This window comes from Miscanthus floridulus, chromosome 6 (assembly GCF_019320115.1).
Source record: "Miscanthus floridulus cultivar M001 chromosome 6, ASM1932011v1, whole genome shotgun sequence".
In the NCBI taxonomy this organism is placed as follows: Eukaryota; Viridiplantae; Streptophyta; class Magnoliopsida; order Poales; family Poaceae; genus Miscanthus; species Miscanthus floridulus.
This window is the reverse complement of record NC_089585.1, coordinates 47,723,198-47,795,107: the sequence shown is the minus strand read 5'-3', so window position 1 is coordinate 47,795,107 and position 71,910 is coordinate 47,723,198. Positions and strand designations below refer to the sequence as shown.

General features: G+C 46.3%; 2 protein-coding genes, 3 non-coding genes and 3 pseudogenes across 5 annotated transcripts; 6 read left to right on the top strand and 2 right to left on the bottom strand.

The window, feature by feature from the left end:
- The first annotated feature begins 13,501 nt into the window (after positions 1-13,501).
- On the top strand, positions 13,502-16,394 carry LOC136458229 (disease resistance protein Pik-2-like). The gene is made up of 2 exons (XM_066458208.1): positions 13,502-14,446; positions 14,551-16,394. Exons 1-2 carry the CDS (start codon positions 13,635-13,637, stop codon positions 16,157-16,159), a joined length of 2,421 nt encoding a protein of 806 aa, XP_066314305.1. The 5' UTR covers positions 13,502-13,634; the 3' UTR covers positions 16,160-16,394.
- Positions 16,395-25,945: 9,551 nt separating this feature from the next.
- On the bottom strand, positions 25,946-31,050 carry LOC136460577 (uncharacterized; annotated as a pseudogene).
- Positions 31,051-32,614: 1,564 nt separating this feature from the next.
- On the top strand, positions 32,615-33,493 carry LOC136460575 (uncharacterized; annotated as a pseudogene).
- A 13,540-nt stretch (positions 33,494-47,033) lies between these two features.
- On the top strand, positions 47,034-47,845 carry LOC136458228 (transcription factor UPBEAT1-like). The gene has a single exon (XM_066458207.1). It carries the CDS (start codon positions 47,227-47,229, stop codon positions 47,584-47,586), a length of 360 nt encoding a protein of 119 aa, XP_066314304.1. The 5' UTR covers positions 47,034-47,226; the 3' UTR covers positions 47,587-47,845.
- Positions 47,846-56,041: 8,196 nt separating this feature from the next.
- Positions 56,042-57,731, bottom strand: LOC136460574 (cyanidin 3-O-rutinoside 5-O-glucosyltransferase-like; annotated as a pseudogene).
- Positions 57,732-67,164: 9,433 nt separating this feature from the next.
- On the top strand, positions 67,165-67,262 carry LOC136462124 (small nucleolar RNA Z119). Its single transcript, XR_010760643.1, has one exon. It is a non-coding gene; the product is annotated as a small nucleolar RNA Z119 (small nucleolar RNA).
- A 144-nt stretch (positions 67,263-67,406) lies between these two features.
- Positions 67,407-67,525, top strand: LOC136462119 (small nucleolar RNA Z122). Its single transcript, XR_010760638.1, has one exon. It is a non-coding gene; the product is annotated as a small nucleolar RNA Z122 (small nucleolar RNA).
- Positions 67,526-67,599: 74 nt separating this feature from the next.
- LOC136462118 (small nucleolar RNA Z122) lies at positions 67,600-67,693 on the top strand. Its single transcript, XR_010760637.1, has one exon. It is a non-coding gene; the product is annotated as a small nucleolar RNA Z122 (small nucleolar RNA).
- The last annotated feature ends 4,217 nt before the right edge of the window (positions 67,694-71,910 follow it).

The window sequence follows — 71,910 nt, the reverse complement described above, 5'->3', positions numbered from 1 at the left end:
GTTGAAGTTGCCACAATGCATAGCATCATGTCATCGTCTTTCTTTGGAGGTGTTAGGACTAGTGAGGATGTGAGATATGCCTTAAGTTTCTTGAAAGCTTCATTGGCTTCTTCTGTCCACTCAAACTTGTATGTCTTCTTTAGCAATTTAAAGAAAGGTAACCCTTTTTTGTCGAGTCTTGAAATGAAATGATTGAGTGCCACCATGCAACCTGTTAGTTTTTGTACATCTTTGATGCTTCGAGGAGGGCCCATCTCTGTTATGGCTCGAATTTGCTTGGCGCTTGCTTTGATTCCGCAATGACTGACCAAGAATCTGAGTAGTTGTCCTGAAGGAACTTCGAATACACACTTGTTTGGGTTCAATTTCCACCTCCATCTTTTTTGATTCTCGAAGGTTTGTTTTAAGTCTTCAATCAGTGCATCCGGGTTCTTTGTTTTTACAACCACGTCATCCACGTATGCTTCTATGTTTTCGTCGATCTGATCTCCAAGGCATGTTTGGATAGCTCTTTGGTAAGTGGCTCTAGCATTCCTGAGTCCAAACAACATGGTCTTGTAGCAGTAGGCGCTGAACGGAGTGATGAAAGATGTCTTGCTTTGGTCCTGTTCTTTTAATACGATCTGGTGATATCTAGAATAGCAGTCTAGAAAGGATAATAGGCAACTATCTGATCAATGCATGGTAGCCCAAACAGATCTTTCGGGCAGTGTTTGTTGAGATCTGTGTAGTCGACACACATGCGCCACTCATCTGTATTCTTTTTCTGTACTAGAACTAGGTTTGCTAGCCAATCTGGATGAAGGATTTCTCTGATGAATCTGGCTGCCATTAGTTTTGTAATTTCCTTTTTAATTGCTGCCTTCTTGTCAGGAGAGAATCGTCGTAGTCATTGTTTTACAGGCCTGGAGCCTTCATTGATATCAATTCTGTGCTCAGCCAACTCTCTTGGGATCCCTGGCATGTTGGCCGGCTTCCAAGCGAAGATATCTTTGTTGTCTCGAAGAAAGTTGGTGAGCGCGAGTTCCTATTTTGCTAATAGGTGTGCACTGATGATTGCCATTTTTGAGGGATCACCAGTGTCCAAGTCGATTTGCTTGATGTCAGCTTCTTTTGGTGGTGCTAGGATGCTTGGCTTTTTAGCCGGTATCTCTAGTACTTCTTGACTTATTTCTGTGGCAATAGTGGCTATTTCTTTTCTTCCATCGTTTGCTTGCGCTCTTGCTGCAATTTGAATAGCCTGAACATCATAGTCAAATGCGCGCTTTAAATCACTCCAAAGAGAAAGAACACTGTTAGGCCCTGGCATCTTAAGCAACAGGTACGGATAATGCGGTATTGCCATGAATTTTGCTAGTGATGGGCGCCCGAGGATTGCGTGATATGATGAATCAAAGTCTATGACTTCAAACTTGATGAACTCTGTATGGTAGTTTGGGGGAGTTCCAAAGGTAACCAGTAGAGTGATTTGTCCAAGTGGCATTGCTGCCTTGCTGGGTACTATGCCATAAAAAGGTGTGCTTGTTGGTGTGATCATCCCGGTGAGTTGTAGTCCCATCTTCCTTAGAGTTTCTAAAAAAATGATGTTGAGTCTGGCTCCTCCGTCGATTAGTACTTTTGTAACAGTCATACCAGCAATGGTTGGATCTAGAACCAGTGGGTAATGTCCTATGTTTTCTACGCTAGTCCATTGGTCTTCTCTTGAAAATTGGATTGGATACTCTGACCAATCGAGATATCTTGGTGTAGCAGGTTCTACTGCCATGATGGTTCGTAACGCTAGTTTTTCTTGATGTTTGCTTCTGGAATCTAGAACCCCAGCAAAGATTACTACCACTGTTCCCCTATATTTTTGGAATCCCTTGTCTTCAAGGTTGTCTCCTTTTTTTCTGATTGTCTACTTTATTGTTTCCCTTGCTATCTTTTCTAGTGTATCTTTCGTTGAAGGTGTAGCAATTTCCAATGGTGTGCTTTCCATTGGGGTGCAAGGGGCAACGTATGTTCTCAATGTCATCATATCTTCTGGGCTTGGTAAATTTCTTTGATTTGTCAGCCATTGCTACTGTGTTGTCTGGACCACGCTTTCTCTCCTGATGTCTGCTGTTTCGAGGAATTTGCCTATCCAGGTTGTCTCTGTTGTTTTTATCTGGGAATCTTTCTTGTGTCTTCCCCTCTGTAGTAATCATCTTTTCCACTGTTCTTCTGAATTCTTCATTGTTTCTTGGGTTTTTTTTGCAGAAGTCTTGAAATTGCCACCTAGCCATGATTCCATGAGAGAAGGCTTCGATTACTTCTTGTTGTGTGATGTCATGCACTTGAGCTCGTAGTTCGCCAAATCATTGATAGTAATTTCTGAGACTTTCACCTCCTTTCTGTTTGAGTCCTTTTAACTCTGCGTGGGTGATTGGATGTGTAATAATTCCCACGAAATTTTCACATAAAGCTCTTTGCAAGTCTTCCCAATTTTTTATTGATCCTGGATTCAATTTGTCAAACCATTGGAGTGACATGGTTTCTAGGGCCATGGGAAAGAACAAGGTCCTGATGTCATCGTCTCCTCCGGCTAATTCAATCGATTGTGAGTAAATCCTGAGCCATTGCTTTGGTTCGGTCTTGCCATCATACTTGGAGTGGTTGGATGGCTTGAACTTGTGAGGTAGTCGTATTGAAGCAAGTCTGTTCGCAAAACAGGGGAATCTATCGTGCATTCTGGCTTCCATATATTCTGATTCTGCGCCCCCTTCTTGCCAACTATCGTCTTGGTGAGAGTAGTTCTGCGTGGCTGTCTGAGTAGGTGCTTTGCTTCTGGCCTTTCTTGGTTGCTCGACTCGGTTGTTTGACTATGATTTCTTCGACTCTCTCCGTTGTGACTTCCACATGGTCCAAGTCTTTCGAAAGCATACTTCCTTTGATTTTGATCTTCCTGTTCATGAGATGTTGCCCTTCCGTCGTGCGTTTTAAAGACTGTTGATCGGAGAAAATCTCAGAGTTGTTCTTGTTTTTCATTGGGATATGAGGTCACCCTGAGTTCTTCTAGTGCTTCTTAGATTTTATCGTAGGGTGTGTTTGCTGCTCGTCCTTCTTCAACCTCTCATTCTGATTTTCTTCTATTATACTCGGCTAGGTCTGATTCATATTTGATCCAAGTGTCCTTTCACTGCTTAGCACAGTGTTGACGTCCTTGTTTCAATTTGTTCTTTATTTCTCTCGCTTGCCTTTGACTCTCAGTCTCACCATCGTGCCCCTGGATAAATGGTGATATGTTGGATTCGAATTCATCTGAAGACCTCACATCAGGTACTTCTAGGGGGATCAATGGTGATTGAGGACGATGAATCATGAATACTTCTCTAGCATGAGTTGTTCTATCATCGTCATTGATTTCCATACTACTAGAGCTATTGATAACTTCAGTAGATGTTTCAAGGTCATAGATCAAATCTCCCTCTTGGTAGGGTAGAGTTTTTGTTGTCGTATCATCGACTAGTTGGGTGTCGTCATTCTTAGGAATGGTACCTGGCCAGTGAACGATGTAGTCTTGAGAAGTTATAGTTAGAACGAGACCTTCCTGGGCTCCCTTTAGTGGCATTCTAAGCACCGAATCGAGGAATCCTTCGGGCCGTGTCTGATTAGACGTCACCATGTTGTGGAGTCCGAATGGAAGAGGACCCAACTTCTTTGAAGTACTCTAGGTGTACTCCGAGTAGTATTCTTGATAGGTTGACATCATGTTCCGAAGCTTTGTCAGAAAAGAACTCGGTTTTCCGAAAGAACTCAGATAAGACTTTGTCTTAGAAATGGAACTTGAGTCTGAATTGGATGCGTGAAGTCACAGAATCTGAGCTAGATTGGACATTACGAGCTACGTGAATCTTCTAGCAAGCTAATCTGTCATTGTCGTCGAGATGAAAAAGTCCTAATGATGATCTGAATCTTCGAGGAGACGGCCTTGGAGTTTGTCATCGTCGCCTACCTCACAGATCCATGAACCGAAGATGAAGATTGATCCCTTCGAGAAGATCATGTTGTTGAGGTCCATCGAGCTCTTGGATGCAAAGTCGCCGAAAGCCCCAACCTAGTGCGCCAGCTGTCGATGTTTGACCACCGATAGCCTACCATGGGGGTACCCGAGGCAGTATGTTCGGGCTTCAGCGTATACAAAACTCGATGGTAACACAAGAGACAGTCGATTTATCCTGGTTTGGGCCCTCGATCGTTGATCAAGTAATAGCCCTATGTCCAGTTCAGCGTTAGCATTTGCGTTGGATTGATTATCCAGTGTTGTGTTGTACAATTGTTGTTTTGATCTCCAGACTCAAGGAGCCCTGCCCTCCTTTTTATAGTCAGGAGGCCAGAGTTCTAGTCGGTTTACAATGAGAGTTCCTAGTAGGATTACAGGATAATACTACTACTAAGATTATAGGGGAAGAATCCTAGCCAGGCTAGTTCTTCTCCCTTCCTTGAGGGGTATCCCGTGGGTCCCGCACCGACAATCGGTAAGTCTAGCTGAGTACATTCAAGTACTCAGGGTTTATCCCACCATGTTGCAGGTGAAATTCTCAGCCTGAGAAAGACCATAGACACATCCCCCAAACCACCATGTACCCGACCTATATCGATATATAAGGGATAAGGTCGGACCTTAGGGAGGGGGGAGGATCCCAAACAGATCATTCCATTCCTCATTTGATCCGCTCCTGCCTAGCACCGAGAGTAGGGCAACCCAGACAAGGACACCGAGAGCTCCTCTGCCGCACTCATCATCTTCCTCCTCTCTGACAAGGGGAAGGCTCCACCGGCGGTGAGGCAACTTTAGGATTAGCACCGAGCTAAACCCTATCAAATCTCTCTCTACACTTTGTTGTAACCCCTCGATTTTGGGTGCTCTTGAGTATAAGGATCATCAGCTACTGGACATAGGGCACCGAACGGCCCGAACTAGGATAAACCGTTGCGTCTCCTCTGTGATTCTTGTGTTATTGAATCTACCTGAGCCATTGGAGACACATATTCTAACACCGACTCGAACAATAATGCTTGTCGCGGTTCTGACCCCGCGACAGTAGGAAAATCCTATACATGGGTCTTATGCGCCGAATTGGCAATGGAACAACAAGTGCGTGGCATGATCGTTGGTTGCCTAATCACTTTGGCGGGAAGCCAATCACCACTCCCATTTCGGCGCTGGTTGACATGGTGGCTGACCTCTTAACTCCAAGTGGAGCATGGAATTTGGCGCTGATCAAGCAACTCTTTTTTGATGTCGACGCCCACGCCATTCTGAGTCTACCAACCAGAGGTGCTGGGGATAATGTTTGGGCATGGGAACTGGAGAGACATGGACTATATGTTGGATTGATCTCCCACGCCATTAGGCCCAATGGCTTTTGGGCCTTGTTCTCGTGCCCTGATCAGGGGCGCCCAACCCTACATGGTTGGTGGGCCCCCGTCGCACAGCGCTATAAAGGAAAGGTGGGGGTCGGGGCTCGTAGGACGAGGTTCACCGTGCCACCAGACACCCCACCGACATCCTAACCCTAACCCGATCTTGAGAAGGGGCACTACCAGTGACGGGAAGCACCACCGACGCCGGCAACACCACCTCGACGCATACGCCGCCACCAAGGATGTCACTGCACCAACTCCTCTCTCCACCGAACGTCGCTGCCGGCGTGCAGATGGCATCAGCGAACGAGATCCCGACCGGCGCTTCCACCACTCCAACTGCTTTGACCACTATGGCCTTCGATGGTCTGCAACCTCTCACTCCCCTTCTCTCTGCCTCTTTATAGATTGTGTATTAGGATCTTTGATTACTAGGATTCAAGAACATGTACCCCTACCTCACCATGTACATGTATTCCTATTACTGTGTACCCGATCTGGTGAACTTGACTCGATTGAGTCCTACAAAATCTAACAATGGTACTAGAGCTAGGTTAGAGAAGAAACCGGATTGGGAAAAAGAAAATAGAAAGAAGAACAGAGACATTCGATTTTGAATCGGGCGAAAGAATGAAATCAAATCGAACCGATTTCAAATCGGTCAAAGTAACCCTAACCCCAACCCTAACAAGAATGAAGAATGGGGTCCTACCTAGGCCCTCATCCCACCGGTGGCATCGCCATCGCGCGGGACAAAGAACAAGCCGTCGGCCCTCACCGAGAGGAAGAGACCGCCGCCGTGTGGTACTTTCCCATACCCGCACTGGCGTGCGGGATGAAGCCGAGGCCACCCTCGTGGCGCACGGGTGTAGGGCACCACTACGAGGCCACTCGACGGCGACGTGCTTAGCCACGGACGAGCACGCCTGCCGGCGAAGGGGCCCGCGGCGGCGCCGATTTCCTTCAGCCACCATGGACTCCACTGCTGCTACTCCCTCACTCTGGAATCGGCTGGGAGAGGCGAGGGGGAGGAAACAAAATGAGTTAGGGTTCGGCTTTTCGGTGGTCGACGCGTTTTGATCCTGCGATGGAAATGGACAATCGTCTGATGGGGATGAACGGTCTAGATCTGCTCACGGCTGCTGGGCTCAATATGGCCCAGGTGGGCGCATGAAATACCGGCCCAGGCCCAGGTTAGGGCCTGGTGCGCGGGGAGCCTGTGCAGCGCACACGAGCGAGCGTGGGCCGCGGCGCGAGATGGGCCTTCGGGCCAAAATTGAAGAAGAAGATGAATTTTTTTTGTTTTTTCCAGAAGCAGTTTTGAGATAATTTTTATCCAATGATATTTTGCTCAGAAAACAGTGAATTTTTTAGTGCTTCTGGAAAATAATAATATGAAAGATTATTAAGTTTCTGCTGTGCATGATAATTATTGTTCTCTTTGATTAAATTTGAACCAACGGGATAATTTAATTTTAAGAGAAGTGATGAATTTCTGATAATTTTTTGATGAGATTATGATGTTGTTATTTTCTGACCAACGTTGTTAATAACAATATTATAATTTTGATCCATGAGAAATTATGCATTAATTTTACTTCTGCTCAACGGTGATGTAAAATATTTGCATGGATGAATTATAAGTTTTAATTTGACCAATGTTGAGTTAAAGCATGAAATTTTATGTACAAATGTTTCTTACTTACTCTGGTGTGATTTCAGGAGGCAAATGCATTGTGAACATTGCCAACATCCCGACACTCAATGGGACCAATCATCGTGTGTGGCGGGAGAAGTATGAATTGGAACTTGCGTTGGGAGAGGTCAATTTTACCATCACCTCACCATGTCCTACTGAGCCAGAGGACCTAGTGAGAGGTGAAAATGAATCTGACGCTGATTTCGCTGCTCAAAAGCGTGATCATGCTGAAATAAGAATGAAATATGACCATGAACATAGGCAATGGACTCTCTCCAACCGCAAGTGCCTGTTGGTGGCCAAGGCCACCATAGAAGAACAGATAAGGGGCTCAATCCCTAAATGTGCTACTGCCAAAGAATATCTTGAGAAAATCAAGAGTCAATTTACTGGGTCTACCAAGGCCACAGCAAGTTCACTGATTAAGAAGCTTGTGAATGAGAAATTCACTAGTGGTAGCATAAGAGAGCACATTTTGAAGATGAACACTATGGCATCTAAGCTAAAGCAAATGAATTTGAAGGAGGAGGATTTCCTAATTCATTTGATTTTTGCTTCTTTGCCAAAAGAATATGACACCTTCATTGTGAATTACAATATGCAGCCTGAAAGATGGGGCATAGAAAGACTCATCTCAATGTGTGCTCATGAAGAGGAGAGGATAAAGTCCTCACAGGGTGAATCCGCTCATTTTGTGAAGGATAACAAAAGAAAGAACTTTAATGACAAGAATTCTAAACCACAAGGAAAACCTAAGTGGGATAAAGCCTCTTCCTCCAATTCACAGGGAAAGAAAGCCCAGGATTCTGAGAATCAGCAGTATGGTGGAGCTAAAAAAGATCAGTGCAAGCACTGCTTCAAGAAGGGACACTACAAGAGGGATTGTCTAGACTTCCTGAAATCTCTGCTAAAGAAAGGTGATGAATTTATTACATTTATAGATGAATCCATGTATTTATGTTATGATAAATCCACTTAGTGGGTTGATTCAGGTGCAACTACTCATGTTGCAAATTCCTTACAGGGGGACGAGAACCTTGCAAAGAGGAGAAAGAATGATTAAAGTTGCAAATGGAGTGCAAGCCAATGTTGAAGCCATTGGAGTTTTTTCTTTAGAATTGAATAATGGTTTTGTACTTAGACTTAAAGAAGTACTTTATGTTCCCTCTTTACGTAGAAATTTGATAAGCATTTCGAAACTTGATGATGATAGAATTGATTGCCATTTTGGTGGTGACAAGTGTAAGATACTGGTTGGTAATAAATGTGTTGGTCTTGCCTTCCGACAAGACAAGCTTTATTTATTATCTCTTGCTGAGAATGCGAACAATATATGCGATAAGAATGTGGATGATTCCCCATCTGCGAATGTAACTAAGAAGCGGAAGAGAATTGATATTGTCTCTTTGAAATTATAGCTTTGTCACTTGGGCCATATTTTGAGGGGGAGAATAGAATGATTGGTTAAGGAATCAATTCTCCCGCACTTAGAATTTTCAGATTTAGAACAATGTGTTGATTGTATCAAAGGAAAGTATGTCAAAAAAATTAAGAAAGATGCCAAACGAAGCACAGGAATTTTAGAAATAATCCACACAGACATATGTGGTCCTTTTCCTGTGAAAAGTATGGATGGTTATGACTCGTTTATAACATTCACAGACGACTACTCTCGTTATGGCAATATTTATCCAATTAAAGAAAGATCGGAAGCATTGGATAAATTCAAAATATTTAAAGCTAAAGTTGAAAATCAGCACAATAAGAAAAACAAGATAGTACGATTAGACCGAGGTGGAGAGTACTATGGGCGACATACCCCATATGGCCAAATTCCTGGACCGTTTGCAAAGTTTCTATAGGAAAATGGCATAGTCGCTCAGTACTCCACACCGGGGGAGCCTCAGCAGAATGGAGTGGCTGAAAGACGTAGCCGTACCTTAATGGATATGGTAAGAAGCATGATAAGTTACTCCACATTACCGATTAGTTTATGGATGGAGGCACTGAAAACCACCATTCACATATTTAATCGAGTACCAAGTAAATCGGTGCCTAAAACACCGTATGAATTATGGACAGGAAGAGAACCCTCACTTAACCATTTGCGTGTGTGGGGCTGTCCAGCTGAGGCAAAAGTGTTTAACCCAAACATAGGAAAGTTAGACTCCAAGACAATCAGCTGCCATTTTATTGGCTATCCAGAAAGATCGAAAGGATATCGCTTCTATTGTCCTGACAAACATACGAAGATTGTAGAAATAAGACATGCTGTGTTCTTGGAGGATAACATGATCAGGAGGAGCATGGTAGCACGAGAAATAAGCCTACAGGAAAAGTGGGTACATGTACCCACTCCGATGGTTGAAGAACCATTCTTCACGCTACCTGCTGCTATTGCACCGACAGTGCAGGACACTGTAGTGCCAACACCTGTTGCAAGTTCTCCCGTGGCAACAATGAATGAACATGAGGAACCTGTCCTTGAGGAACCTATCCTTGAGGAACCTATAGAACCAAATGTTGCACATGAGGAAGAACAACAATAGCCCAATGTGGAACAAGTGCCGAAGGCACCTAGAAGGTCTCAAAGAATAAGAAGATCAGCTATTACTGATGACTATGAAGTTTATAAAACAGAAGAATGTCAGATGGGGGATGATCCCACCTCATTTGAAGAAGCCATGAGAAGCGACCACTCATCAAAGTGGCTTAAGGCCATGGAAGATGAATTAAAATCAATGAGTACCAATAAAGTTTGGAGCTTAGAAAATATTCCTAAAGGAGCCAAAACAGTAGGCTGTGAATGGGTCTACAAAACGAAATATGACTCCAAAGGGAATATAGAAAGATTTAAAGCGCGACTTGTGGCGAAAGGCTTCACGCAAAGAGAAGGAATTGATTACAATGAGACGTTTTCTCCAGTCTCATGTAAAAATTCCTTCAGAATTATAATGGCACTTGTAGCCCACTATGATTTGGAGTTACATCAAATGGATGTAAAGACGGCTTTCCTAAACGGGGATTTGGAAGAAATGTTTATATGGCACAACCGAAAGGTTTTGTCGTAAAAGGAAAGGAAAATATGGGATGCCGCCTGAAGAAATCAATCTACGGATTGAAGCAAGCTTCAAGACAGTGGTATTTGAAGTTTGATAGAACGATAAAAGGTTTTGGGTTTAAAGAAAATGTTAAGGACAATTGCGTTTATGCAAAGTTCAAGAATGAAAAGTACATATTCCTAATTTTGTATGTGGATAATATCTTGCTTGCTAGTAGTGATATCAATCTACTAATGGAAACGAAGAAATTCTTGTCCTCAAACTTTGATATGAAAGATCTCGGTGAGGCCTCGTTCGTTTTGGGAATAGAGATTCACTGAGACAGAAAAGGGGGTTCTAGGATTATCGCAAAAGGCATACATAGAAAAGGTCCTGAAGAAATTTAGTATGCATGCGTATAGTCCTTCACCTGCACCTATAGTCAAGGGTGATAGATTTGGGAAACATCAGTGTCCCAAGAACCAATATGAAATTGACCAAATGAAAGCAGTACCGTATGCTTCAGCTGTTGGAAGTTTACAATATGCTCAAGTGTGTACACGCCCCGACCTAGCTTTTGTTACCGGGTTACTTGGCAGATATCAAAAGAATCCAGGAATTAAACATTGGAATTTAGTGAAGAAAGTCCTGTGTTATTTGTAGGGTACGAAATGCCTCATGCTTACGTATAGAAGATCTGATTCCCTATAGATAGAGGGGTATTCTGATTCTGATTATGCGGGAGAAGAAAGAAAATCTACGTCAGGATATATATTTACTCTCGCAGGAGGGGCTATATCGTGAAAAAGCTCCAAACAAACCGTAACTGCAGCCTCGACAATGTATGCCGAGTTTGTAGCATGCTATGAGGCAACGGGGCAGGTGAATTGGCTGAAGAAATTCATACCCGGATTGAAAGTGATTGATAATATAAATGAACCACTGAGATTGTATTGTGATAACAATCCAGCGGTACAGTATGCTCACAACAATAGGTCAAGTGGTGCTGCCAAACACATTGACATAAAGTACTATGTTGTGAAAGATAAAGTTCGGGATCATATAATAAATCTTGAGCATATAAGTACAGAGAAAATGCTCGCAGATCCACTCACAAAGGGCTTACCACCCAACGTGTTCAGAGAACACGTAGCTGGCATGGGTTTAAGGGAAAGCCTATGATTCTCGAATATACGAAGGGCCCAAAGAAAGTTTACATTTCAAAACAGAGAAGTATATTGTGGCTGTTAGTCTAACGGCACTAATTGTTGTGACGATGGGACAGTTCTATGCACTAATCTGTGATGAAATAGGATGGAAGCAAGAAAAATATGAATCGAAAGTTTGAGTAAGAATTAAAGAACGAAGAAAGTGATGAGAGATCAAGGGGGAGAATGTTGGATTGATCTCCCACGCCATTAGGCTCAATGGCTTTTGGGCCTTGTTCTCGCGCCCTGATCGGGGGCGCCCAACCCTACATGGTTGGTGGGCCCCCCGTCGCACAGCGCTATAAAGGAAAGGTAGGGGCCGGGGCTCGTAGGACGAGGTTCATCGCGCCGCCAGACACCCCCACCGACATCCTAACCCTAACCCGATCTTGAGAAGGGGCGCTGCCAGCGACGAGAAGCACCACCGACGCCGGCAACGTCACCCCGACGATTACGCTGCCGCCACCCTCTCTCCACCGAACGTCGCTGCCGGCGTGCATATGGCATCAGCGAACGAGATCCCGACCGGCGCTTCCACCACTCCGACTGCTTCGACCACTACGGCCTTCGATGGTCTGCAACCTCTCACTCCCCTTCTCTCTACCTCTTTGTAGATCGTGTATTAGAATCTTTGATTACTGGGATTCAAGAATATGTACCCCTACCTCACCATGTACATGTATTCCTATTACTGTGTACCCGATCTGGTGAACTTACTCGATTGAGTCCTACGAAATCTAACACTATATTCTGTGAATTCGGCTTACCGTCGGTTGTTTGATAATCAGTGGCAGCAGCCAGAGCCGATTCATGCTTCCTCTTCTGGTGATGTTACTTGGGCTAGGATTTGGAAGCTTTGTGTGCCACCCAAAGCCCGGGTATTCTGGTGGAGGGTGGTGAACAATTTCCTTCCGGCCAAGGAGGTACTGAATCATAGACACATTGAGCCAATCGCTAATTGTGATGTATGTGGAGAAGAGAGGGAGTCTGTTAAGCATGTCTTGCTCGACTGCACAGTGGCAAAAAATCTTCTGGAATCATACTAAGATACTATCTGGAATTAAAATACCCCCACTGCACCCTCTTACTTGGGCTCGGGACCTGATTAATCCCAACCTATTCCCACCTAGAGATGCAGCGGTGATATTATGTGGTATGTGGTCTCTGTGGATGGTGAGAAATGGTAGGCGCCATGATCGGGAGCCGCTGCCGGAGACTTACAGTTCAGTGGGCTGTAGATACATCTTTTGATCTCTGGCAGATGGCACACCCAGAAAGGGAGAAGGCCCAAGCTACTCTGAAACGCTGGGAGAGACCGGATCCGGGCTGGGTCAAATGCAATGTAGATGCAGCATTTTGTGAGGGTGACCGCTCAACGTCATCAGGTGTGATCCTCCGGGATTCAGATGGGAGGACATGTAGAGGCACAGCTAAATGGTATGCGCATTGTATGAGTGCGCTTGCTGCTGAAGCTCGGGCATGTTGCGATGGACTGCAGTTCGCGCGAGAGCGGGCCATCCGGCGAGTTCAGTTGGAAACCGATTGTCAAGTACTTGTCAACTTGTGGATCAATCGATCGCATCAGAAGTCCCAGATTTCACCTCTCATTGGACAGATGGAAGATCTTAGCCGGAGCTTTGATGATTTTAAGCTTCATTAGTAGAACTTGTAATAATTTAGCTCATGCAGGTGCTCGGCTGGTGTCCGTAATTCTCAGGTGGTCGAGTGGCCTATAACCCCACCTGGACTTACGGACATCTTCAACCGTGGCTGTAACCCTGATCATGATTAATGAAGCTCCGATTTCTAAAAAAAAAGATTATGCTATTTGGATTGGAATTTGACATTCCATAACTTTTTCAAGCTCACAAGTAAGCCTATCTCAAATTTATAGGGTGAAAGATGAAAATGGATTCTCTAGATCATTATGCTATAATTCTACTCTCTAACTTTTACCACACTCAACATTTCTCTACAATAAAAATACAATATATAAGTATGTCCCTTACATGCTTAATAATAAATATACAAATATATTTTATATATAACTATATTAACTTAATTAATCTATGCTTAGATTATAATTATGAGAATGAATTCAATTTAAGGATGCAAACAGGCCTCAGAAAAACAGAGCAAGCTGTGGCTTCCAAGCAGCTACTGGAAAATATTACGCGCACCCCGACACTATCCCAGGACCAGGCGGCGAAGACTTGGGTGCTCTGCAAGTCGACGCCCATCCTCGCCGCGGCGGCGACACGCGCAGATCGAGATCCGGAACAGACCGATCCGGCCGGCGAGATGGACATCGTGGTGGGCGCGCTGTCGGGCATGGTGGACGCGCTGCCGGGGAAGCTCGGCGAGCTGCTGGAGCAGGAGTATGCGCTGCTCTCCGGCGTCCGCGGAGATGTCGTCTTCCTCAAGGAGGAGCTGTCAAGCATGCGCGCCGCCATCCACCACTGCGAGTCCCTCGACCACCACGACTCCCAGACCACTGGATGGATCGACCTCGTCCGCGAGGTCGCCTACGACATCGAGGACTGGGTTGACCTCTTTGGCATCCGGGTCAACGGCGGCGCCCAATCCACTTCCGGGTTTCGTTCCTGGATTCGCCGCTGTGTGGACAAGTTAACGGCGCTCCCCGCCCGCCACACCATCGCGAGCGAGCTCCAGGGCCTCAAGGAGCGCGTTCTTGAGATTAGCGAGCAGCGGAATCGCTACAGGCTCGGAGCGATGGTTGGCACCACCTCGCAACATCCCCATGATCCCAGGCTTTCTGCGCTCTTCGTCGACCCCGGCAGCCTCGTCGGCTTGGATGGGAAAGTGGAGGATGTGTCCAAGACTGTCATGGACGCCGGCGGCACTAATAAGCTGAAAATCGTCTCCATTGTCGGGATGGCCGGCTCAGGGAAGACGACGCTCGCCAATGCAGTGTACCAGCGTCTTCAAGCAGACACCACCTTCCAGTGCTCTGCTTTCGTCTCCATCGGACCGAAGGCGGACATGGTGAAGACAGTCAAGGACATGCTCTCAAAACTCGGCGAACGGCACCGAGGGGGCGAGGACATTAGCCAACTCATCTACAGGGTCAGAGAAGTACTGGAGAAGAAGAGGTATGCCTAGCATGACCTGCTGAATTTTGGCAACCAGACTACAGAATCACAAGCTGATTTGGTAATATTTTGCTTCATCTGTGCATCCTTTTGGACTATTACAGGTACCTCATTGCGATTGATGATCTATGGAGTAGTGAACAATGGGGAGCCATATGGTGTTGTTTTCCAGACCACAGTCTTGGTAGTAGGATAATCACCACAACAAGGAATGATGCGTTGCCCACCAATCATCATTCCGGTTCAAGCAAATTTGTCCACAAGATCGGCCTCCTTACTGACAATGAAGCCAAGGAATTGTTTCTGAAGAAAGCTTTCAGCAGCCGGAATGATTGTCCACAACATCTGGAGGATGCTTTTACAAAGGTTCTGAGAAGGTGTGCTGGCCTGCCACTTGCTGTGGTTAGCATAGCAGCCAAGTTAGCACACAAGCAATCAAGAGATGAATGGGAAAAGCATGGATTGAACTTGCTATGCAGTTCACATCCAGATGGGTTAGATGGGCTGAAGCAAATACTCGATCTTAGTTACAACGATCTACAGCCACATCTCAGGTCATGTTTGCTGTATCTGAGCATATTTCCTGAGAATTCAGAGATTGAGACAGAGCGCCTAGTGAGGCGATGGATCGCCGAAAGATTCATCGCTGGAAGCAAAGAGGAGACAGCAATCAGTTACTTGAATGAGCTAATTGGCAGAAACTTGGTACAACCATTGGGTCTGAACCATGATAGTATCCCAAGGCGTTGCAGAGTCCACCCAGTGATATATGATTTCATTGTTTGCAAGTCCATGGAAGACAACTTTGCCACTCTGACAGATGCTCAACATGTCCCAAACAACAACAGAACTGTCCGTCGGCTATCCCTGAATTTGAAGAACAATAGCAAGGAAGATCAACCTGCAGCTCGAAATGAGTCTACTGACTTAACTCATGCTCGCTCAGTCACTGTCTTTGGTCACGCCAGTGCCACCCCTCATCTGACTGATCTGAAAGTGGTGCGTGTGCTGGACCTCGAAGGCTGCAATGGTCCTGTGTGCTTGGATGGCCTATGCAAGCTGGTGCTGCTGAGGTACCTGAGCCTCAAAGGCACTGATACCAGTGAACTCCCACCAGCAATTGGGGATCTAAGGTGCTTGGAGACACTTGATGTGAGGTCAACAAAGGTGGAAGAGCTGCCTCTCAGTATTGTCAGGCTGGAAAAGCTAATGCATTTGCTTGCTGGGAATGCCAAGCTGCCTGGCGGGATGGATAAGATGAAAGCCATGCGGTCATTGTCATGCGCTGGTATCACGAAGAGCTCTGCCAACGTCGTGGAAGAGTTCAGTAAGGACGATAACTTGAGGGAACTGGAACTGTATTACTATGCAACTGAAAAGCCTGGAAATGAGAAGCAAATCATGTTCCCCGTTGATAGGCTCCAGACTGTTAAACAACTGTGCATCCGGTGCACATCACCATCAGTGACATTTGAGCCCCGTGTACTGCCAAAGATCCAAGCACTTGAGCTGAGGTTCGAGAAAGGCCGGGCTGATGACATGAGTGGCGTGTCTGGCTTAGAGCATCTGTCGAGCCTGAAGCATTTGGTCCTCGATTTTGAGAAGCATGATGCGGGCGCCATGGCGACAGTTGATGCAGTGAGGAAGGCTGCTGAGGCGCTCCTTCTAGATCATCAATGTATCACTATAAAGGTGGATGGGAAGAACTACTAATGCAGTGAGGATTGAGGAAGAGGTAAGGTACACACCTATAAGGCTTACTACAAACAGTGCAAGGCGTCTGCTCATTGTGTCATTCAGTCTCTAAGCACTTACTTCGACATGTGATACATTCACGGTTTACTGAAATGTTGAGACTTGAGAATGTTTCAGTTTCTCGTGCTGTAAACTTTCTATTTAATGATGTGTAATTCATTTATATTTCTCAAAAGTTTGATGTTTTCTGCCACTGTTCTTGCTTTGGGGACCCTCAGTTCTTGAATGGTTTTCACAACTAGTTATCGTCCTAGTTGGACAGAAAAGATAAAATAGAATCTTGAAAATTGTATTTTAAAATTAACTTGAAAAGTAATTTTGGTTTGGCACCCGTTATAGGTCCTTATATAGGCACTCATTAATAGAGGCTCATTATTACAGAGAGGGTTCCTCTGTTAATCATTACTCGTAAAAGATACGGACGTCTTAAACTGATCACCTCTTCTAACAGCTGATTAACACTGCGGACATGATTATTACATCTTTTAATAGCAGATTAACACCATAGATAGTTTAAGATGACCGCCTCTATTAATAAATTAATAGTGGTGGATGTTCTAATCGGACCGCCTCTGTTAATGTTTTAATAGAGGTGAACTTTTTTACGAAAACTGTCTCTTTTAATGCTTTAGCAGAAATGAGTGTTAATGCATTACAGAGACGGACCTTTTGCCTAGGCGCCTCGCTCCATTAATAGAGGCGGCGTCCATTCATGCTCGCCTCTTTTAATCCCGAGCCTTATCTCCCAAAATATAATGGGATTCACAGGGCAAACCGTGTTATGTTCACAACTTGTATTAATCAATATAGGGATCCTAACCAATATCACTCGGACGTCACTGCGCACTTGTTAGTAATTCATGTTGGTTAATGGGGCACACACGTACACATTGAATGATTCTTCCCACAGTTCGAGTCCACCGGCTACGTACTTTTGATCGTAAGTACAGTAACAAATGGTCATTTTTGAAATATTTCAGACTTGGTCCTGATGTATGTTTTGTTTTGTCCTTGTGGTAACAAGATTCAAACGCGGACCCAATGCAAGTTGCTGGACTGAAGAGGTCAATTAGTTGCCTATTGTAACCTGACCTGAAATCGATCTCTACGACTTTTATAGTGTTATTATCATTTTTTTTGCGAAGCTATGACTATTAAGCTTGTGATAACAAAACATAAGGTTTTCTTGAGATGCCGACTTGCCGAGGGAATGCACTGAGGTAAGCAAACCTATAATGCATTTGCTCGTGCACAAAGGCAAGTACGAACTTGAATAGTTAAGATTGCGTGTATGACAGTGATGGAACTCATGATAACTTCATCCTTCTCCATCTGCAAACATTATCACAAGTAGTAAAATACAGGCTTAAGGCGAAACAGTAAAGTAAACCCAGTAATGTTGATGCACGTGTTCACTTAGATATAGTCAACAATACATTATATATATGAAAGCCAAGAAAGTCTTAGTTGCATTCGTTCACATCATGAGTGACGAAATTGCCAAGTTTCGATTTTTTTCCAAATAACATTGCTTTAATAAAAGTTGTTAAGATTAGGTGTTGTACTCTGTAAATTGTAGGAATAATAGCCTATCGACATTGGTAAAATCTAAATGGAGAGGCCTCTTGATTTAAGATTAAATCGAGAGCCCCCTAATTAATGTTTGGAAACCACACAGCTATTGGAATCGTTCAAATCCGAAGAACGAAGAAGGAAGTAGCAAGATCTATCGCCGACATCGTAAGATGTCATATGCTATAGGAGAGTTGCTAAATCACATACGTCTGATTTTTGCTTTCTTTTCAGGCAACAAACATCATCCAACTAATCTTAATCCAACGATCAGTACTCATCCTCATCCTTAGGACTGAGCACCTTCTCTTTGCTGCTAGTTCATCTTCACTTTTAGTTACCTGTAGGATAGGAAATGTGTTTTCCATTTTATGGCTGATTTTAAGTTTTTCGAAAATGATTTTTTGAGACAGACCATGTTACCGATTACCACTAGAAATGAATTTAATTTCAATATGCGGTGAGACGAAACGTCAGCAGTTTCATATCCGTAAAAATGATCTTGTTTTCTAGATGATTTTGGTAGAGATGATTGCTGCAACCATCCTATTTTAACCGTCTCTATAAATGATTCGTATAAAAAAATCGGGTTGACTGTTTAGAACAAGAACGCCTATAGAAGGATAAACCATACCTTTCGTTTCTTGGGCGCCAAACAATGCCAAGGAAGTGCGGAAGTAGCTTTTCAGTAGCTATACAGAGGCTGTCTTCCTTATTACAAAAAAAAGCCTCCCATTGGCCATTGTATGTTAACTTATTAGTAAGGTTCTTTCAACGAACTTTCCTTGTGGCTCCGATGTAAGTATATTTGCAAATGCAAGCAGCCACACAACATTGTTAGTGTGTGAACACACGATAGAGGAAGGCGGTGCCGAAAAGGTACTCTGCTGTGGTACTGTAGTCGTTGCAGGGGCAGGCGCTGAACGGCTCACCTGTCACACTGTAGCCACAGCAGGAGCAGGCGCCAGAGTCAGCTCTGCTGTGTTATCTAGTCACTATTGCAGCATGACAGCTGTACTAGGACTAGATGGATAGAGTTGTATATATAGTTTGCCACTGCAACTTAGTAAAGAGAGAGTTCAGATTTGCCATCTACTATACAGGGCTCCGCCCAACGCTGGTGTCTCTGTTGTGTGTGTATGCTCTGTTTCCCCTCACTTCTTCTACCTCTAGCCATAGTGTGTGGTCGGACAACGTCTTGTCGTGGTTGGCAACACTGGTGAGTGGTCGACTCACCTGAGCCGGTGGTCGGCAAGACTGGAGAGTGGTCGACTCACCTGAGCCGGTGATCCTGTGGGCCAACAAGAGCTTGGGTTCACGAGGTGCGCAACCGAGCACGCGCTCTACACGCTGCAACGGGGGAAGGAGGAGCTCATCGTCGGCGTGTATGTGGATGACTTGATCGTCACCGGCGCGCGTGCGGAGGACATCGACAGTTTCTAGCGCGAGATGGCGGCTCGTTTTCGAATGAGCGATCTCGGCGCGCTCTCCTACTACCTCGGCATCGAGGTGAGACAGGGAAAGGAGGCACTCATGCTCGGTCAGAGCGCGTACGCCGCAAAGCCATTGGAGAGAAGCGGCATTGCTGAATGCAAGCCGTGCGTGACTCCGATTGAGGAGCGGTTGAAGCTGACGAAGGCCAGCACCGTGGTGAAGGTGGGTGCAACACTCTATCGGAGCATCGTCGGCGGTCTACGCTACCTAATCCACACGAGGCCGTACATTGCGTTCGTTATGGGCTACGTCAGTCGCTTCATGGAGGATCCCAGAGAGGATCAATGGGCTGTGGTGAAGCGGCTACTGCGCTACGTCAAGGGGATGATGAATCAGGGGATCATCTTCCCCAAGACCGGCAGGAGTAGGCTACAGTTCACTGTGTTCAGCGATGCAGACATGGCAGGGGACATCGACGAACGGCGAAGCACCTCTAGCATGCTCTTCTTCCTCGGGTCGGCTCTAATTTTATGGCTGTCGCGGAAACAGAAGGTGGTGGCGCTGTCTACGTGCGAGGCAGAGTACATAGCAGCGGCCACAGCGGTGTGCCAAGTTGTGTGGCTGCGCCGGCTGCTGGGCGAGCTGACCGGTGCAGAAGCTCACCCACCAGCACTGATGGTGGACAACCAGTCCGCCATCGCCCTCGCGAAGAATCCGGTTCTCCACGACCGGAGCAAGAACATTGACGTGAAGTTCCATTTCCTCAGGGACTATGTCGATGGAGGGCAGATCGTTATCGAGTTCGTCGAAACTTGTCGACAACTCACTAACGTCCTCACCAAGCTGCTCGGCCGTCTTCGACTCACGGAGCTGAAGGATATGATCGGCATCGAGGGGGGTCAAGGGTTAGTAGTAGGATTATGGGAAGAATTATTAGATAATCTACTGCTCTCTTGTGTGGACAAACGGCAGAGGAAGGCGGCGCCGAAAAGGTACTCTATTATGGTACTGTAGCCGCTGCAGGGGCAGACGCTGAACGGCTCACCTGCCGCACTGTAGCCACAGCAGGAGCAGGTGCCAGAGTCAGCTCTGCTGTGTTATATAGTCACTGTTGCAGCATGGCAGCTGTACTAGGACTAGATGGATAGAGTTGTATATATAGTTTGCCAATGCAACTCAGTAAAGAGAGTTCAGATTTGCCATCTACTATACAGGGCTCCGGCCAACGCTGGTATCTTTGCTGTGTGTATGCTCTGTTCTCTCTCACTTCTTCTACCTCTAGCCATAGTGTGTGGTCGGACAACGTCTTGTCATGGTCGGCAAGACTGGTGAGTGGTCGACTCACCTGAGTCGATGGTCGACAAGACTGAAGAGTGGTGACTCACCTGAGCCGGTGATCCTGTGGACCAACAAGCATTCCGTCTATTCATCACCTTGTGAAGGGAGTTCATTCATATAGACTTAGAGAGAGAGAAACATATATACACATAAAGTTTGGCCCAGATAGTTGCAATGGTGCAAATGCTGCCGACAAAAGAACAAGTCAATAGAGGTATCGTCGCCGCCGCAGTTCTGGCCGTGCTGCTGGTGGCGCTCAGCACGTACGGCCGTCGCTGCCGCCACCGGGCGGTTCGCAGTACCTTCGTGTGGGGGCGCCTCCACCGTGTTCCTCCCACTGACGTCCTCCATCATCAGCTCCTTGCTGGATAGGAGCACAGAGCCCAAGTGTGATGGCACGCTGCCACCGTCCGGCAAGCAAAACCCTGACGTCCAGAACATGTGGACCCTTCTCCTGTGGATCGTGCTCATCCTCACCATCAAGTGCAACGCCGATGTCGCCGCGGCAGCTGTCGCCGCAGCCGCGGCCTCGCCTGACGGCGGCGACGTCCACATCAACGGGCAGAGGATCAGGGCCCCCGTGGAGGTCGTCGCTCAGTACGCCTGGGCGGCCTTCCTTAACAGAGGCTCTGCGTCCCGTTGGCGGGATGGCTGGGCCGTTTCAACATAGCCATCTTCGTCGCCTTCAGCGTGCTCGGCCTCGCCAAGGTGGCGCTCAACGCCTTCTGGCGTGCGAGCAACTCGTTCGCCCTCGGCAACAACACGAGGCTTATTGCCGGCTACATGGCGCAGCTCGTCAGCGAAGGCAGCGACGCTAAGGGCTACCGCGTTAAGCGCGACGTTCTTGACGACGATCTCAGCAGCCTCGTGACGATGTACCGCGTGTGGTGGCTGGCGGAGCACGATGGCATCCTCGCCGAGCCGCAGCACAAGCTGAGAGACCTCTGCCTTTCCTACTCGCTGTTCAAGATCCTGCGGCGGAGGCTGTCAGGAGGGTATCCCCTCGCCGACGCTGGGTCCAGGGAGTCCCTTGATTTCGTGCTCCGAGGCATGGACAGCCTCGGCGCCGGTGTCAACTCCGACCGCGTGTTCCGTGTCCTCGAGGACGAGCTCTCGTTTGCAAGTGATTTCTACTACTCCCCCATCCCGTTGTGCGCCTTGGGCGGGTGGTGGGCAACACTCAACTACCTCTGCTCCGTCATCATTGTCGGAGCTATAGCTGTGGGATTCATTTATGAGCTCCATGACGTGGTACGTACCACGCCTTATTATAATTATAAGGTCATCACTTAGGCCCTGTTTAGATCCCACCCAAAATCCAAAATTTTTCAAGATTCCTCGTCACATCAAATCTTGCGGCACATGCATAGAGCATTAAATGTAGGTAAAAAGAATAACTAATTGCACAGTTTGTCCGTAATTAGCGTGACGAATCTTTTAAGCCTAAATAGTCCATAATTGGACAATTTTTGCCAAATACAAACGAAAATGCTACAGTAGCCAAAAGCCAAAAAAATTCGCATCTAAACGGGGCCTTACTCCCTCCTCCTGGCCGTCGGGTTCATAGAGACATGGGAGATCATCGCCGGCGTTTGTTCCAACTGGACCGGGTGGCCTGCTTGGCCAATACATCAAGCACGAGCCGGCGTGGCGCCGGTCCAGCTTCGTGCACGCGGCCCTCGCGGCCGTACGTGCTGCGCCTCAGGCCGCCTATGCAGTGGCGGTGAAGGACCGAAAACGGCGACCTGAGGAAGAGTAAATGGAAGCCGTAAATTTCTTTTGAAACTTTCGACTGCTGTCCCAAAATCACCACCAAACACGTAACCCAAACACCGTGATATCCACGACCCAAATGATAGGGGTGGACGCTCCCTAGAAACACAGCGCAACAAACGCTAAACGAATCAGAGCTCAAACGAACAAGTGAAGCTCAAACGTGTCGTATGGTTCCTCTCTTTCTCTGTGTCCGAAGTGGACTTTCTCTCAAACGTGTCGTGTTGAGAGGAAGTCCACTTCGGACACGTCTGGTATTTTCGAGCAGTTCTCGAGAAAAATCGATTCAACGCTCAAAACTCGATCAAATCAACTCGGAATTACTTGAAACTTTACAGAGAGGATCATCACAGAGTTGATAGGCTACTCCTTGAAGATCATCGCCCAAAACAAAGTCAATCAACGGGAAATCAAAAAATTACGATGAAACCTAGTTTTTCACCCTAGAACTAGATTCGCCCCGATCTATGAACTCGTGAGGATTTAGATGAAATCCTTCGGTGAAAGGGATCAACTCACGTCCTAGTCCATCTCAGATAAACAAGAATGCGAAGAACACAAACGAGATTCACAATAACATTTCACAAATCAAATCCCGGAGGACACGAGGAGGTGAGGGTCTCCATTCCCGCAGTAATCTTTGGTTCTTACACAAATTCTCCAATTTTTGGACCTCTCTCACACGAAAACCTAAGGGGAGGGGGAAACCTAGGAAAGGAAGAAGCAAAATGAAAGAGGTGAGGGAGATAGGGGCTCCCTCATCCTATTTAACAGGATTATTACACAATCTCAATTTTATCCCTAGATATTTTGAGTCGAACCACCTAACCCGAGGACGTTATGGTCCAACCCGAGGTAATCTTCATCCGACAGCCACCGCGCCCTTCATAAGATAGCTTCGCCTCGACGCGAACTCCTCGATACCGTCACGTGCCGTCCGTTCCTCCTCGGAACCTCCGTCCGGGTTTTGACGCCCAAACCCGTGAAACCGGCCACCGATGGTTTTGAGGCCCAAACCACCAAACCGTCCGCAAGTAGCCTACTCCACATGCGTCCCCCGCCACTCAACATGTGTCACTGCCGTCCTCGATCGGCCGACCGCCAAGTCCTCCTAAGCCCTGCTCGACTTGCACGTCCGCCATCTTAACTCGGTCAACACGGTCACTCCCATGTACACTTGCGCTGGTCGATGTCCCAAATGTCAGCCACCGCGGCTGGTCACCTGGCCTCTTGGTCCCTCAGTCCAAGCCTCACGTCCGTCCTTCACCGCTCCCAGTCCGTCGGCACGGCACGTCTCTACTTGACCTTCACCTCACTGTCGACCACCACCTTCGAGCTCCACACCTGCACACCACAAGCCAAGAGACATGTCGAACAACCCAACTCACGCCATGGTTAGCTCACAAACTCAACCTAGGTCATGGATCACGTTGACAATCACTCATCACAAAACGAACTACAAGGGCACATATCAACATTGTGTTCGCAATCTCCCCCTTGATGAGTGAATTGTGAACACCAACACACGAACAACTTGAGCAAAAGAAAAAGAAGAAGAGAAAACAAAGAGCTCACCCAAATGACCAAAATCCAGAGAAAAGCCAAAACCGGGTCATTTGAAATGAGGAAAACTTGGTCCCCAAAGACATGGGCAACGGCTCGACACAACCAAGTAAAACACAACTAGCCCTCAAGAAGAGGCAACGGGCTAAACACCACTAGCAGAGCTCGAAAAGCCAGAAAACTGCTAGACCCTCGAGAAGCGGCAAAGGCTCAACACATCTAGCAAAAGCAACTCAGATGCAACTCCCTCTAAACAGATGCAATCTCTCCCAATTGAATGCATGCACTCAACAAGCTCTCCTTGGAGTTGTGTGATCTATCTCTCCCCCTTGTGGACACATGCACACATCAAGCACTGAAAAGCAGTCACCCCCCCCCTCAAAATATGCTATGAATGCAAGGGATGCAGAAATGCAGAAGCTTCAGGGGTATAGCAATTAGATTGAAAAGATGCTCTAACTAGTGTTGTTATGTGTGTGCAGCAACGAGTACAAGTGCTAGCAAATGTTCAAACTGATCAAGTGAAACAAAATATGGCATTTTAAGCAAGTTTGATCAATTTTAAGCAGTTCAAGAAGGGGTTCACCACTGAAAGTAGCACATAGCAGGTATAAGCAGGAAATCAACCTAGTGCTAATAAATGTATACAAGGTGAAATACCCCAAACAATGGTCACACATCATGTCAAAGATGAACCTAAGACTTGTGTTTTCATCAAATTTTATTTTTATCGGAGTTCGCAGCTTAACACAAGAATTAGTCAAAACACGTGTGTGCGAGAGGTTATCTGTACTGTCAGGCCTAACTTAGCAACCATGCCAAGCCTATGTCATAGATAATTAGAAGCTTAAGACAATGATTTCGGCATCCACTACAAGGCTCAAGTTCATCCAAATGTGCAATTGGAAGCCGTCTCGATACCTTGACGTAGGACAATACATACCCATCTCGATATTTTCTCATCACTTAGCTTATTTTTCAAATTTTAGCACAAGAATTTCCAAGTTGTCCAAGCAAGTGAATGACTCAAAGCATGAGACATAGCAACCTAGCATATAAATGATAGCAATAGAGATCTCAACACATCCTACACATGCTAGTTGCCAATCCCAGCAGTGAACAGATTTCAAGTTTCAAAGTTGTTAATCATGTTCACAATTTAAAAATAGCTTAGCTCGTAACATGCATCAAATGATCAAAAGGAGCCTAAGCCACAAGCACCATTATGTACATACAGAACATACCACAAAGAGCATAATCTCAATCTAACAACTATAATCATGAAGCTCAGAATATGATCTATCATACATGATGCTATGCAATGCAATATGATACAGAAGTCAAAAGCAGAAGCTAAGCTACAAAGAAAGCAAAACTAATATACAACACCCAAACGTTCCCCTCCTCTAAAAGGAAAACAAACTCCAAGCTCCCCTCGCAAGCGAGCAAAACTGGGCTTGGTCAAGGGGTTTGGTGAAGATATCTGCGAGCTGGTTTTGGGTGTCAATATGGCATAGGTCAATATCCCCTTTCTCATAGTGGTCTCACAAGAAGTGGAAGCGGACCTCTATATGTTTGGTTTTTGAGTGGAGGACTAGGTTTTTGGCTACGCTTATGGCACTGGTGCTACCACAAAGCAAAGGCACTCGCCTAAACTCTAAGCCATAGTCTCTCAAGGTAGCTATCATCCAAAGCAGCTGGGAACAACAAGCAGCAGTAGCAACATACTCAGCTTTTGTGGTGGATTGGGCAACGCTAGACTGCTTGCGAGAGGACCAAGACACAAGAGAAGATCCAAGAAACTAACAAGTCCCCGAAGTGGACTTCCTCTCAACACGACACCTAGCATAATCCGCATCGGAATACCCACACAGAGAAAGAGAGGAGGAGGCTAAAAACCAAAGACTGAACTCAGGTGTGAAACAAAGGTACCTGAGGATCCACTTGACAATGAGACGTGCATGGAGAAGACTGAAAGTGTGCGCACAAACAGACCACGAACTAAATGTCCGGTCTCATCGCTGTCAGGTACAACAAGGACCCGATCATGCTTCGATACTCCTTCTAGTCCACAACTCCTTTCTCATCTGCGTCCAGGGCCATCGTGGTCGACATGGGCGTCGAAAGAGGCTTGGCCTCACCCATATTGAACTTATTCAGGAGATCCTTGGTGTACTTCCCTTGGTGCATGAACGTCCCTTCTCGGGTTTGCTTGATTTGCAGCCCGAGGAAGAAAGTCAATTGTCCCGTCATGCTCATCTCAAATTCCCTACTCATCGTATCTAAAAACTTGGTAACAAGAGCACGAGAAGAGCCACCGAAGATTATATCATCCACGTATATCTAAACCAAAAGGGTGTCAATGCCTTGCTTGAGGAGAAACAAAGTTTTATCAATACAACCCATTTTAAACCCTTTGTCAAGCAACAAAGCTTTCAAACGCTCATACCAGGCTCTCGGGGCCTGCTTCAGACCATACAAGGCTTTATGGAGTTTAAAAACATGGTTAGGAAACTTAGGATTTTCAAAGCCTAGGCGTTGCCTCACATAAACCTCTTCCTCTATGTACCCGTTCAAGAAGCCACTCTTCACATCCATCTAATACAGCTTGAACCCTTTCGAAGCTGCAAATGCTAAAAGGATCCTAATTGCTTCTAGGCGAGCAATTGGAGCGAAAGTTTCCTCATAGTCTATACCCTCCTTTTGGCAGAAACCTTGAGCTACCAATCTAGCCTTGTTCCTCACTACCACCCCATCCTCACTCTGTTTGTTCTTGAAAAACCCACTTTGTACCTATGGGGTGGCAATCTAGTGGAGGTGGAACTAAAACCACACTTGATTTCGCTCAAAGTTCTCTAACTCCTCGTGCATGGCATTGAGCCAATCGGAATTAGATAGTGCGTGTCCAACATCTCGAGGCTCAAAAGAAGCAACGAAAGCAGAGTGTGCAAAGTGTGAGATGTGATATGACCTGGACCGCATGAGTCACTAGTCGATGTCGCCAATCATGGTTTGAGGTGGGTGGCGGCGCTGAATGTGGCAAGGTGCCCCCATTGAAAAGTGCCTCCCCCTCAACAATAGTTGGGGTAGTCGTCCGAATCGCAACTCATAAGAAGTCTTCTTCATGAAAGCTCGAAGGAAAATGCGATTGGAAACATGGCACGCGGTGTTGATTGCTTTGGCCCAATACCTCCTAGGTGTCCTATGCTCATTAAGCATCATCCTAGCCATCTCAACAAGGGTCCAATTCTTGCGCTCAACAACACCATTTTGCTGAGGGACATAAGGAGAGGAAAATTGATGCTCGAGGCCCAAAGAAGCACAAAAGGTTTCAAAATGAGTATTCTTGAATTCTGTGCCATTGTCACTGTGAATCGCTCTCATAGCATTCTTAGGAAACTCATTTTGCAACCAAAGAATCAAATCCTGAGCATGTGAAAAAGCCTCATCCTTACTCTCCATGAAAAACACCCAAGAGTAGCGAGAAAAGTCATCCACATTCACTAAAATGTACCACTTCCCACCATCAGACCGAACCTGAGCTGGACAAACTGTGTCCATGTGAAGTAGCTCGCCGGGTTCCTTGGTCATGACTTGGTTCATAGGTGGGTGCGAAGCGACAACCATCTTCCCATGATAACAAGGGTGGCAAACCAAGTCCTTCTCAAATTTCAACTTGGGCAATCCTCGGATTAAGTCAAGTGAGCTCAACCTAGCCAGTAAGTCAAAGCTTAAGTGACCTAGTCTCCTATGCCACTTCCAAAGCTCAGAGGAGGATCCAGCCACCAAACATCGAGAAGAGCCAAAGGAGTGTGAAAAATTAGCTCAAAAGACATGGCCAAAAGAGACAATCTAACAAACAAGATTTCCCTGAGAATCAAGAACTCGAGACAATCCAGTCTTAAAGCGCACTTCAAGGCCATCCTAAAGGAATTGCAAAATAGAGAGCAAATGCAAATGCAAATTCGAAACCAAAGCAACATGCTTCAGAACAAAACTCTCGTTGACCCGAATGATCCCACGAGAAAGCACCTTACCTTTGATATTGTCCCCGAATGTGATGTACTCCTTACATTGCATGGGGTCGAGGCTGGAGAACCATTTTGAACTTCTGGTCATATGGCGTGAACAGCCGGAATCAATGAGCCATGTGTTCTCCAGGCCTCCAACCTGCATCAATAGAAGGACATGGGGTGAGCAAATGGCACAACACTAGGGTTAGTAAACTATGGAGAATACCAGTGTTGGCTCATTTGCCCTAAAAAGTGTTAGGAAAAACACCAAACATACCATGTCCCATTTGAGGAAAGCAGTCACCACGTGGGGGAAAATGTAGTCCACTAGAGCTGTAGGACTGAAATCCACTGCCATGAGGTCCAAAGTCATATTGATCATGACCTGAACCATGCCAGGCATGACCACCACGTGGTCTCACAACCTGAGGCCTAGCACCTTGAGGCATTGCACTTCTAGGCCTAGCACTACGCCTCTGAACTAGTGGCACATGTACGCCATGGGGCGAGCGGTACATGTTCTGGTTGTTCAACTCGTACTCTCGCCGCTCATCTCTCTTCCTCCTAAAGCAAAACTTAGCAAGGTGACCATCCCTATGGTAGTAGTCATAGTGATACCTCACCTCTCTCTTGGGTAGTTGTTGGCTCTGCTCAAAAATACCAGATGTGTCCGAAGTGGACTTCCTCCTCTCTTTCTCTGTGTGGGTATGGTTCACTCTTGGTGGCTTTTTGGCTTTAGGAAGGGGATCCTCAGAGATGTTTGGTAGAGTATCAAGTGGATTCTTGAGACGGTTAGGTTTTGGAACCCAAACTTGTTTCTAGGGTGGAGCTTTTGGAGGTTTTTCAAACACCCCATCTTTGACAATGGGCTCAATGGCTTAGGTGGAGTGATTTTGATCAACTTGGGAGTAGTGAAAGGTTTCTCACTTGGGTTTAAACAACTACACTCACCAACCTTGCCATAGATATGTTCACCCTTCCCACCTAGAGCAAAGCCTACACCCGATGCACCAGTTCCCCACCTGAACTGGCTCATCATCATGACCAACTATGACTCACTACAAGACACCCAGCTCAAGATGGACCGAAGGTATGTGTTGTCCTCCTTGGTTTTCATCTTGTCGTGCTTGCAGGACTCAAGCTCCAGCACCAAGCTCTCACAACGTGCACACTTAGTAGCAGTGCTATCTAAACTAGCCTTCTCAAGTAAAGAGATCCTAGCAACGTTCTCTGCCAACTCAGATTGCAAGCCCGAGCAGGACTTGCATGCACCCAACAAGCCAGACCTAGCTTCAACTCATCATTCTCATCAAGCAAAGCAACATACTTGGATTGCAAGTCAGTAAGGTTGGTCATGTGAACAGCACACTCATCGCACTAAACCTCATCTGACACTACTACAATGAGCTTCTTAGCTTCCTCAAGCTCCTTCAGTGTGATTTCTAGCTTGTCCTTAAACTCTTTCCTCTCACGGGCAGCATGCTTCAGCAGCTTATCTTGGCTAAACAAGGTGTCATTCATGGTTTCAAGCTCAACAACAAGAGCATCAATGGAAGGGGTTACCTTAGTAGTGTCGTCATCGACAGGAACCATGTCCTTGTTAGCCTTCACCTCATCATCCACCACCATGGTGCAGAAGCCTCCGTGGGTGGAACTGGAGACGAAGCAGAGCTCGGTCAGCTTGTTCCTATGCTTCCTCTCGGACTCATCGTCGCTCGAGGAGGAAGAGGAACAGCCGTTGTCAGTGTCATTGTCGAGGTCGCTGAGGGAGGCAAGGAAGGCGCGCTCCAGGGCCTTGGCCTTATTGAGGTACACCTTCTTGAGCGTCTCCTTGTCGAAACCTCCCTTTGACTTGTGCTTGCTGGAGGTGTACTCGCGCTTGTCCTTGCACTTGCTGGAGTCATGCTTGCTAGAGAAGTTCTTGTACTTCTTGGGGTAGTGGGCGACGAAGTGGTCAGGGTCTCCACAGCCGTAGCATCCTTCCTTTGGACCCCCACCGCGCCGACGATTCAAGCAGTTGTTGTGAAACCGCGAGAACAGGCTAATGACCAGTGCCAGCTCATCGCCCCCAAGTGCCTCCAACTGCTCCTCTTTGATAGACACCAAAGAAGACAAGGCAAACGAGATCTATGAAGGGTTAGCTGAAGAACTTGAGCCGTTACCTGAGACCAAAGCCATAGTCGGTGTAGAGGGGTTCTTGATCTTAGCCTGGGTCTAGTAATCGATCTCGGTGGACTTGAGCTTGCTGAAAAGCTCATCCACCGTGAGAGTGTCATAGTTCACGGACTCAATGATAGCGGACACCTTCACATCCCAAACCTTCTGATCTAGGGCATATAGTAACTTGAGTGCCGTCTCATGATCCTCATAAGGTAGCTGTGGCTTATTTGCCCACATCTTGTTCACAATCGTTTGAAAACAAGAGAACATGGCATCCATAGACTCTCCATCCAACTAAGAGAAGTTCTCATACTCTCGCTTATACATCTCAAAGAGTCTGGTTTTAATCTATGCGGTTCCCTTGTGATAGCTTTGAAGCCTCACCCAGATCTCTCAAGCAGTCGTACAATCGGAGACTCTCTCTAACTCAGAAAGTGAAAGACTCAAGAAAAGAACATTGCGAGCCTTGCTATTTGCGTTATGCTGATCAATTTGATCTTGAGTAATGCGAGCTTCAAGAACAACATAATTAGCATTCTCACAAATCTCCCAAACTCTCCAATCAATCCCGTGAAGGTGCGCAGACATGCGAATCTTCCAATAGGGGTAGTTTGTTCCATCAAAGAAAGGTGGTTTGCCGGAACCACGCTCCATGTCGCCTTCGTGGATCACGGTCCGATTAAGGTGGAATGATCCTTAACCGGCTCTAATACCAATTGAAGGAATGGAAACAGCGACCAAAGGGGGGTAAATGTGAGCCGCAAATTTCTTTCGAAACTTTCGACTGCTGTCCCAAAATCACCACCAAACGCGCAACCCAAACACCTTGATGTCCATGACCCAAATGATAGGGTGGATGCTCCCTAGGAACACAGCGAGACACCACAAAGCCTACGCAACAGACGCTAAACGAATCAGAGCTCAAACGAACAAACCGCGGAAGAAACAACATGCTAGCAACTCACACTGGACCTGTTCGGGAACTGCACCAGACATGTATGGTAAGCACGACCTCAGAAAACCCACAGAACTAAGCACAGTCAGCAAATATTGGACACGTCCGGTATGAATACCGTACATGTATGGTATGCTGAACAGTACAGAGCGACTTTGGGAGAAAATTTGAAAACCCTAGCAAATGGTGTCCAAAAATTATGAAATTTTAACCACAACCTCTAGACACATTGAACTATATCTCCACCAAAGTTCAGCTCCAAACTCAAAAGGTTATCCTACCATACACGTCCGACATCCATACCGGACGCGTCTGGTATTTTCGAGCAGTTCTCGAGAAAAATAGATTCAACACCCAAAACTCGATCAAATCAACTCAAAATGACTTGTAACTTTGCAGACAGGATCATCATAGAGTTGATAGGCTACTCCTAGAAGATCATCACCCAAAACAAAGTCAATCAATGGGAAATAAAAAAATTGACTTGAAACCTAATTTTTCACCCTAGAACTAGCTTTGCCCCGATCTATGAACTCGTGAGGATTTAGATAAAATCCTTCGGTGGAAGGGATTAACTCACATCCTTGTCCATCACAGATCAAAAAGAATGAGTCAAAATGCTCTCAAAGTGACGAATCAAGCCAAGAAAGAAAGGGGGAAAAATAAGAACGCGAAGAACATAAACGAGATTCACAAGAACATCTCACAAATCGAATCCCGGAGGACACGAGGAGGTTAGGGCCTCCATTCCCACTGCAATCTTTGGTTCTTACACAAATTCTCTAATTTATGGACCTCTCTCACAAGAAAACCTAAGGGGAGGGGGAAACCTTGGAAAGGAAGAAGCAAAATGAAAGAGGTGAGGGAGATGGGGGCCCCCTCATCCTATTTAACAGGGCTATTACACAATCCCAGTTTTGCCCCTAGATATTTTGAGTCGAACCACTTAACCCGAGGGCGTTATGGTCCAACCCAAGGTAATCTTCATCCGACAACCACCGCGCCCTTCATGAGATAGCTTCACCTCGACGTGAACTCCTCGATGCCACCACATGCAGTTCGTTCCTCCTCGGAACGTCCGCCCAGATTTTGAGGCCCAAACCCATGAAACCGACCACTGATGGTTTTGATACCCAAACCACCAAACCACCCACGAGTAGCATACTCCATATGCGTCCCCCACCACTCAACATGTGTCACCGCCATCCTCGATCGGCCGACCGCCAAGTCCTCCTGAGCCCCGCTGGATTCGCATGTCCACCGTCTTGACTCGGTCAACATGGTCACTCCCATGTACATTTGCGATTGTCGATGTCCTAGATGTCAGCCACCACGGTTGGTTACCCGGCCTCTAGGTCCCTCAGTCCAAGCCTCACGTCCATCCTTCACCGCTCCCGGTCCGTCGGCATTGCACGTCTCTACTTGACCTTCACCTCACCGTCGACCACCACCTCAGAGCTCCACACCTGCACATTGCACAATCCAATTCACATCATGGTTAGCTCACAAACTCAACCTAGGTTGTGGATCATGTTGATAATCACTCATCACAAAACGAACTACAAGGACATGTATTAACCTTGTGTTCACAGGCGGCGTCACCAGATGGGCCAGAATTCAGTGCTAGAACCTCACCAGTTCCTCGGCGGATCACTGGCGGGCTCCTCCCAGAGAAGCTACACTTGTACGATGGCGCGGGGCTCATGAGGCCCATGGAGGTCACGCCCAAAGTGAAGGATGCCGTGTTTAGGTCACTGTGAGCAGCTATGGGAGGATGAGCAAAGGTGGTGCGACGGTGCGTCGTGTAGGCGGCATGATCAATTGGGTAGTGCATGGTACATAGAGAAGCTAGGCGTGGGGAAATGAGGACGAAGGCGGAGCAGCGACGCTAAAATGATCCTCACATGGCACATCGGCACTGCACTCTTTGAGATGATGAATTCGACAACATCGACATTGGCTCCTGAAATGGAAGCCCCCAGGCACCTCTCCTGCTACTACGCCTACCTGGTGGCAGCGGCACCAGAGCTGCTCCCGGACACCGATGCCTGGACCATCAAATGGTACAAGGATGTGTTGGATGATGTGCGCGCGGCGCTTGTCACCAGTGGCAGCAGGGAATCCCCAGCGACTAGGTACGAGTGGCTGGTGGTGGCTCTGAGTGTGGAGTTGCAAGACAGGGTGTTGCGGCGGGGCACAGAGCTCGGTCACCACCTGGTGAACGAGTACACCCGGGATGAAGCATCGGCATGGCAGATTCTATTGGACTTCTGGTCTAACATGTTGCTCTACCTTGCACCATCGAAGAAGGTTAAGGGCCACGTCGAGGCCATGGCGCGTGGTGGCGAGTTCATCACTCTCGTTTGGGGGTTCCTCCTTCATGCCGGAGTTACTACGAGACCTGGTAGTACACCAGCCGATGCTATCAGCTATCCCCTAAACCTCTTATCTCATATTATGGTCTGTGGAGGTGGTAATCTTTGATGTTGCTGCTATTCCATCCATGCACCTCTGCTTTAATTTTCTACAATTTTAAGGCGATGCATTCAGGCTTGCTCTAGAGCATGTAGCTCACATTAGCTCATAGTAGATCATTTAGCACTAGCAGAACATGTTAGACACAACAGGGCCTCTAAACCATAGATCGGGGTAAGCATCTTACTTAGGGTTCCTCTACTTCGCCCTGGCGTAGTTGCGCCGTAGCTGCATGGACGCCGGTGTCGAGGGAGCTTGGCATGGTGCAGTCCAGAGTAGAGGTGGCGAGGTCCAGTGGTGATGCAGAGGCGACGGTGAGGTTGGTGGTGGCTTCCCGTCGCTGGCAGCACTTACTTTAGATCGGATTAGGTTTAGCAGTTGGTGGATCACGACGGCTCCGATCAACCTCGTAGTTAGAGCCCTGTCTCCCACCTCTCTTTATAGTGTTGTGTGATAGGGGCCCACCAACCATATTAGGGCTAGGTGCCCCCAATTAGGGCATAGATCCAAGGGACCAATAGGCCATTGGGCCTATTGGTGGAGATCAACTAACATTCTCCCCCTTGATCTCACTACCGTCTTTCAATTTCATATCATTTACTTTTGTTCATTCCATTACAGATTAGCGTATAGATCATGTTTCATCGTCATGGTCAATTGCTGATAGATTTAATAGCTACAACACACCACTCTATTCTGAAATAGATACTTAACTTTGGGCCTTCTTTTGTCCAGAAATTATAGGCTTTTCCTTAAACCTATGCTAGCTACATGTTCTCTGAACACGTTGGGTGGTAAGCCTTTTGTAAGCGGATCCTTGAGCATCTTTTTAGTACTTATATGCTCAAGACTTATGATATGATCCTGGACTTTATCTTTCACAACATAATACTTTATGTCAATGTGTTTGGCAGCACCACTTGACTTATTGTTGTGAGTATACTGTACTGCCGGATTATTATCGCAGTATAACTTAAGTGGTCTATAGATGTCGTCAACCACCTTTAAACCGGGTATGAACTTCTTTAACCAGTTTACCTGCCCCGTTGCTTCATAACACGCTACAAACACGGCATACATTGTGGACGATGTAGTGACGGTTTGCTTTGAGCTTTTTCATGAAATAGCTCCCCTACGAGAGTGAATACATATCCAGACATGGATTTTCTATCATCTCCCGCATAATCAGAATCTGAATATCCCACTATATGGAGTGAATCAGATATTCTATACGTCATCATGAGGCTTTTCATTCCTTGCAAATAACGCAAGACTTTCTTTACTAATTTCTAGTGTTCTATTCCAACATTGCTCTGGAATCTGCCAAGCAACCCGGTAACAAATGCCAAGTCAGGGCGCGTACATACTTGAGCATATTGCAAGCTTCCGACAACTGAAGCATATGGAACCATTTTCAATTTGATCTATCTCATACTGGTTCCTGGGGCATTGAAAATCCCCATATCTGTCACCCTTGACTATAGGAGCAGGTGCTTGACTACATTTGTGCATACTGAATTTCTTTAAGATCTTTTCTATGTATGCCTTTTGTGACAGTCCTAATACCCCTTTACTTCTATCTCGGTGAATCTCGATCCCTAGAACGAACGAAGCTTCACCAAGATCTTTCATATTAAATTTTAAGGACAAAAACTTCTTTGTCTCTAGTAGTAGACTAGCATCACTACTAGCAAGTAAGATATCATCCACATACAGGACAAGGAAGATAAACTTCCCATTTTTAAACTTTGCATGGACACAATTGTCCTCTACATTCTCTTTAAACCCAAAATTCCTTATTGTCTGATCAAACTTCAAGTACCACTGTCTTAAAGCTTGTTTTAATCCATAAATGGATTTCTTTAGGCGGCATCCCATTCGTTCTTTTCCTTCCATGACAAAACCTTTCGATTGTGCTATGTAAACATTTTCCTCCAAGTCCCCATCGAGAAATGTCATGTAATTCTAAATCGTGATGTGCCACTAATGCCATTATGATTCTGAAGGAATCCTTACATGACATTGTAGAAAAGGTCTCATTGTAATCAATCCCTTCTCTTTGCGTAAAGCCTTTTATCACAAGTCGAGCTTTATATCTCTCTATATTCCCTTGAGAGTCAAGTTTTGTTTTATAGACCCATTTATAGCCTACTATTTTGGCTCCTTTAGGAATTATTTCCAAGTCCCAAACTTTATTGGCATTCATAGATTTCATTTCATCTTCCATGGCCTCAAGCCACTTTGATGAACAATCACTTCTCATGGCTTCTTCAAATGAGGTGGGATCATCCTCCATTTGAAATTCCTCAGTGTTGTATACTTCATAGTCAGCAGAAATAGCTAATTTTCTAACTTTTTAAGACCTTCTACGGGCCTCCACATTTGGCACATCTTCTATCTGAGGCTGTTGTTGCTCCCCCTCATGTGTGGCAATAGGTTCTATAGGATCCTAAAGAACAGGTTCCTCATCATCATTCATTGTTGCCATAGGTGGAATAACAACAGGTGCTGGCACCATAGTATCCTACACTATCGGTGCAGCGACAGCAGGTAGTGAGAAAAATAGCTCATGAATCATCAGAGTGGGCGCATACACCCGCTTCTCTTCAAGGTCAATTTCTTGAGCTACCATGCTCCCCCTTATCAATTCATCCTCTAGGAAGACAGCGTGTCTCGTTTCCACAAACTTTGTATGTCTGTCTAGACAATAGAAATAAGAACCTTTTGACTTTTCTGGGTAGCCAATAAAATGGCAACTTACTGTTTTAGGATCTAGTTTCCTAATGTTTGGGTTAAATACTTTAGCCTCAGCAGGACTCCCCTACACACGTAAGTGGTTTAGTGAGGTCACTCTTCCTATCCACAACTCATACGGTGTTTTGGGCACCGACTTACTTAGTACTCTATTGAGAATATGAATGGAGGTTTTTAACGCTTCCATCCACAGGCTCAACAGTAAGGTGGGGTAACTTATCATACTGCACACAATATCCATCAGTGTACGATTGCGTCTTTCAGCTACTCCATTCTGCTGAGGTTCGCCCGGTATAGAATACTGGGCTACTATGCCATTCTCCTATAAGAACCTTGCAAAAGGTCTAGGAACTTGGCCATATGGGGTATGCCGATCGTAGTACTCCCCCCGTTAGACCTGACTATCTTAATCTTTAAATTGCGTTGGTTTTCAACTTTTCCCTTAAATATCTTAAATTTACCCAATGCTTCTGTTCTTTCTTTGATTGGATAAATATAGCCATAATGGGAGTAATCATCTGTGAATGTTATGAACAAATCATAACCATCCACACTCTTTATAGGAAACTGACCATAGATGTCTATGTGAATAATCTATAAAATTCATGTACTTCGTTTGGCATCTTTCTTAATTTTCTTTACATACTTTCCTTTTATGCATTCTCTGTATTATTCTATATCTGAGAGCTCTAATGGAAGAAGAATATTATTCTTAACTAGTCTTTCTATTCTCCCCCTCGAAATATGGCCTAAACGACAGTGCCATAATTTCGATGACGTATCGTGAGCTCTCTTATGCCACTATTTCCAGAGTAACTCTCTGTCACCAGCTGCTTTATCAGCTGGGTAGCATATGTCTTTGAAGAGCCAGTGAACTGACTCTTTATTCTATCGAGGTACTCGGTGATCGTGTCACACTCTGGGATTGAGCCCACAATGGCAGGCTTAATCGTGTTCTTTATCACAGCCAAACATTTCTTGTTGGCAGTGACTCACTTCCTATGCTCAAGGTCATAGGACACCTTTTGTGATTCAAAATCCTTCTCTTTAGTTGCCCAAGCGGCATCAGCCTCATTTGTCTCCCTCACCGGTGCCACAGGCTCAGTGGAATGCGGTGAGGTGACTACCTAGTCCACCTCAGCCAAGATGAAGGTCAGGTCAATCTTTTTCTAACATAAAAAATAACAACAATTGCATGCCTTAATTCCAACATTGGTCAAAATTAAAACATACAACTGTTCTTATACACTAATTCTACATCACCGTTGGGCAGAAATAGAATTAAAGTATAAAATCATTAAAATTACGATATTGTTATTAACAACGTTGGTCAGAAAATAACAAAATCATAATCATGTAAGTCTCTTTTTCTCCAATTAAATATCACGTTGGTTCAAAATAACTAGAGAATAAATAATTTCTTTAGCAGTGAAAACATGAAAAAATCATTATCTATGTTTCAGAAGCATTAAACTTTTCTTAAATATTCTCTAAAAAATTATCCCGTTGGTTCAAATTTTAACAGAGATATTAAACTAGACAATTCATCGAAATCTGCTTCTAAAAATTAAATAAACTTCAAATTTTTTCATGCTATTCTTCTGGCCCGGCCTGCTGCAGCAGTAAAACGGCCCAGCAAGCCAGCGCAGTGCCCGGCCCAGCGGCACAGCCACAGTGTGCGTGGCCCAGCAACACGCTAGCACAGCCTAGGCCCAATTTGCGCGCGTGTCCGCTCGCGGCGTCTCCCCCGCACCCAGGCCGCAACCTGGTCCTGGGCCGGGAAAGTCCTCGCCTGCCTGGGCTGATTCTAGCCCGGTCATCGTCGCTCGTCCATTCTGATCAGATGGTCGCGCACGTGGATAGGGAGAACAAAACCCCGCCCGCAGCTAGCCTGCCTCCCCAAACCCTAGTATCTTTCACTTTGCTCCCCTTCCACTCTCTCTTGCCGAGCAGCGACAGCGGCGGCGGCCACGGTGTCCGTCGGCGCCGGTGAGGAAGACTGCCACCGGACCAAGTCTGGCTCCCCTTCCTCCTCTTCCTTTCTCTTTCTCAGCCCTGCGAGCGACAGAGCGTAGCCGAGCTAGCGAAACGGTGGAGCGGGCAGCCATGGTGCCGTCGTCGGCCCCCTCGCCGACGTGCGCGCTCCCCAGCGGGTGAGCGCGCTGCCGTCGAGCGGCTAGGCCACGACGCCCCCTTGGCCGAGCCCGGGCAAAACAGCTCCCCCGGCTCGGCCTTCTTCTCCCGCGTCGGCGAAGGGTCAGCCCTACGCACGGCGAGGTAGGTCTCTTTCCTCTTCTTCCTTTTCTTCTTTGGATCTAGTTCTTCTTCTTGGTTGAGTCCGATTGGGATGGGGATTCGTTCTAGGGTTACAATCTTGGGTTAGGGTTTCACTGTGTATCATCCCCGTGGAGTTTTTACGGGTTTTAGGGTTCGGCCTCGCGTGCCGAGGGCCCTTCCTCGTCACCCAGTTAGGGTTAGGGTTAGGGATTACCGTTCTTCCCTACGGGTTAGGGTTCGACTCACTGGAGTCACTATTCTTCTTTCCCAGTGAGTTCTTCGTGGGTTTGAGCTCGGATTCGGGTTCTTCTTGAAGCCGAGTCCTTCTTCTTATTACTCCATTCCTCAGATCCGAACTGGGTCAGTTCTTTTCTTGCCATGAGCCAGTGAAGATGGTGGTGCGGCACCTTTCCCCGCCCGGTGGTGGTGGTGACCAGGAGTTCAGTGACGTCCACCACCCCTCGGTCTCTTTTCAATTTTCTTTTACCCGGTTAGGGTTAGGGTTTCAATCCGAAACGGATCGAACCCTTGTTCTTTCTTTGATTTCTTTTCAATGCTTTACCCCATACTAGATCTACACACTGGCAACCTTGGCTCTGGTACCATTGTTAGACACAACAGTGCCTCTAAACCGTAGGTCGGGGTAAGCATCTTACTTAGGGTTCCTCTACTTCGCCCTGGCGTAGTTGCGCCGCAGCCGCATGGACGTTGGTGTCGAAGGAGCTTGGCGCGGTGGAGTCCAGAGTAGAGGTGGTGAGGTCTAGTGGCGATGCAGAGGCGACGGTGAGGTTGGTGGCGGCTTCCCGTCGCTGGTAGCACTCACTTTAGATCGGATTAGGTTTAGCTGCTGGTGGATCACGACGGCTCCGGTCAACCTCGTAGTTAGAGCCCTGTCTCCCACCTCTCTTTATAGTGCTATGCGACAGGGGCACACCAACCATATTAGGATTGGGCGCCCCCGATCAGGGTGCAGATCCAAGGACGGGTCTATTGGTGGAGATCAACTAACAGAACACTGTGCTTGTACTACTTCGTTTTCCCTAGGTCAATGTCTGTGCATTGTAACAGGAAAAAAGATCAAAGTAATCCAAGTTTGCGTATGTTGTATGATGACAAAATACAATCTTCACAACATGCTGTCTGTACTCAATCATCACTCGTATAAATGAGTGTTAATGAAACATGGACAATTAGGTTTTTTTTTGTTTGGATCTTCTTGAGTCATTACTCGTTACCTCTGATCCGGTCAGCCTTTGTTTATCTTCATCAACTTGTGTTTCTGACAACCTGCTTCACGAAGACATACTTAATGCAAATCCCAGTTCATCACAAAGCATTTATGTCAATGTGTGTATCAACTGTTATCTGTGTTGTATTGTTTGCATTCAAGTCTTCGATTGGGATATGACCATAGTTGTTTTCTATCGGATCCATTGAGAAGACTGACTATTGAAAGTAACAAATCAAGAGAAGAGTATTTTTTTAGATAATGAATTTTCATTAATCCAGCCTCTATATCCACAAAGAATATACACAACTAAAAGGATATAAGAGCACTTAGACTCACACCTCAATAAAGAGGATAACACACAACCAAAAAAGAGAAATAACTACGACCTCGACAGTTTGTCAAGTCTCCACAGTTATCTCCACCTGACGGAAGATCAGAACCCTCGTCCCCATCATGCACATTAACATGTTGTTATCCGGCCCCTAACTAAGTTAGCCAGAGAACTCGGATTCCTATAGTATGCGGTAGAGTTCCACCTCAGATTCCTCGAAGTTTCCTCCACAAGGAACTTGGATGAGATCTACTCGGAGAGAGGTGCCATTCAGGAATTGGTAGCCACTCAACCATCGAATAAATTTCGGCACCACTCAACCTAACCAATTACTAACTCGGGTGGGCATGATGTTTTGGCTTGGGAAAGAAAAGCGTCATTCGACTCTCTTGGCATCGCTAAACAAATGACATTGCTCAAATACACGATAACATAATCCCTCAAAGAAAATTACATATAGAATAACAAAGATCTTTCACTAGTATAAATCCCCCTTTAGTGGCGCTTTATTTATACATTAGACACTTTATTTCGTGTCTACAAGAATAAAGGGATGTTTTCATAAAGCATGTTAGAAGCGACTTTGCATGGACTGTGTCACAACATGTAGAGATGAATTCTCAAAGTGTATCAAGGAGATGAAAGGATGTTTTCGAGAGACGTTATTTGCATGTCTACACATATTGATACACTTTTATAGATACATTTATATACAGCGTCTATTTTTTAGTTATGATGTCCAACTACGTGTAACACCCTAAAGTTTGGCCTAGTTTTAAAAATCACTAAAAAATGAACTTTTTAAAATTTGCATAGGAAATGATATATATAACCAACCTAAATAATTTTTTCAAAAAAACCACATAGGAACATAAAACCTTAGGTGTGCAACTTTGTTTGTGAATGTTTGTTTGGCTTGTTGAACTTATGGTGGCACCCATTTACACCCTCATGCATTCAAATTTGAATTTGAAATCATTCAAACATATACATATAAGATATAGGAAATAGAAAAGGGAATTAGAAAATAGGAAAAGCCACTTGGGCTCATTTCCTCCCCTCCCTCCTTTTTGGCTCAAAGCCGCAGCCCAGCCCTTCCCCTTCCCCCAACTCTCTCCCCGCGCGTGAGCCGGCCCAACAAGCAGCGGCCTAGCTCGGCCTAGCCTTGCCCACTCTCCCCTTCTCCCCTTCTCTCCCAACGATGCCCCAGGCTTGCCTATCAGCTTTGTCGTCCACCCCGAGCCAACAAGACGTACGCGGCCCCGCCGCGTCATCAACGCTCGCCGGCGCCACCCCAGTGCCAATGAAGGTCAGTGGAGGCACGGCGACATCGGGACCCCATGGCGCCCCTATCTTCTCCTCTCCTCCCTCTTCCCCCGCACTATCAATGCGTCAACGACAGCGCCATGGTCGCCGCTGTGTAGAGCCAACGAAGTAGCCACCAAGGCAACTCCGACGTGCGCACGGGCAAGCGCTAGCCATGGTGATGTGACCAAATGAGGTCAACGGCGTGGCCACGTGATGGATAAGGACGACCGCATGAAATATCTCACCGTCGAGACACCGGCCTAGCTAGCCTATAAATAGGCCCAGCCGGTGACACTCTCACCTCGCCCTCTCCACCTTTAGCTCCCCCGCGGGTGGGAACACCCCATCTCCCCCTCTTCTTCCCCTTTCCCCTCCTCCTTCCCCTCCTTTTTCATTTTTCCCTTTTTGGGAGTTCACCGGCGCCATTAGCGTCACCTGCTCCTTCCTTCCTCTCCGCTGCGTCTCTGGCCGATTAGAGTGACTGATGAGTCCCTGTGCCCTTCCCTTTTCTTTTGCAGTAGGTATTACGTAGTGTAGGCCTCTGTGTAGCGCTACCCGCGTGAGCCTACTCCATCGAGCCACCATAGCCGTCAGCCATCGTCGGTGAAGCCACCACGGAACACCCCGTCACCCCCACTCCACTCCCCTCTAGACCCTTTTCATGTACACATAGATAGATAGTTAGGATAGGGCCACTAGGCTCGAGTTTAGAGCACGGCGCCACCGCAACCACCCCGGCGAGCCGCCACCACCGCCACAGGCACCCAATGCCGACGGCGACCCTGCCACCGGCCGCGGCTTGCCCCAATGGACCCCGTCCACCCCTCAACCACCTCTCCTGAGGGACAACGCCGCCGGCGTAAGCCACTCCAGCAAGCCCTACTCCCCCTCCCCTGTTTCGTCGCCGGCACGGTCACCGCCGACCATCGTCGTCCCCCTCTCCCCCTCCTCTCTGTCCCCGCCAGGTGGGACCGGAAGGGAACGACATCACCGTCTCCCTCCATCCCTATCTGTCTTCTCTCTCTCCCTCCTTCTCTCACTGACACACGAGCCCATGACCTTAACACCGCCGCCGCCATCACTGCTGATGACAGCACGGGACCCACCTATCACACACACGCACAGCGTGGGGTACGCTTAAGAAAACGCTGGGTAGACCCGGATAGTGTACACAGAGTGTTATAAATACATTTTCCTAGCTTAGAAAAAATCCTAGAAAATTTGTAAATAAACTAGATGAAATATGGAAATTAATTAAGTAGTTTTCACCTATTTTCATGCACTAGAGAATACATATAAAATTCCATCTAGAATAATTAGCTATAGGATAAACTTCTAAAATTCATAACTTTTAAACCATAACTCCGATTTGCATGAAACCACTTCTAAAAATCATCCAAAATCAAACCCTATCATATGCACTTAGTGCCACCATATAGTTCTATGTTTGCTTGGGTCCTTTTTCTTTTGTGGATAGTGGTAGTTTTATGCGACTGATACGTCCAACAAACGACTATAATCGCTAGGAGGACGAAGACCTGAATTACGTAGACGTGCCGGAAGGTGACGACAACGAAGGCAAGTCCTAGCTCCCCTCCCTACCATCTTGCTTTAAAACCCCTAAAATGCTAAAACTTGGCTATGAGACTCTCACCCTAGAAAATGAGCTCGGTTGATGCGATATAGTTAAGATAAATGGTTATCTTGTTATTCTATGAGCTCCACATCACGATTAGAATTAAGGATAATAATTGAACTTAAAATTTGTTAAACCTAAACTAAACCCCGACATGGGGCGAGTGGTGGTAAACTATGGAGGTAGTTTATCATGGCAGGAATGCCTAGATACGGTTCCTATGGGAGATACTCGCCTCGGTCACATAAGGACCGGTTCGTAGTCCCTCTCGCCTAGTGAGTCTTTTCGTACAACCACATGTTTATATGAGTAGGCTAGATCCCACACCCTATTAGATAGAAGTATAGTTTCTACTAGGAGGCCGGTGTAGGCAACGGAAGATCAGGAGCCGTCACGGGGGACAGGTTTTCTTCCGTGTCTGGTTGGCGTGGATGCTATGTGATCTTCCACGTTAAGCGTTAGGTATTTAGGCCGCATTCGAGCCACTGTTTTCTTGGTCCTGATCGAGCCATGTTTTTCTTTTGTGATGATTTGGTATCATCATGTTTGGGGGGATTCGGTACCTTTTCGGTTTTGTGTTCCAGCCCCTGTTAAACCATGGTAGAGATTATATAGAAATCTAGGTTAGCTTTCCAAGCGGGTACGGGATCTCGTTAGGTCTATTTTGTCCACTGATCATGGATGAGGTTGCACCTATCGTGTGGGGAAATTTGTACACCTCTGCAGAATTTTATTAAATCTATTCGAATAGCCACGTCCTTGGAATGGACAAATGCTAGGATGAGATACTATGATTAGCTTTACTTTTATGTGCAATGAAACTGGTAATTAATTGATGATTAACCCGCGCACTAGTGGAAATGGTAATACTCCGCTAGGACTCACCCTTAAATTATAATCACCACTACACTTCTGTTTCCACCCATGGTTGGGACTTGCTGAGTACGTATGTACTCATCTGTTGTCAACTCACAGACCTCGGCACAGAAAAGGACTATGACTTTGAAGATAAAGCGCGAGGAATAGGATTCCCGTTAAGATATTCGATCATAGGAATGTGACATTGAGGCTAGGATTTCGTCTGCGCTCTAGTTGCGTGTGGAATAGGATACCGTTTCACTGTATAATAATCATGCTTTAGAGACCACCAATAATGCCGTTTCCCGGCCATAGCTTTCCGCCAACTCTGTAGTCTATGACAATACCCTTCGGGCCACTGTTGTAGACCTTATTTTAGATATTAATAAAGCTCTGAACCTTTTATAATATATCTGTATACTATCCCTGTGATTAGTGCGTATTTGTGCGTGATCTTGGCCCAAATACGGAAGCACCGAGGATTCTCAAATTGAGCGGCCGACACTACACTTTATTATATGTTAAGAAATGAAGAGACGTTCTCATATATACATTTGTGTTACATGTGCACCGACTTAGCCACGCTATGTAGTGATGCCTTATTGTATATCAAGAAGTATAGCGACGTATTGATAGATGCGTTTATATGGCGTGTGTACTGATTTTGATACATTGCATAGGTACACCATGTTGCGTGTCAAGAAAATGTAAAGACAATTTCATATTTGTGTCTAATAATATAAATATGTTGTATTGTAATATTTTAGTACGTCTTAACAAAAATAGGTACACTTTCATAGATGCATCTATATAACATAACTGTTAATATAGATACACTTTATAGTAACGTCTTCTTAGTATTAGAAACAAATATATTTTTTTACTGAATGCAAATGATTTTTATACTAATTTCTGTGATTTGATAATGAGAAAGTAAATCATAAATTGCATTGCTAAAATCCATTCTATCTTTACGAACCAAGATAATGATTAAATAATAGATTAAACTGCATTCTACAAGACAATCACTGTTCATCAAGACGCATAGGAAAAGTGACGATATCAAACAAATATATATAAATTTGTCTCTAACACCTAAAATCTATCTTGTTCACACCAAACTTGTAGCTTGCCTTTCCATCCACATCAAGTCACATGCTTCCATTTACTTGTAGCTTGCATTTCCATCTACATCAAGTCACATGGTTACACCACGCTACAAAATAAGAGGAGATTAAATAGGACAATTTTAACCAATGAGATCTAACATTTGAAGCTGAACCATACCAAGGTCATGTGGGTTTGAGTTAAAATCTTAGCTCTTTTAACCTACTACAAGTCGTGTGTTTAGTTAAACAGATAATTTCAAGAAATTTAAAATTGTAAAGTCTTTGGTTAAAAAAAGAGAAGACTTACATGTGAACGGGGCCAAACAATAACAAAGCCAATAGCATATTTCACAGTTTCAATTTCAAAGCATGGTCCAGGTAACAACTCATCTCAATTGTTTCCATTGCCAGTATTTTCAACGTCATCAACACAAACCCCAACAAATTGATTCCCACGAACGGTTCCGCCAACATTTCGTGTGTTGTCAGCAGTCACTTTCCTTTGGCCACAGCTTTATTTTTGTTTCTTAGCGAAATAATAAGATAGACTTTCACTTGACTATAACATTTTCCAAAACATAAACAAGTATGTACCGATTCTGATTGATTATGAGTAGACGGGCATGGTGATCTCTATTATGGCCACCGAGCCAAGGGGAGCGGCTGGAGTAGTGGCGCTTTCTTGATGTCCACTGCCTTGGGCATTTACAGAACGAAGAAGCGGCAGTGGGAAAAAGAGAAGGAGATCAGGGAAGGCTAGGCGGGTTTACCTGTTTGGGCTCAAAAGGACGGAGAGAGAACAAAAGGTCCTTTCCTTTCTTTGTTTTTTATTTAATTTTTTCTCCAATTCAAATTTAGTTTGAATTTAGAGCCACACAAAAACTACCCCTACCCTCATACAAAATATTATGCATCGGCATGAATACAACGAAAAATGTTTGTGGTCCTTATATTTAATTTTAAATTCATAAAATCATTATTTGACCTAAATTAATCATGGAAAATTAAATAAAACAAGCAAAGTTATTTACTACTATTTATGGAAATGATTTTTAGAGTGTTATAGTATGCTTTGAGCCTTATGCAGGCAACCGAGAATGACATTTAAAAAAACTAATTAGAGTTTCACCATAGCAAATTAATGGATATACATATACCGCTAGGTAAATAATAACTGTTAAAAAATAAAACCGGTGGGCTCGAACTCGAACGGATGAATGAACCTTCAGGGAGGTAGCTCGATCGTCATTGCCAGGCACGCCGCACCGCCGGGGCATGCAGGGGCGTCGGCAGCGAGCATGTGGCATGTGGATCTCCGGCCGCCGGAAAATAACGTGTACCGGTGTACGCACAACGCATGAAGAAAGTGAAAGGGCCGAGAGCTCATGCGGCCAGCCGGCCACGCTCGCTAAAGCAAACGGCGGCTACATTTCTCTTGTTCCCCAACCACTCAATTAAGCCGGCGATCGATTGGCATGGATGCATGTCAGCAAACGCATATGCCTCGCTAGCTAGCCAGTGGGTGTGGATCCGATCATGTGCCGGCCGGGCGGTGGCTGCAGTGCACTGGCACTCTGCATATGCGCGGGGGCGCGAATCCGACAGCGCGTTTCGACGAGGAAAAGAGGGTGCGGGCACGCGCGCACGCATATGCTCGGCAGCTCGATCGGGCAGCCGGATCGAGTGGCCGACGAGTGGCGTGTGGTCGCCGGGGCCGGCTGGCCGGGAGGCTGCGCGCTGCATGTTGCGTGAAATGAGCCGTCAGCGCGCGCGCGGGCATGTGGCTACATGTGGCCTCGAGTTAGGAGAACATGCGGCATATGCCCGGACCTTGCGGCTTCCTGGGCGCTCAAGCAAACACCTCTCGTGCTCTTGAGATATCGCAGGATGCTACCCAACGTGACCTGGATCTCTTTACGTACGCGCATCAGCGTGCTGCTCCCCTGTTTCCGCCCTGCTGCTAGCTGTTCACCATATCCACACGACTTAACAATAAACAGATATGTATGCATGCTAATACTTGTTTTCCTATTTGATCTGCTTTATTTAGATTACCTGTGCCGCCAGTACCCCCCAACTACGCACGCACATGGCATCTAATCTATATAAGCATCAGACCTTGCTCCCTTAATCTCGCGCTGTTACCTTCTTCTGACATTAATTGTCCACTGCGCTACCTCCTACATACTCGTCTCTACCTGGAAAGCTGAAGTTAGCTTCCTCGTTGCCGCCGGCCAGATGGCTGCTCAGAGTTGCTGCGATGCCGTTGCCGGCACTGCTGCACCGGCGGCCACAAGGCGCCTGAAATTGACAAGGCCGTTGGCGTCGCTCATGAAGGCGAGAAAGATAAGAAAGAAGGCTGCCGGCGGCAAACGCCCAAGGGCGGCAGCGTCGAGGAAGCGCGTGATGGCGATCAGGAGGAAGATGGAAGCGCTGAGGAGGCTCGTGCCACTGTGCGGAGACGACGGCCGGGAGTCTGGTGGGGACCGGCTGGACGAGCTCCTCCTGCACGCCGCCGGGTACATCCTGCGCCTCCAGATGCAGCTCAGAGTGATGCAGGTCATGGTCCATGCATTAAATAACCTGCCGGAGGATTAATCTTCGTTCCCCAGATCATGTGAATTCCATCTTTGGGTGCAAATCATTGGTTCGTTGAGTGTGGGATTGGCATCAGAAATGTATTCATACTCAAGCGTGCATACTGTATGTGATGATAGAGTATAATTCTATACATAGTTTTAGGGAACCTACTGCCATCAGCTGTATGTGACAGGGGGATTCTTTGTTGTGTGCATGTACGCAATTGTCTATGGAGTCAAGATTGAAATTGAATTGGGCAGTGTTCACTTTTTTTTAACCGAACGACGCCAAATTATGAACTCATCGTCATCACTATACCACGGCCCAAAATCGACAACCCCACGGCGTCGGTAAAAGCCACTATAGACTATAGTGACTAATCATCAGTTAGTATATATCTTTCCCGATCATAATTATAAATTGGTGAAAGTATACTGTCACTATAAGTTTATACCGACTACGACTGATTGAATTTGAAAAAAAAAATTGCTGACTCTTTTTGAGTGGCAGCGTGGTTGGTGTTTTTTGTGTGTGTTTTGTAGTCTCTTTTTTTCTTCTTAATGCAATATAATGATACACAGTTCTGTTATGTATTTGAGAAAAAAAAACTTTACCAACTAGTGGTTTGAGGCTATATGTACTATTAGGGACAATGCAAATCATCCATGTGGGAACCATATATATTTAGTGGTATATAATGCCCCTTATCGGTGCATAAACATCCATCAGTAGGTTGATACATCAACCACACAACACATAGATATTGGTTCAATATAAGTACACAAACCACTTTGTCAAAACTGCAAAAAGAAGACACCCATACCACAGACACGAAATTGGAACGCGTATGTAATAACAAATCACAGACGCATCTATTTACCACACGTCTCGAGTATTCTATCAACCGTAGCCAAAGGATCAGCAGGGAACTAGACACGTCTGTGATGACACGTTACTACAGACACGCATTTACTGCACATGTCTCTGATAACATGTTGAGTTATTAGATTTGATTTTTGCGTCAACTTGGTGTCAAAATGGAGACATATGACATTTTAAGGTATTATGACATATATCAAATGTCAAAAGATGTCTCATTTCTTGTACACAGACATGTTTTGAGAAAAGCACATCTGTAGTTAGATATAATATCACAGACGCGTGTTATACAACCTATGTCTCCAATAACAAGCTGAGTTATCAGAGATGCGTTTGGAGAAAGCGCATCTGTGAAAAGTTATAATATCATATACACCTATTGTAAAGACTCAGCCGTACTTGTGATTGATATCACAGACACGTGCTCGATGCCCCGCGTCTCACATCTGTAGTTAGATATAATATCACAGATGCGTGTTATACAACCTATGTCTCCAATAACAGGCTGAGTTATCAGAGATGCGTTTGGAGAAAGCGCATCTGTGAAAAGTTATAATATCATATACACCTATTGTAAAGACTCAGCCGTACTTGTGATTGATATCACAGACACGTGCTCGATGCCCCGCGTCTCTGATATCTTGAAAGTACTCTCATACTCGCTTTTTTAAAACATGTCTGCTGTAAGGAGAGACCTCACAAACTCTGTGGTAAGGGGAGCCGCATCTGTGATTTCATTCCAGATCTACACAGTTGAGTCACTTGTAAGGGAGGCTTCAACTCTGCCATCATGACGCACTGCCAATCCACTAGTCTCTATAACGTAGACCTAGCTTGTCTGGACGCGTCGCCGATCTCTCCGGCCGGTAAGTGGTGTGCTCATCTATAGCCGCCCGCTAACACTTCGGTGTCTCTAACCTCCCGTCTACTCTTTTTGAGTGAGGGTTCGATTCCGCGACAACAATCTTGTTGTTTGACATGGGTCTATGCGTGAGTCTCCTGTGGCTTAAGCACTCAAAACATAAGGGGTTTATCCTAGTTTGGTCGTCTAAACCCTACGTCTAGCAGTGGTGTTTTTCGTGTTAGGAATGCTCAATCAAGTTCTTACAACAGAGAGAGATATTGGGGAAGCGCTATACTACTGTCTACGGTTTGATCACTTGGACAGGGATCCGATCAAAGGCTCGATGTTCGACCCCTTCTCTATGGGAGCCCATGCCCAGCCTTGTATACCGGAGGGCAATGGGTAAGCAAAGCACGATGTCTACAGCAAGTGCTGGGCTTCTCGAACATGCTACAAGCAGAGGAGAGTGCATGGACAGCCCAGACTTGTGTGCTCATGGTCAAGGCTCGAAGGCCATGCTTTTAGCTCGTTCTTGAGGGACTCGTACATGAACGATGGCAGGTGTTGTTTGGTGAAGCTTGCCAAGATAGCTGGAAGCCACAGACGAAGAACAAGTGAATGAGACAACCATTTCGTCACACCACACATCCGCATGATGATAGGATAGAGATAGGTTTTTGATGATGCAGGTAGAGGAAGCTTACGGCGATTAGCTTGCCCCTGTTCTTAGCCCCCTGGGCGACTCTCACGGCGGCGACAGCGGCCGCACCCAATGATATACTGGCCTGGATCCCACGGGCAGCCGGCCTCGGAGGCGAGCTGCCAGTGGGAGGCCGGCTTGGGGATTGCTGTTGCGGCCGTCCTCGGGTCAGCGCCAGCGGGGCCGCAGGTAGCCACGAGGTGACACCGGCAAGTCAGGACCAGCGGGGTGTCGGTATGTCGGGAAAACCCTAGCCGCAGATGCAGAGAGTCATGTGATGCAGCGTTTCTGGTGTCGCGAAGGAGAAAAGAACGAAGAAAAACGAGTCGGTATCCTGCATAACCAAGTAGGTAATTTTTCGAAGTTGCCCACCTCCACTGACGGCTTTTTGAGAAAGCAAAAACAGGTTGGGAAGCCCAACCAAAGAGGGCTTTAATCTCGTCAAATTATCGCTTTTAGCATGCATCTTCAGTTACTGTTAGTATTCTAGTCTCGTTCTGTTCTGCTAGATCTATGTTCACCGGTGTTCCTGGTAGTTTTTATGTTTCCCTGTAAATTTTATGTGTTTTTTTGTCAATTTTTCTTTGTCAAAAATCACCTGGAGGTTCGAAATTCTCGCTTTGTTTGCCTGTAAATTTTATTTGCAAAAATGAGCAAGGCTTCAGATTTTCCTGTAAATTTTATCTTAAAAAGTTAGCAAGTCGTCAGGTTTGTATACAAACTATGACATCGGTTTTTTTTGGCTCTTCTTCTTCTTCTTCGCTTTTGTGACGTCCATTTAGATATGGAATTGTATCCTACCGCACAACATTTGTCTGTCTTTTCACTAGGCTGGTAGTCTTGAAATAAAAGCTCGTTGTCCTAAACTAAAGGGTTTTTTGAACCAGGCCATTACAATTTTTCAAGTTTGGAGATACGCTATTACAATTCGCCTATTTGGAGAGCTGCCATTATAATTTCATCTATCCCTCGTCCATGCCATTTTCTATGCCTCTTGTGTACATGGACCCATTTGTCAGGGACGTATGCGTACAGGAAAGCATATGGACGTTAAGTACTGTGCTCCTCCATTAGACGTGCCCGCGCTCGTCCGTCTCCTCCGGCTAGCGGCGGCGTTGGACTTAGAGGAAGAAGACGGGGTTGCCAGTCTCAGGGAAGATGATACCCGCGGAGAAGAGCACTCGCCCGCAGCGCAGCTGCCTACGCACGAGGCGGAGCGGCCACGCTCGCCCATGGCAGCTTCGTCCGCTGCGTCGCGCGCCTCTCGTCAGCCATAGCCAACCCATCCCGGCTCGTCCACACATCGTCGACCGCTTCCTACGTTCCCTGTTAACACCACCATCCAGAAAGCCACCATCTAGAACGCCTGTCGTTTCCTGGATGGTGCGGCTCGCGCGAAGGCCACCATGGCGAGCGTTCCTATGCCAGAGCCGCCGCCATGGAGCGAGGATTCCTCCGCTGCCGTCAGGGCCGCCCGAGCCGCCGCCGAGGCCAAGCTCGCCCACGGAGGGACAGAGCTCGCCCGCGCCATGGCCGGAGCCAAGCTCACCCGGCGGCGTCCCCGTACCCTCACCCGTGCCATGGCTGAAGCCCACCCTTGCCATGGCCGTGGCCGCCCTCTTCGGGACCGAGCTCGCCCGGCGGCGCCCCCGTCCCCTCGCCGCGCCATGGCTGGAGCCCACCTTTGCTGTGGCTGTGGCCGCCCTCTTCGGGACCAAGCTCGCCCGCGCCATGGACGAAGCCAAGCTCGCCTGGCGGCGTCCCCGTCCCCTCGCCCGCGCCACGGCCGGAGCCGAGCCCGACGCTGCTGTGGAGCCCCGTCACAGGCGAGGAGACCCCCTCTCGCTGGTCTTATCTTCCCCGAGACCGGCGACCCCATCTTCTTCCTCTGGGACCTGGGAGTTCGGTGCCGCTGCTGCAACAGGGGCCGGAACCGACGAAGGAGCACGGGCACCTCTACGAGAAGAGGCTACGACATAACGTGTATACGCTTTCATTTACACGTACATACCTGACAATGGGCCCACATAGGCAGGAGACGTAGAAAATGGCACAGATGAGGTAGAGAAGAAATTATAATGGTAGTTCTCGAAATAGGTGAATTGTAATGGCGTATGTCCAAACTTCGAAAATTGTAATGGTCTAGTTAAAAAAAACTAAACTAATTGTTTGTATAGGGGGCATGAGATTTAATGTGCACAATATAGGAGTACCAGCCGTTTACCAGCCTGGGAGCAATGAAATAAATGATATAAAAAATCAACTAGTTCAAAAAAACAAAAGCCACGAGACCTTGTCCACGTGGAAGGACTCGTCAGACCCTCCACAATGTGTTGCTTAAGTGCTGCCTAGAAAGAATAGAGAAAAGTAGAGCACCGCTCTTAACACTGTGAGAGGTGCTGCCAACTTTAAGCGACGCCAGAAAAAGAGAGAGCGGTGAAAGTTCTTACGCCGGTTCCAACTTCTTAAAAATTATAAATAGACTGTAGAAGTTCATCCACTTCAGGAGGAACGGGAGGACTGGGGAATTTTCTAAAGCACAACTGAAACGGATGGTGGGGAAGACGATGATATTTGATTAAAGCTGTGGGTCCCACTTAAATACGTAGCATCGGTTCCACCTACCTTACCTATTGCAGCTTACTTGACTGGTGCTTAATTTGCTATAGCTGGCTCCACAAATTTTCTGGCCTCACTCCCGCACTGTGGAACGGTCTTAGGAAGCTTCCCGTCCATTCATTCTGCTTCCATTCACACACGTACAATGCTCAAGCTGCGAGCCTACGAACAGTCATATGGAGGGACTTAGGCCTTCCACAGCAACTACCAATGTCAGAGTGGTGCCTAAAATAGAAAGAGAAAGATGAAGCACCACTCAGCACACTGCAACTACCAATGTCAGTGTGGGAAAAGAGGGGAGCGGTGAATGTAGTTGCACCGGTGCTATCTTCGTTTTTTAATGGAAGAAAGAGAGACTGCACTATGGGAATGAAGAGAAGAAATTAGCACTAGCTTTGGTTTTTTAATTAGCCCCATCCCTTTCGAATATTTTTTTAATTTTAACACTTTTTGTAAACTAATTCTAAATCTAACACTGTCGGTTTTTATTTTTTAAAACTAACACTTTTGATCGCGCCTATTGCCCTGGCGTAGCCAAATGCCTATGCCGCAGCCAAATGCCTATGCCGCGCCATGCATGGTGGCGCGGCAGCGAGCTAACATGGCGACGACCAAAATTCCTGACCGCTGACGTGGCAGGGTTTGCCGCGCCACCAATCTTAACGCGGCAGTGCCACGTCATCCATCACGGCACGCCAGGGATCGACTTGAATGCATGTGACTGTACGCCTGCAACACTTCTGAAACAAACAGCAGAAGCAGCCTGCAAAAGCTGTGAACGACGATGGCCTGTCGCTATCGGAGACGAAGACCATCGTATCACAGCTTGACCTTGACGCCACCATACATTTTGGTTTTTTATCCATCCGCTTTTTTATTGTCAGTACGGTGAGGTCGTGGTACTGCAGCACGAGTCAGAGTAGTACTAGTTTATTTATTTTTTCTCCATTCTCAAATCAGTGAATCATCTTTTAAAGCCAAATGTCACTAAGTTGCTAGCTAGATTAAATACATGTAATATTATCTCATCCATTTAGACATTTAGCATTTGCCCCAGACGAAGAGGTAAAAACAATTGCTACTCTTTTTATGCCTATAATGAGAACCTTTATAAACTTTTATATATTTTTGTCATCCTATGCCTCGGTGGATTGGCCCCTCTATATATGGATCCTGGCTCCGTCCCTGACAAGAAGCTATGCCAAATTAACTATAAATATGACAAATAATCTATCAGCTTCTAAAAAAAACATGTACTCTCTTTGTCCAAAAAAATACAATTGTAGCTTTGAACCTGTTTTTTTTTTTTTGAGGGAGTAGAGCCGATGAGCAAATAATGCACATGGCAAGCAAGCAGGCACACCAATACATCATCATCCACTGCATCAACGCGCGTCAACTGCCGAACGTATGGTCATCATATGGCATCGACAGAATTTCCAGTGTTCACGCACTCTCCTGTGGTCCCTGTTCACAGTGAGAATGGCCATAAAATTGTGAGAAACGATGTGTGATTTAATTATATCCTACAAAACAAGACCTTTTTAGTTTCTCTCCTAAAGTTACTCTCTATTCTATCAAATGTTTGGACACATGAAATATTAAATATAGACTAAAAAATAACTAATTACACAGTTTGTGACTAATTGACGAGACGAATTTTTTAAGTCTAATTAGTCTATTATTCGACAATATGGTGCTACAGTAACACATATGCTAATGATGGATTAATTAGGCTTAATAAATTCGTCTCGTGGATTACTGACGGATTCTGTAATTTATTTTTTTATTAGTATCCAAACACCCCATACGACACTTCCTGTGATACGACATCCCAAAATTTTACACATAAAAGGGGTGTTTGGTTGTCCCTCCTAAATTTTAGTCGTTGTCCCATTGGATGTTTGGACACATGCATGGAGTATTAAATATAGACTAATTATGAAACTAATTGCATAGTTTGCGACTAATTTGCGAGACGAATCTTTTAAGCCTAATTAGTCCATGATTTGATAATGGTTTGCTACAGTAAACATGTGTTGATGTCGGATTAAGTAGGCTTAAAAAATTCATCCCGTGAAGTACTGATAGATTATGTAATTTATTTTTTTATTAGTATCTAAACACCCCATACAACATCTTTCCAACACACCTTCTAAATTTTAGTAGCTAGATCCAACCACCCACTTAAACAAGGCCTAAAGCTAGTAGACATAAACGTGCAGCTCTGATCACACGACCAGCAGGTCCAGCAAATGCAGTGTCAGGGTGGACACCACCGCAGCACTAGGCACGAGCCAGTGGATGTATACTGTAGACCTCATAGACAGAGCCATGTGGCGTCGACAGAAATGACAGCGGCCATGGAGACTCAATCTCCTAAAAAGTTGTGAAGTTTTTCGTAAATCAAATATACAAAAACGATCATGGATATTTTGAGAAAGATGTGTTGTACTAATTTATCGTCAGTACCTTTTGGAATTTAAACGAGGCCTAAGATTTAGAAGGGTGACGTGACGCTGCGGCAAACATCATCATCACTGCGTGCTTTTCAGGTCGGTCAGCGAGGCCGCACAGAGCAACCAAGGGGTCTCTTTCGACGTCCGTACCACGCTCTCCTGTGATCCGTCCCTGCCGATGTATCTGGCCGGTTTCGTTTGCAGCTTGCGTGCAGGCTGCTTCTGCTGTTGTTTCAGTACGGTTGCAGGCTTGCAGTCACAGTCCATTCAAGTCGATCCCTGCCGCGCCGTGATAGATGGTGCGGTAGGCCCTGCCACGTCAGCCGTCAGCGGTTCCGGTCGTCGCCATGTCAGCCCGCTGCCGCGCCACCATGCATGGCGCGGCACAGGCATTTGGCCGCGTTAGGGCAATAGGCGCGACCAAAAGTGTTAGTTTTAAAAAATAAAAACCGACGGTGTTAGATTTAGAATTAGTTTACAAAAAGTGTTAAAATTAAAAAAAATATCCTCCCTCCCACGCTGTGGCCTTTGAAAGGTGATGCCAAAATCTTCACCGTGGGGCCCAATTTTTTAAGGCATCACTCCACACCATGGAGGGCATTAGAAAGCTCCCCGCCCATTGGTTCCGCTCCCATTCACTCGTGTACAGCACTAAAGCTATACTATTCTATTCCCCCAAATGTTTTTACGGGGCTTTTACATTTTTACCATTATAAAGATTGTCACTCATCCAAATATCACTCTTAGAATGACACTTACAACTTTATCAGATGAGAGAAGTTTTAGTTTCAGATTTACCACATTTGCGCATGTGGCATGCCACGCCAGCTCGACACGCTGACATGAGCACGTGAAATGTTGTTTTCTACCCCTGCCTTGCTCCTCTCTCTCTATTCCCGACAACTGGGTCCCGCGGCACCTGTCACTTCTAGGTGGACCCCACTCGTCAGCTTCATGTTCCAGCTCCAACACCTAGATGGGAGACACGAAGCACCCCACCGACGGGTGCGCCAGCACCCATTACTGGTCGCACCACTCCACCACCATCCCCACCACTGTTGCCGCCATCAAGCAGAGGTCGTCCACCTCCTCGGCGCTGCCCTCCCTGCGCACCACCCACAGGTGGGTCGCCCGCCGGCTTGCAGCCCGTGGAGGACCTCCTCGGCCTACCGTCTCATGTATCCCAGCAGGCTCCCGAACGAGAGGTAGACGACGGACTTCTACGCCGTTGTCTCGTCGTGCTGGAAGAGATGGATCTGTGCTAATTCGCTTGCTTCATCGTTCTTCAATGGAAGTGGAATTGCCGGACCGACGGTGAAGACGTCCATGTATGGCTGGAGTGCTTGTAGTGCAACGTCTTCTAGCGCGCCGAACGTGTTCACTAGAACTGCCGCCTTCTCCTCGTCGATCTGCTGAAACAGCTCATCCATTGATTGGAGCACCATCTTGGATAGGCCATCCTTCGTCTTCCCGGTGAAGAAGAAGCTCGGCATGTCGCGGGTTCTAAGATGGCGTAGCATGCCTGGAAGAGTGACCTCATCGTCGGACCTCAGGTTTCCGCTTGTCTCATGCTGGCCGGCAGCGGCGAGGAGGCGGAGGAACTCGTCGTGGCCGTGGAAGTAGTGGTAGTACGTGGAGAGAATGGTCGCTGGCTGGATCCAGTAGATGGCCAGCGGGAGGCCGTGCGCGCGGGCGACCTCGCCGACCACCGGCATGCTCAGGGTGCACACCACGCAGGTCACCGATGGCCGGCGCTATTGGCTGTGGCTGCGAGGCGGCTGACGACGGCGGAGAGGGTTCTGAAGTTGGCTTCATAGCGCCGCGCCCTATCTTCCGAGTCGGTGGGCCAGGTCCCGTCGTCTATGCCGTCGGAGAACGGGAGGTAGGAGAGGAGGGGAACATGCGGCGGTGCTCGGAGAGCGGGATCGAGAGGGTGGCCGTGCAGCCACTGGTCTGAGCCAGGCGATGCACGAGCATGCGTGTAGGGTTGACGTGGCCAGTGGCCATGCACGCTGTAGGCCACCACGAGGAAGTGTCTTGCATGGAGTGGCTGGATAGATTGGCCGATTGATTGTCTCCCATCCAGGTGCTAGAGCTGGAAGACGAAGCTGATGAGTGGGGGTCCACCTGGAAGTGACAGGTGCCGCGGGACCCAGCTGTCGGGAATGGAGAGAGAGGAGCAAGGCAGGGGTAGCAACAACATTTCACATGCTCATGCCAACGTGTTGAGCTGGCATGGCATGCCACATGCGCAAATGTGGTAAATCTGTAACTAAAACTTCTCTCATCTGGTAAAGTTGTAAGTATCATTCTAAGAGTGATATTCGAATGAGTGACGATCTTTATAATGGTAAAAAATGTAAAAGCCCCATTTTTTATAGGACAGTCGGGTACTTTTTATAGGTCAAAAGTGTGATTTCTCTACTGACCATTCTACTTAACAGATAATTCCACGAGAACAGGTCGCTCCGCTAAGCTCCCCAAGGGCGAGTCAGGGGCGCTCGCCGGCGACGACGGCCCCCTCCTCCTGAGTCACCTCCTCGGTCGTCGTCGCCACTCTCTAGCATGCGGCAGCGGTGGGCCTAAAAATGGGACCCGTCCGCGTCTCCCTCCTCCCCCACAAGCCCCTCAAATCCTCTACCTCCCCCTTCCCTTTCCCCATCGTCTCCGGTGTTCCTCTGGCGTTCCTCCGTCGGCGAGCATGGAGCGTCGAATTTGAGGTCCCTGGGCACAGATCTGGTGACCTCAGCCCTGGATCTGGCGCGCGGCGGGTGAGTGGGCACGTCGGCCAGCGGGCGTGCTGGTGGAGCCGACAAGCGGCCGGCGGCTGCACAGACAGGTTAACAGGAGGCCAGCGGGCGCGCTGGAGGGCAGTGACCGATGGCTAGGACGCCCGCGCCTGCTAGGTGGTTGATGGCCGACCAGTTCTCCCCTAGGCGCACACGCCAACGGCCGGCCCGGACGCGCAGCGGCTGGCCAAGGTCGGGCAGGTTGGGGCGACCGGGGTGCCGGGGGACTGCTTGCCCCTCCCTCCCTCGGCCACCGTGGTTCTTCGGCCGGCGGCGACTCTTTCTTGACGTCCGGCCTTCGATCCGACGCCCCTTCACCAGATCCAGCGGCCACTCAACCAGATCTGGTGATGTCCACTAGGTGCATGTGAAGGCCCCCTGTAGCGGTACGGGGCGTGCAATTTGGCCATGGGTGAGCTGGCGGCGGGGCAGCATGCCCGTTTGTGTGTGTATGCAGGGGTCGTGCAGTGGTGCGTTGCGCACGGTTTGGCCACGGGCAAGCCGGCAGCGGGGCCGCGTGCTGTGGGCGCCCTCTGTGCCGCTCTCTCCGGATGTCTTCGGCCACTCTGCCCCTTGACGGAGAGGGCAGAGCGCCGTGTGGGCAGATCGAAGGATTTGGCCATGCCTGTGCCCGCGGCAGCGGTGACAGCATGTGGAGGTGTCGGGGAGTTGCTGCTGCGATTCGAGGCACGGGGTCTATGCGTTCGATGGCGCAAGAAATGGCTGGATACTCAACACATGTTGCAAGCTTCGGGCACTGCACTACTTGGCGGTTACAGTGGATTCTAAGCGAAAGTCTTGCTCGGCTTGTTGCCGGTGCCTACGACGATGGCACCCTACGTGCGTCATGTTCCTTGGAGGCAACGTCGAGGCTCCATCTACCATCCTATTAAGTTTGATCTCCAGGTGAAAACCCAAACCGGTGATCCCGGTCAAGTAATGGTGCCATCTTCCCATGTCATTCGCTTCCTGGAGGCGTTGCTTTGGGAGATCATTGGCACCTCCCTACGTTGGGGACCTAGCCCTACTCCTCTCCGATGATTCTGCACAAGTTCTAACTAGCAAACCACGTTGCTGTCCTAGCTTTGCCATTCTCCATGACCCTTGATTGCCTTGTCTCAACAAATTCCACTAACAAGATCATGATCCCCACTCTTGGATCTCCTCGTGCTCCTTTTGCCGGCCCTCCCTCCATTGTGGTTTCCTCCCCATAACGGGCGTTGACGAGCGTCAATTGGATCCTAGATATGTTTCAAAGATATTCTAATCATGATTATTGCCTGTCATATTGACTCGAAGCTTATCGCCTTGGAGGTCGCCGAAGTTTAGCCGCTTGGTGGTGGTGTTAGTTGGTGAACAACTTCATGCTTATCATGGGAGTTCTTTGTTCCCTTCTCTGTGCTTTATGGTTGTCCTCCTCTCTGTCTCGTGTGTGTGTGTGGTTGGTGGTGTTGTGTTATAAGTGTGCGTACTCTGTTGTATCTCCTTGAGCAGTAATTTATATTACCTCTCCAGTGCAATATATTCAGTTGGGAAAATCTTTTCCCCGGTGACCCATAAAAAAAATCTCTGCTACACTAATGTGCTCCCCAAGTCCTAGACGTGCTTTTATCTTGAGATAGAGGAAAGTATGGGGTTTTACTTTGCATATCCACCTATCTTGCTTTTTGTGGTGTCACTGGTGTGTGATGTGTGTTAGGTTTCTTTTTAGTCATGTTCATCGGATCGGGATGTATTGGTAGTAGGAATAGGTGTTCGGGTTTCACAGAGAGACAGAGAGAAAGGAGTGATAGGTTGCAAACCATCGAATGCCGTAGTTGTCGAAGCTCCGGCCGGGGTTTCGTTGACGGACGCCATCTGCGCGCCGGCAACGACGTTCGGTGGAGAGGGAGTCGGCGCTGTGGCATCCTCGGCGGCGGCGTGTGCGTCGGGGTGGCGTTGCCGGCGTCGGTGGTGCTTCCCGTCGCTGGCAGCGCCCCTTCTCAAGATCGGGTCTAGGGTTAGGATGTCGGTGGGGTGACTGGCGGCGCGGTGAACCTTGTACTGCGAGCCCCGGCCCCCATCTTTTCTTTATAGCGCTGTGCGACGGAGGCCCACCAACCATGTAGGGTTGGGCGCCCCCGATCAGGGCGCGAGAACAAGGCCCAGAAGGCCTTTGGGCCTAACTGATAGGAGATCAAATCTAACATTCTCCCCCTTGATCTCTTATCTATTCTTCGTTCTTTAATTTCATACTCAAAACCTTCAATTCATATTTTTCTTGCTTCCATCCTATTTCATCACAGGTTAGTGCATAGAACTGTCCCATCGTCATAGTAATTAGTGTCGTTAGACTAACAGCCACAATACACTTCTCCATTTTGAAATGTAAACTTTCTTTGGGCCCTTCATATGTTCGGAAATCATAGGCTTTTCCTTAAACACATGCCGGCTACGTGTTCTCTGAACACGTTGGGTGGTAAGCCCTTTGTGAGCGGATCCGCGAGCATTTTCTCTGTACTTATATGCTCAAGATTTATTATATGATCCCGAACTTTATCTTTCACAACATAGTACTTTATGTCAATGTGTTTGGTAGCACCACTTGACCTATTGTTGTGAACGTACTGTACCGCTGGATTGTTATCACAATACAATCTCAGTGGTTCATTTATATCATCAATCACTTTCAATCCGGGTATGAATTTCTTTAGCCAATTCACCTGCCCTGTTGCCTCATAGCATGCTATAAACTCGGCATACATTGTCGAGGATGTAGTCACGGTTTGTTTGGAGCTTTTCCATGATATAGCCCCTCCTGCGAGAGTAAATACATATCCTGACGTGGATTTTCTTTCATCTCCCACATAATCAGAATCTGAATACCTCTCTATCTGCAGGGAATCAGATCTTCTATATGTAAGCATGAGGCCTTTCGTACCCTGCAAATAACGTAGGACTTTCTTCACTAATTTCCAATGTTCAATTCCTGAATTTTTTTGATATCTGCCAAGTAACCCGGTAACAAAAGCTAAGTCAGGGCGTGTACACACTTGAGCATATTGTAAACTTCTAACAGCTGAAGCATACGGTACCGCTTTTATTCGGTCAATTTCATATTGGTTCTTAGGACACTGATGTTCCCCAAATCTATCGCCCTTGACTATAGGAGCAAGTGAAGGACTGCACGCATGCATACTAAATTTCTTCAGGACCTTTTCTATGTATGCCTTTTGCGATAATCCTAGAACCCCTTTTCTCTTGTCTCGGTGAATCTCTATTCCCAAAACGAACGAGGCCTCACCGAGATCCTTCATATCAAAGTTTGAGGACAAGAATTTCTTCGTTTCCATTAGTAGATTGATATCACTACTAGCAAGCAAGATATCATCCACATACAAGATTAGAAATATGTACTTTCCATTCTTGAACTTTGCATAAACGCAATTGTCCTCAACATTTTCTTCAAACCCAAAACCTTTTATCGTTCTATCAAACTTCAAATACCACTGTCTTGAAATCCCATGTTTTCCTTTCCATGTTTTCCTTTCCTTTTACGATAAAACCTTTCGGTTGTGCCATATAAACATTTTCTTCCAAATTCCCATTTAGGAAAGCCGTCTTTACATCCATTTGATGTAACTCCAAATCATAGTGGGCTACAAGTGCCATTATAATTCTGAAGGAATCTTTACATGAGACTGGAGAAAATGTCTCAGTGTAATCAATCCCTTCTCTTTGCGTGAAGCCTTTCGCCACAAGTCGTGCTTTAAATCTTTCTATATTCCCTTGGGAGTCATATTTTGTTTTGTAGACCCATTTACAGCCTACTGTTTTGGCTCATTTAGGAATATTTTCTAAGTCTCAAACTTTATTGGTACTCATTGATTTCAATTCATCTTCCATGGCCTTAAGCCACTTTGATGAGTGGTCGCTTCTCATGGCTTCTTCAAATGAGGTGGGATCATCCCCCATCTGACATTCTTCTATTTCATAAACTTCATAGTCATCAGTAATAGCTGATCTTCTTATTCTTTGAGACCTTCTAGGTGCCTCCGGCACTTGTTCCACATTTGGCTGTTGTTGTTCTTCCTCATGTGCAACATTTGGTTCTATAGGTTCCTCAAGGACAGGTTCCTCATGTTCATTCATTGTCGCCACGGGAGAACTTGCAACAGGTGTTGGCACTACAGTGTCCTGCACTGTCGGTGCAACAGCAGTAGGTAGCGTGAAGAATGGTTCTTCAACCATCGGAGTGGGCACATGTACCCGCTTCTCCTGTAGGCTGATTTCTCGTGCTACCATGCTCCCCCTAATCATGTTATCCTTCAAGAACACAGCGTGTCTTGTTTCTACAATTTTCGTATGTCTGTCAGGATAATAGAAGCGATATCCTTTCGATATTTCTGGATAGCCAATAAAATGGCAGCTGACTGTCTTGGAGTCTAACTTTCCTATGTTTGGGTTAAACACTTTTGCCTCAGCCGGACAGCCCCACACACGCAAATGGTTAAGTGAGGGTTCCCTTCCTGTCCATAATTCATACGGTGTTTTAGGCACCGATTTACTTGGTACTCGATTAAGTATGTGGATTGTGGTTTTCAATGCCTCCATCCATAAACTAATCGGTAATGTGGAGTAACTCATCATGCTTCTTACCATATCCATTAAGGTACGGTTATGTCTTTCAGCCACTCCATTCTGCTGAGGCTCCCCCGGTGTGAAGTACTGAGCAACTATACCATTTTCCTGTAGGAACCTTGCAAATGGTCCAGGAATTTGGCCATATGGGGTATGTCGCCCATAGTACTCTTCACCTCGGTCTGATCGTACTATCTTGATTTTCTTATTGTGCTGATTTTCAACTTCAGCTTTAAATATTTTGAATTTATCCAATGCTTTCGATCTTTCTTTAATTGGATAAATATTACCATAACGAGAGTAGTCGTCTGTGAATGTTATAAACGAGTCATAACCATCCACACTTTTCACAGGAAAAGGACCACATATGTCTGTGTGGATTATTTCTAAAATTCCTGTGCTTCGTTTGGCATCTTTCTTAATTTTCTTGACATATTTTCCTTTGATGCAATCAATACATTGTTCTAAATCTGAAAATTCTAAGTGCGGGAGAATTGATTCCTTAACCAATCGTTCTATTCTTTCCCTCGAAATATGGCCCAAGCGACAATGCCATAATTTTGAAGAGACAGTATCAATTCTCTTCCGCTTCTTAGTTACATCCGCAGATGGGGAATCATTCACATTCTCATCACATACATTGTTCGCATTCTCAGCAAGAGATAATAAATAAAGCTTGTCTTGTCGGAAGACAAGACCAACACATTTATTATTAACCAGTATCTTACACTTGCCATCACCAAAATGATAATCAATTCCATCATCATCAAGTTTCGAAACACTTATCAAATTTCTACGCAAAGAGGGAACATAAAGTACTTCTTTAAGTCTAAGTACAAAACCATTATTCAATTCTAAAAAAATCTCCAATGGCTTCAACATTGGTTTGCACTCCATTTGCAACTTTAATCGTTCTTTCTCCTCTTTGCAAGGTTCTCGTCCCACTTAACCCCTGTAAGAAATTTGCAACATAAGTAATTGCTTCTGAATCAACCCACCAAGTGGATTTATCATAACATAAATACAGAGATTCATCTACAAATGTAATAAATTCATCACCTTTCTTTAGCAGAGATTTCAGGAAGTCTGGACAATCCCTCTTGTAGTGTCCCTTCTTGAAGCAGTGCTTGCACTGATCTTTTTCAGCTCCACCATACTGCTGATTCTCAGAATCCTAGGGTTTCTTTCCCTATGAACTGGAGGAAGATGTCTTATCCCACTTAGGTTTCCCTTGTGGTTTAGAATTCTTGCCATTAAAGTTCTTTCTTTTGTTGTCCTTCACAAAATGAGCAGATTCACCTTGTGAGGACTTTATCCTCTCCTTTTCTTGAGCACACATTGAGATGAGTCTTTCTATGCCCCATCTTTCAGGCTGCATATTATAGTTCACAATGAAGGTGTCATATTCTTTTGGCAAAGAAGCAAAAATCAAATGAATCAGGAAATCCTCCTCCTTCAAATTCATTTCTTTTAGCTTAGATGTCATAGTGTTCATCTTCAAAATGTGCTCTCTTATGCTACCACCAGTGAATTTCTCATTCACAAGCTTCTTAATCAGTGAACTTGTTGTGGCCTTGGTAGACCCAGTAAACTGACTCTTGATTTTCTCAAGATATTCTTTGGTAGTAGCACATTTAGGGATTGAGCCCCTTATCTGTTTTTCTATGGTGGCTTTGGCTACCAACAGGCACTTGCGGTTGGAGAGAGTCCATTGCCTATGTTCAAGGTCATATTTCATTCTTATTTCAGCATGATCACGCTTTCGAGAAGCGAAATTAGCGTTAGATTCATTGTCACCTCTCACCGGGTCCTCTGGCTTAGTAGGACACGGTGAGGTGATGGCAAAATCGACCTCTCCCAACGCAAGTTCCAATTCATATTTCTCCCGCCACACACGGTGATCGGTTCCGTTGAGTGTCGGGATGTTGGTAATGTTCACAATGCATTTGCCTCCTGAAATCACACTAGAGTCAGTAAGAAACATTTATACATAAAATTCCATGCTTTAACTCAACGTTGGTCAAATTAAAACTTATAATTCATCCATGCAAATATTTTACATCACCGTTGGGCAGAAGTAAAATTAATGCACAATTTCTCATGGATCAAAAATTATAATATTGTTATTAACAACGTTGGTCAGAAAATAACAATATCATAATCGCATCAAAATTATCAGAAATTCATTTCTCTCAAAATTAAATTATCCCATTGGTTCAAATTTAATCAAAGAGAACAATAATTATCATGCACAGCGGAAACATTAATAATCTTTTCATATTATTATTTTCCAGAAGCACTAAAAAATTCATTGTTTTCTGAGCAAAATATCGTTGGATAAAATTTGCACAGAAAATTATATCAAAATCATTCAAATTCATCAAAATATACATTTAAAATTGCTCCTGGAAAATAATAAGAAAAATTTTCTTCTTCTTCTTCTTTTCAGCCCTGCGCGGCCCAAGACGCGCTGAAACTGGCTCGGCCCAGCTGTCCTCGCGTGCACAGGCCGCACCCAGGCCGCAACCTGGGCCTGGGCCGGCAAACCGCCGCGCGCGCTCGCGCCCGCCTGGGCCGGCGAGTTGGCCCAGCGAATCTCGATCGTTCGTTCTGATTCGACGGCCGAGTGGCCGTTTCACGTGGATCAAAAGCGTCGCCGCGGCTGGCGCCCTAGAAACCCTAGCCATTCGACCCTTTCCTTTCTCTCTCTTCTTCGCCGCTCTCTCTAATCTCTCTTCAGCCACAGCAGCGAGCCGCAACCGAGAGCAAAGGAGCGACGAGCGAGCGGTCCTTTGCGCCGTCGCTGGCCCCCTCGTCGGCGCGCGTGCTCCCCAACGGGTGAGCACGCCGCCGTCGAGCGGCCTGGCCACGGCGCTTCCTTGGCCGAGCCCGGCGAGCCAGCGCCCCCGGCTCGGCTTCTTCTCCCGCGCCACGAGGGTGGCCTCGGCTTCATCCCGCACGCCGGTGCGGGTACGGGGAAGTACCGCACGGTGGTGGTCTCTTCCTCTCGGTGAGGGCCGACCGCTCGTTCTTTGTCCCGCGCGGTGGCGATGCCGGCGGCGGGATGAGGGCCCAGGTAGGACCACGTTCTTGATTCATGTTAGGGTTAGGTTGACCGATTTGATTTCTTCCTTTTTTTTGTTGTTCATCCGAATGGGAAAACTGGGGTTAGGGTTAGGGTTTCGACCCTTCTTTCTTTCTTCTTCCCCTTTTCCCTCTTTCGGATTTGTGTCTAGGGTTCTCGGAATCCGACCCTCCCCTTTTCCCTTCTTCAATCCCTTCTTCAGATTTGATTTGGGGAATTAGGGTTAGGTCTTAGAGTTCGGTTTTATATTTTCTTTCCCGATCCGCATCAGATCGGTCGGTTTCACTTCCCCGATCTGATTTCTTGTCGAACCGTGGCTCCAGTACCATTGTTAGGTTTCTTTTTAGTCATGTTCATCGGATCGGGATGTATTGGTAGTAGGAATAGGTGTTTGGGTTTCACAGAGAGACAGAGAGAAAGGGGTGATAGGTTGCAAACCATCGAATGCCGTAGTTGTCGAAGCTTCGGCCGGGGTTTCGTTGACGGATGCCATCTGCACGCCGGCAGCGACGTTCGGTGGAGAGGGAGTCGGCGCTGTGGCGTCCTCGGCGGCGGCGTGTGCGTCGGGGTGGCGTTGCCGGCGTCGGTGGTGCTTCCTGTCACTGGCAGCGCCCCTTCTCAAGATCGGGTCTAGGGTTAGGATGTCGGTGGGGTGACTGGCGGCGCGGTGAACCTTGTATTGCGAGCCCCGGCCCCCACCTTTCCTTTATAGCGCTGTGCGACGGGGGCCCACCAACCATGTAGGGTTGGGCGCCCCCGATCAGGGCGCAAGAACAAGGCCCAGAAGGCCTTTGGGCCTAACTGGTAGGCGATCAAATCTAACAATGTGTAGCCCATCAGAAGCCCATCTGGTTTCCCCAAAATAGTCCAAGGGCACAACATTATTTTTGTCATGGCCTGGTTTGGCCTGTTCCTGATATAATCTTTTTTCAAGGTTGTTTGAACATGGGATGGATCATGGATGTTTGGAAACTTGACTCCCAACATCCGGAAAACTAACTATGATGAGGCTTTTACCAAGGTAGCCTTTAGATCTGTCAATAATTTGCTTAACTTCGCAAAACTGGATATCCTTGTGCTTTTGGAGATGATGATTCTTATCAGTCTTTCTGAGGCGAGCCACTCTCCCTGTGCTGCAAAAGAAGTGATTGTCGTTCTGATCTAAAGCACTTGTTGCGTACTTGTTCATGGAGGGATTTGAGCTGACTGTTTCTCACAGCTAACCAAGAATCTTTTATATCTTTTTTTTCACGACCGTGTCCATATATAGGACACGTATTTCCCTAAGAGGAGATAGAGTTCACAAAAATACACGACCGGTTCAAAGTAATCCACGGCATACTAAGACACCGCAAATGACTTAAACAGAAAATTACATCCTGAGAAAACTAAGCTAAGTCACACGGAGCAACAGAAGCAACTCCCTCAGCCTTCTGAAACCCTCTTGATCCCAGCTCTGTGCTTCTTCCATGATCCACTGAGAAGTTGCTGAGGCGACGAAGACACACCATCAAAAGTTCTACGGTTGCACTATTTCCATAGCATCCATCCGACACGTTTTCTTGCAAAGTATTGGCAAAGTTTTCTTGCAGCTTGTCTGATTTTAGAGATGACGATTCATATCAGAGGCTGTTTCTGAGGATGAGCCAAGGGCTCTCCCAGTGCTGCAAAAAAATTGATTTGCCATTCTGATCAAAAGCACCTGCTCTGATTTCTCCCCTTTAGAAAACAAAACTTAGTGGCTTAATGCCTTAATTCCTGGTCAACTGCAAAAAAGTAGTTATCCGGTGCTTCAGAATATGTGCTCAAAGAGTTTGACATCTTATCCTACATGCTTTACTAAGTTGGGATATGACGAGAACTTATTCCAGATGTTGTTTCTGAGGGTAGATAAGTGTGCTCAAAGAGTTTGACATCTTACCCACCTCTTGATTATACCTTGCTCGTCAGTCTGATCCCATACCAGATCTTCGTCTTTCTTGGGATGATCTTTCCTTGGGAAATTACTGCCTGTTTGTATGGTAATGGAGGCTTTATTTGGGAAGTGACGAACAACTTATTTCAGAAATCATTTTATGGATCTATGCATATATGATATGATGAAAATTTGCACGTCCGTCTGATCCCATAAACTTATTTGACTAGCCTTTTTCGGATTTGATTGAACTGCTTTGACGAGAGGTGAATCGGATTTGACTATGGCACTTACACTTCCTGTTGGAATTTTGCAGGAGCTGGGCGTTAGATTGATCCCACCAGTTTGGCCCAACGGCTAATTGGGCCTTGATCCACGCCCTAATCGGGGTGCCCAACCCTAACTATAGTTGGTGGGCTCCCGCCGCATAGCGTCATAAAAAGGGAGGTAGGGGCCAGGGCACAAGGCACAAGGTTTACCTGAGCCGCCAGACACCCCACCTACACCTCTAACCCTAGCCGATCTAGAAAGGGGTGCTGCCATCGACGAAAATCTCCGCCATCGGCCACCGCCGTCTCTGCACCGTTGCCAGCGCCTTCACCGTTGGGCTTCACCACGTCACCGACGAGCAATCCCATGACTAGCTCGTCTTCTACGAAGGCGGCCGATGGTTTGCACCTCCACACACCCTCTCTCTCTCCCTCTATCTCTAAATTCCGTACTAGTTCATGTTCTAGCACTTCCTATTTATCCCAAATGTCAGTATACATGCTAGATCTATGGCTAGTGGATCTTGTCCAGTATAAAAATGGTATCGGACGTCTAACTAGGTGTAGATCTAGCTCTTGGAGTAGATCAAAACAAGAAAATAGAAGGAGGGGACTCGATTTGCCAAGTGGATCGACCCCAACCCAAAACCCTAACCCTAACCCTAACCCTAGAGTAAGGATGAACGAGGGGAGGACCTACCCGGACTCCCCGCCACGCGTCACCACTGCCGTCGCGCGGGTAGAATCCCGTCGTCGCGCGGGCAGAATGGGCCGAGCCACCGCTCGACGCTTAGTCATCGGCGCACGGGCTCTGGGCGCCAACACAGGACCGCTCGACGGCGGCGCACTCACCCACTGGGGAGCGCGCGCTATGGCGAGGGGACCCACGGTGGCGCCGCACTCTTCTTCTCTAACATCAGTTGCACTGAGGAGAAAGGGGGAAATCTAGGGTTTAGGGTGAGCCCACCGCAGCGCATGTGGGGATTAGGGCACCGTCGCCCAGACCGCTTGACGGCGGCGCACTCAGCCTAGGGCGAGCGCGTGCACCGGCGGGGGGACCGGTGGCAACGTCGCATCCCTGCTTTTCTTCTGGCCGCGGCGCTGAGGAGAGGAGACGGAGGGAGGCGAGAATGAAATTAGGGTTAGGGCGCTCTGCCGCGGCGTGGGTTTTTAATCTTGTGAGAACGACGGGGGTCCGTCGGATCAAGATGGATGGTCGACGTTCGCTGGATCAGATACGGCCCAGGAGGGTTGAGGAAATCCCGGCCAGGCCCAGGTTGCGGCCTGGGGCGCGGGGGAGCACAGCGCGAGCGGCCACCTTGAGCTGATTTCGCCTGCTGGGCCATGCCAAAGCGCTGCAGCGCGTGGACGCACGGGCGTGATTTTGCCAATGGGTCGTGACTGTTTAACCAAGTCGGGCCGAATGAGTAGTAAAAATAGATTTATGTTTTATTTTTTTCAGAAGCAATTCTTTGATGATTTTTGTCTAGTTTAAATCTCTGTCAAAATTTGAATCAACGGGATAATTTTTTCAGAGAGTGGATGAGTACAGTCAAATGCTTCTAAAAAGTAGATAAATAATTTTTCATGTTTCCGCTGCAATGTTAAAGCTTATTATCTTCTAATTAAATTTGAACCAATGGGAGAATTTAATTTGAAGAGCAGTCACTTTTTGTCAGTAAATTATAATATTATTATTTTTCTGACCAACGTTGATAATAGCAATATTATAATGTTTATTCATAAGTTTTTCATGCATTAATTCTATTTCTGCCCAACGGTGATGTAGAATTGGTATATAAGAATGTTGTATATTTTAATTTTGACCAATGTTAAATTGAAGCATGCAATTATAATATCATATTTTCTCATTATCTCTGACGGTGTTTTTTAGTACTCAACCCAATGGCATTTATCTCGCGCATACCACCTCTTGAAGGGGGCAACTATATGGTATGGCGAGAGAAGTATGAACTAGCACTTGTGCTGTCTGAAAATGACGTAGCGCTTACCTCCCCATGTCCTACTAAGCCAGTGGACCCGGTAAAGGAAGAAAATAAGACTGATGCTGATTTCACTGCTCAACAGCGAAACCATGCAGAAGTGTAGATGAAATATGATCTCGAACATAAGAAATGAGACATTTCAAACCGCAAGTGCTTGATGATGGCTAAGTCCACAATTTCAGATGCCATAAGGGGGTCTATCCTAGATTGTGATACTACCAAGTATCTTAAAAAAGTGGAGAGTCAGTTCACTGGCTCTTTAAAGGCCTATGCCAGTACTTTGATCAATAAATTATTTAATGAGAAATACACTGGTGGCGGTATCAGAGAGCACATACTGAAGATGAGCAACACGGCTTCGAAGCTGAAGCCAATGGATTTGGGGCTCAAGGATGAGTTCCTAATTTATTTGGTTTTTGCTTCCTTCCCCAAAGAATATGAACCTTTTGTTGTGAACTACAACATGCAGCCTGATAAATGAGATATAGAGAAGCTCATTGCAATGTGTTTTCAAGAAGAGGAGAGGATGAAAAGCTCACAGGGTGGCTTTGCTAACCTTGTGAAGGACAACAACAAGAAGAATTTCAATAAGAATGTCAAACCCTAAGGGAAAGCTCCTCAGACTGAGCACCATCAGAAGAACAATAATACCCAAGTTGAAAAGGATCAGTACAAATGGTGCAAGAAGTATGGACATTACCAGAGGGACTGTGCAGACTTCCTGAAGAGCCTTCTGAAGAGAGGTGAGGATATCATTACATTCATAGATGAATCCTTATTTTTAAGTTATGCAAAATCTACTTGGTGGATTAATTCAGGAGCAACTATTTATGTTGCAAATACATTATAGGGATTCCGTATGAGGAGGACTTTGCAAAGAGGAGAAAGAAGAATTAAAGTTGCACATGGAGTTGAAGCTGAAGTTGAAGCCATTGGAGATCTTTCTTCAGAATTAAATGATGGTTTTAGACTTTAGCTTTCAGATATTTTTTATGTCTCCTCTTTACGTAGAAACTTGATAAGTGTTTGAATATTAGATGATGATGGATATGATTGCCATTTTGGTAATGGCAAATATCGGATTATGATTAATAATGAGTGTGTTGGTCTTGCCTTCCGACAAGACAAGCTTTATTTATTATCACTTTCTGAGAATATGAATGATGTGAGCACTGAGAATGAGAATGCTTCCTCATCTATGAATGCAACAAATAAGCGAAAGAGAGTGCATGATGTATCTTCAAAATTATGGCACTGGCGTTTAGGCCATATTTCGAGGGGGAGAATAGAGCAATTGATTAAGAAATCAATTCTTCCGCCTTTAGAATTTTTAGATTTAGAACAATGCATTGATTGCATAAAAGGAAAATACATTAAGAAAATAAAGAAAGATGCCAAACGAAGCGTAGGAATTTTAGAAATAATTCACACAGACATATGTGGTTCTTTTCCTGTGAAGAGTGTGGATGGTTATGATTCATTTATAACAATCATAGATGATTATTCTTGTTTTGGCTATATTTATCCAATTAAGGAAAGATCAAAAGTATTGGATAAATTTAAGATATTCAAGGCTAAAGTAGAAAATCAGCACAGCTTAAAGGTTAAGGTAGTAAGGTCCGGCCATAGGGGAGAGTACTACGGTTGACACACCCCATATGGCCAAGTTTCTGGACCCTTTGCAAGGTTCTTATAGAAAAATGATATAGTTGTCCAGTATTCTACATCGGGCGAGCCTCAGCAGAATAGAGTAGATGAAAGATGCAACTGTACCTTAATGGATATGGTGAGAAGCATGATAAGTTACTATAACCTACCAATAAGTTAATGGATGGAGGCGTTAAAAACCGTCATTAATATTCTTAATCGAGTGCCAAGTAAGTCGGTGCCCAAAACACCGTATGAGTTGTGGACAGGAAAGGAACCCTCACTTAACTATTTACGTGGGTGGGGTTGTCCAGCTAAGGTAAAAGTCTTTAACCCAAACATAGGGAAGCTAGACTCCAAGACAGTTAGTTGCCATTTCATTGGCTATCTAGAAAAGTCAAAATATTACCGCTTCTATTGTTCTGACAAACAAACAAAGTTTGTAGAAACAAGACATGCTGTGTTCTTGGAGGATGATTTGATCAGCGGGAGAATGGTAGCGTGAAAAAT

Bases quoted from the DNA above. Each gene is read 5' to 3' on its own strand.
- LOC136458228 (XM_066458207.1), top strand. From the start codon at position 47,227: ATGGCTGCTCAGAGTTGCTGCGATGCCGTTGCCGGCACTGCTGCACCG.
- LOC136458229 (XM_066458208.1), top strand. From the start codon at position 13,635: ATGGACATCGTGGTGGGCGCGCTGTCGGGCATGGTGGACGCGCTGCCG. The intron at 14,447-14,550 runs GTATGCCTAGCA...GGACTATTACAG, and splicing joins GAAGTACTGGAGAAGAAGAG to GTACCTCATTGCGATTGATG.